Source organism: Cryptomeria japonica, chromosome 1 (assembly GCF_030272615.1).
Source record: "Cryptomeria japonica chromosome 1, Sugi_1.0, whole genome shotgun sequence".
NCBI classification, from domain to species: domain Eukaryota; kingdom Viridiplantae; phylum Streptophyta; class Pinopsida; order Cupressales; family Cupressaceae; genus Cryptomeria; species Cryptomeria japonica.
In genome coordinates this window covers 73,032,386-73,104,474 of record NC_081405.1, presented here as the reverse complement: position 1 = coordinate 73,104,474, position 72,089 = coordinate 73,032,386, and the positions used below count along the sequence as shown (strand labels likewise).

The window sequence follows — 72,089 nt, the reverse complement described above, 5'->3', positions numbered from 1 at the left end:
CTGGGGACACTTCAACTTTCTTATTTAGTTCTATTATAGATGTTGCAGGAAAATGTGGCAAGTGTTTACAATATTCTTTGATGTAGATTTGGTGTGTGCACAATTTAGGATGCAACCCTTTCATATCTGTGTAGTCCTAGGAAAATGCTTCCTTATAAGACTGTGTGTTTTTTTTAGAGACATAGTTTGTTCTTGAGTAAGGTGACTATTAACATTCAACCATTTATCTGGGGACACTTCAACTTTCTTATTTAGTTCTATTATAGATGTTGCAGGAAAATGTGGCACTGTTACTTCCTGTGACAACAATGTATGCAGTAAATCTATAGCTGCAGGAGATTCTGCAGAAGAGGCTGACAGTAGTGGTTGTAGAGAACATGCATTTTGTGCATTATAATCACCAGTTTGATCATGAATTCCATATTGATTTTGCAAAATATTAGAGAGCACATCCTCTTCTTCCTGAAGTTGCAAGAAGGGGTCCCTTCTTATCATCATAAACTGTTGTATTGTATTGACTTCATCAGATTCTTCTTTTATATCGGGCCAAACTAAGTGCTCTTCCTCAAGTTGAGGTTGTGCAGGTGAGTATAATGCAAGTGTTTTAGTTTGTGTCCCATCAGAAATGGTCATGTCCCCTAACCTACATCCTATGAAAGCATTCAATGTGGCTAACTAGGGTCTACCCAAGATGATAGGATAGCCTCCCAGAGTTTCTTTGCATAAGAGGATGACAAAGTCAGTTGGATATCAGTGTTACAACAAGGTCTTCCACCATATCGTCTGGTTTAACAGTAGAACTGTCTACAAGTTGTAAGATGGTAGGTGTAGATCTCAAGTTAGTGATGTTGAGTTTTTGCATCACATCCTTTGTCATAACATTTATAGCTGCTCCAAGGTTAATAAGAGCATTCTAAACTTGAACTTTATTAATGACTACTGCCACAACAAGACTTCCTGGGTTTGAATACTTAGGGACACAAAATTTCCCTAGAATAAGGTCTGCTAATTGGCCTACAACATGGATCGTCTGTGGGTCTTTCTTCTTTCTTCTTGGCTTTTTCAAACAAGTTTCTTTAATTGCCTTTCCATATATTGGAACATCCTTTATTGCTTGAAACAAAGGAATCTTGACACATACATTCTTTAATTGATCCACAATATCAAATATGGGTTCTTCTTTTTGTTTGGTTGGCTCTACCTCCAATATTTAAGGAAATGGACGTGTAGTGTTTGATTCTTGTTGTTCTGGCCTTAATGGAACTGGTGGGGTTGTGACACTTTGGTGGATGTGGCCTTCAACAAGCATTTCAATTATCACTTGAGGTGAAGGTGCAAGAAGAGTTGTTCCTGACCTTAAATGGATATCACTAATACTAACAACATAGGCAGGGTATTGATTTAGATCATTAGCATAAACATGTTGTTGTTGTGGTTGTTTACTGTTAGGATTTAGCATAGGTTGAACTGGCAACTTGTTAGTTAAATGAGAGGGGGGGGGGGTGAATCAGATAAACTCTCAATTCAATGTTCTAATTAGATTCAACCTCGGTAGAACTTACTTGATATGCAACTATGACTGTAAATCATTCAAACTCATAAACTGATAAACTTGAAACATCAAAACGTATTTAACACCAGATTTAACATGGAAACCCAAATAGGGAAAAACCACTGTGGGATTTCGCACCCACAAAGAAAATATACTCTTCTAGAGTATGCTCGGTTAAAAGCCAAACCTGTTAAAGATTACATAAACACATTGCTATATGTGACCCGGTCAAGGGATTTCCCTCAGATCTATCAAAATCTTGCACTTTGTTAGAAGTGACCTTGTCAAAGGATTTCAAACACTCAATTAGAATGTTACCTTGCTAGAGGATTTACAAGTAAGACTGTTAGGTTGACTCAGTTAAGAGATTTCCTGTCACTTACAAAAATAAATAACAGTAATAAAACATATATGCAACTTCACATCTGAAATGTTATGGCAGACTCTATGTGCTCAAAATAATCTTGTCATAAGACTTATCTTCCTCCTTGCTAGGCTTCTCACTCTGATCTTCAATTAGATCTTCAATCTTCTGTACTCTGTAATCACTTTAGCAGCATCACTGTTCTTCTATTTGCCCGCATCCTTTGTTTATCAACTTTTCCTTATTTATAAGCAATTCATAACCACTTAATCTCCTTAATCACATTTCCCATGATTAATCTTAGCCATCGGATCTTCAAACTTGACTAGGTTCATTGAATCCTTCGAACTGAAAAATGTTTTATCTTGCCTTGAAACTTGTATTCCTTCCTTGGTACTTGTGCTCGGTTATGACCGTTCAATCTGTGTTGTAGATCTAACTCTTGAATTTTCATTGTCGTTGATCCTTAACAAACTTCTTGCATGACATTCCAATCTTCTACAAATCTCCAGCTCATTGGCATCCTTCATTTAATAATGTATTTATTCATCCAATGCATTCTGTTACTGCTCGGTTGACGCTCGGTTAATTCTGAACTTTACTCGGTAGACATTCTGTATTCGTCTCGGTTACTGTCTCAGTAGCTTTGCTTGCTGATGACGCTCGGAGACTTCTTTCTTCTTTAACCGACATTGATAACCTTGGAATTTACTGACTGGCTCCTTGCTCGGTAAAATAGAATAGTATCAAACCTTTACTCATTCTATTACATGAAATCTTTTCTCCTTCTTATTTAGTCTTCGAATACACATATATAGGTATCAAAACAATCAAAATAACATAATCTCATCACTGTCTAACTCAGTAATAGTTGCCCATTGAATAACTTATTACTCCCCTTCATTTTCACATTCTTTCCGTGTCACTTACTGACATCTTTATACTCATCAAAACATACTCTTTAAGATATGGCAACATCATACTGAATCAGAAAATCAATTACTTGACATCAATGACAAAATAATATCATTAAGACAGTAATCATCATTTATCAATTATATCATTAATCTCCAACAACCTTCTCAATATCATCATACCAATAAACTTAATGTATGCCAACACAACTGAGTAGGTTTAGGCGGGGGTAGCGGCATTTTGATTAGGTGGAGGCATTAGATTCTATTGTTGAGGTTGTTGAGGAGGCTGTAGGAAACCAGAGGATTGATTTGGTTATTGTTTTCTTCCTCTCCACTGAGGTGTTTGTTGCTAGTTTCCTTGAGGTGGCTGCCAAATTCCTTGAATTTTTTGCCAAAGAGGAGGGGAGTTTTGGTAATTGGTCCATGCATTTTGGGAAGTATTCCAATATTGTTGAGGAAAGTTCCCATAATAAGGAGGATATTTATGTTGTCATTGATTACTAAGATTATATGAATTTGAATAAGGACCATTAAAGGATAAAGGATCAGGTGGCATACCTTGTCATGGAACCCATGGTCTTCTTTGAGCTAAATAAAAGATTTGGTCCTCTTGTCTTTCAACAGGTTTGAATTCTAATGAAGCATGATGGTTTTCAATATTTGCCATTGTCTTGCATTTGTAGTCTCTTTTCTTCTGTTTGCAATGAGGGCAAAATTCAGTAAGGATTGCCTCTACTTCATCATGCTTCCTCTTTGCATGAAGTGTGTCCAGCTATGTGGACTTGTTGTTTATAATATCTTGCTTGAAGTCAGACAGTGAGTGAGTAATTTCCATCCTTCAAACTCCATTGGAGGATTTTCCTTTGGTAGCTTGATATCCTCTTCCCTTCTTTACAGTTGCTCAGGAATAGTTATGACATATCTTCTTAATATCATCCCAAGGGACTTAAGTGATATCTCCCCCTCCTATCAGGTCCAGAGCTTCAATACAGTTGTCACTTATTCCTCTAAGAAAAGGCAACATTTAAGACTCTTGATTAAGAGTATAATTTGAGTTTTTCTTTAGGTAGAACAAGAACCTTGAAATATAGTCTTCCAAATTTTTATCATCTTTTTGCTGCATCCTAAAGATGTCATCTCCCCTGTTACCACTTCTGTAATATTCTTTGTATTTCTCAAGAAATTTGGTTTTCATGGCTTCCCAACTATCAATAACATCTCTCCCTAGACTCATAAACCATCTCAGGGCTCCTTCTTTAAAAGTAGAAGGAAACAGTTTGAGTATGTGAGCATCAATAGTGTAATCATAGCTCCAACAGAGAATATAAAATTCAAACAAAAAGGTGTATGAATCCTCTGTTATAAGCCAATAAAAATTAGGGAGAAATGAAGCAGGGATATTCTTTAGGTTGTTATTATCTTGTTGATTAGTGATAGGGAATTCAAAGGTAGTTTGGTTAGATGGATTTTGGCCAGCCATTGTTTCTGATAATGTATCAAAGCAAATGGGTTCTCAACAAGTTATTGGTCTATTGGCTCCTCAACATTGGCAAACAACTCAACTGATGGGTTTATATCTTGGTCTCCATCTTCAAATGGTTATAAGCTTGCTCAATATTATTACCAAGGCAGGGGTTGTTAGGAAGAAACCTCCCTAAAGCATCTCTTCTCTTAGGCATATAGTAGTATTATGGGTCATTACTCTATAAAGGTACATGGAAAGATAATTTTTAACTAGTGAAAATAGAGTACAATTATCAATGACTGCAAAGATTTCTAGTTTGACACCATCCCCAACAATGATGCCAAAAATGACTAACCTTCCTAATGGTTCAATAACTTTAGACCTTGAAATCATACCTCAGGGATTGGACATTTGACTAAGTAATTATCTTTAATCATGAAGGTTCACTTAGTTGTCAACCTGGGGCATATACTTGAAATGGGTCTGCAAGGTATATGCACTAGAAAGACCGAAACATCAACTTCTCCTATAATTGGAATTGAAATGTTACTTTAAGAAAATGTTGGAAAAAAACAAATGAAATGATTGCAAGAAAAACTAACTAAATTCTAAGAAACAACTAGGAAAGACAAAACTTATCCAAGATCAACAAACATGATTATACTCAGTTTGTAGTGGTTGCAGGAACAATCACAGGAAGTATTCCAGTAGTTGCAGGAACATCCCGTGATCAAGATAATGCTAAGTACAGAATGAGAAATGACTAATAAAGTAAATCAAAGGAGTACTCACTAAGTGGCCCCCCTTAGCAAGCATCCAAACAACTGAATCAAACGCCTGGAACTTAAAGTATCATCTTTATTGATTTAAAAGTACTTGACAACATAACAACAAATTATTGGAAGTCTAGTTCTTTTTAATTTAGAATTGTATTACAATAGTTGAAACTATCTTATTCTCAACCACTATACAAGAGAAGGTGGGAGTTTATTTAAAGCATTAAATTCCTAACTAACTAGCATACCACTCCCAAAGTTCAAAGAGGATGCTTTTATTGAACAAGGAGAAAAAGAAGGTGAAATTACAAATGTTGAGAATTAGTCAAAGTCTGTTGGAACAACAGAGAGAATCTAGCGTAACCTCAACCCTAAATCTATTCCTTCAACAAAGGAAATCATTAAGTCTTTCGATAAGTCATAATGAACCACTTTCAACTGCCAACTGACTTTTTCAATGACAATCCTTGTTGTCCCTTCTCCCGACCAGCAACTCCATAATCTTTATTGTTGAACATCTTAGATCGGTTTCGGTTCAACATTCTTCTTTAACCCTGCATGAAATTGTTAATGTGAACAAATTTAGGCCTAATTATCCCTACTACAGTAACATTCAAAATCTACATGCAACATTACCATGGATATTCCTCATAGCATAATTTCCTATTATATTGCATAAAAAAGGAACATATATCAAACGAGTTCATGTCACATGACCATATCATCAAACATATAAAATCTTATCACTTAGCAAAGGTTCTAAACTCAAAAGACATAACTAGACTCCTTTGTCCCAATAATGACACATACACAGATAAAATAGAGCCATTATTTTGGTGGTGCGGGATTCATAAAACACCCCTATAAATTCACTTGCTCATATGAAAAAAAATACTATCAATCAAGCCAGATGCCAATTCAGATTGCCAATCTTATCTAGGGACAAGTGTATCATTGATAAATCTTAGAGTACATATCTTGTAGCTGATGAGTATAGAAGAACACATGAACAAGTCATTGCTACATTGTCCGAAGGTGAGGGAGATGAGTTGTTAGAAGATAGTGCAATTGAATGGGACAGTCAACCTACTATTGTGGAAAACAAATTTGCATACCTAATGCCCAAGAAATGACGTAGTGAGGTAGAGATTGTTCAAGCTAAAATTGTGACAAGGGATAATCATGGTGTTAATTCGGCAATCAAGGAAGAGAGTGAATCACATCCCTTACAAGAGGATGAATTCCTTGAGGACTAGTCATTCATGTTAAAAAAAGATATCCTTGACAATGAATTATAAGAAATATCAAGTGTCCTTGGAGAGCGAGATAATCATATAGAGATGTTGAACAGAGAACTACAAGTTATCGCGAGTGAATCAAAATATAAGGAGTAGTTCAAGTTGGCACTGAAAGATATCATCACTACAATGCTATTCAAGGTTGTGTTGAAAGATCTCATGGGAGAAGCACAAGAGGAGTCATTGCCAACATTGTTTCAAGATAAACAAATTGCTCCAAGAGGCACGATTCATGATCAACTTCGACCTCCCAAAACATTGTAAGAAGATAGTACAAAAGAGCCAAGTAGTCTAGGTGTCGCAATTGAGGCTTACCTTGAGTACAAGGAAGTTGAGGAAACATTGGAAGATGTTAAACTTAGCAAGGCAGTGGCAAGTGAAGATCAATGGTTGTAGACATAAAGACACGAAGTGCTACAAACCATGGAAACTTGTGAGGATCATCAAGAAATTGAGAGGGAATACATAGCAAACAGTATAAGTGACTTGGAAGATCATCATAATCCACTATCACTTGATGCCTCACCATTTCTAGAACAAGGAAGTTACTTTCATACAATTTGAGAGGAATTAACCCTTGATGAAGATTCAAATAAGAATTCATCCTTACATCGAGAGGAAGAGTCAAATGAGAAGCTTCAAGCCATAGTGAAGGAAGAAAGTTTAAGCATTATTGAAGTAATGGAGCCAAAGAGCGAAGGGAACTTTGAGGTGGTGCTACCATCAATGTTAGCATTTGAGCGGCCACTAAAGGAAATATTTGAAGATCAATTACTCAAAGAGACTCTCATTTTCAAAGATATGCTTATGGAGTTTCATAAGGATGTTTGGTTTATGCAAGATAGTGAACCTGTTGCGCTAGCTTTAGTCCTAAAGAGTGAAGAGAAACTCGAGGTTTCCCTAGCTTCAATCCTAAAGGGTGAAGAGAAACTTGAGGTTGTGCTAGCTCCAATCCTAAAGATTAAAGAAGAACCAATGAGTGAGAATTTGCATGTCAAGGACGCAAGTGGAATGATACATCACCAATGGTGACCTCCTAAGGCAGTTGATGATCTCTCTTCTGATGATGCACTAGTAGATGGTGAGCAAGAATTTTCATCCAAGCACGAACAACGTCAGGTTGTTTCTTTCCTTTCTCCTAGATTTGAAAGTTATTATGAATTTTTCTATGGGGGTTTTGGGAAAAAACAACTTACATTTGGATATATCACGGTCCCAATGAACTACCACAACTGATAATCTTGCATGAGGCTTCAATTGAGTATGAGAGATGTATTGAGAGAGCCCTCTCCTTTGTGTTTAAGGATAAGTTTTCTCAACTTTGGACTATCATTGTTGCCATGCTCATGTCACATAATCTAAGAGATCATGTAAAGTCATGTATAGATGTCACTTCTTTGAGTCATGCCTATTTGAGGAGTCTTGTGTATAGTTTTGTTTAGGTAGGTTTATTTTTGTGTGCTTTAGCTTATAGGTTTGGGTCAGCCAAGTTTTTAGTTTTCCTTGAGTTATTTGACTCAATATTTCTGGGTGGCTCGGTTAGTTTGTTTCGTTTGCTTTCTTTATCTTAGTTTTCTTTCCCTTAGTTTAGTTTTCTTTTGAGTCAGTCGGTTTGCTTAGTTTAGGTGTCCTAAGTGGGAACCGTTGTTTGTGAGAAAGGCGTTTGTGTTGCTTTCTCCAATGCTAGCACAATTTGGATCTTATGTTTGGTCATGTTGTGAGGTATTCACACATCACCCCATTGCAAATGGGTACCCCCACTTTTTTTGTTGCTTTTTGGGATAGTGTTTGAGCCCTTAGCTATTAGCCTTTGCATTGAAGAGGTATAGATGGTTAGGAAGCCGAGACTCAAGAGGATAACTCTTCTTTTGGGGGTGAAATGAGGTCAAAATGAACACAAAGAGAAAGAGGTCTAATGGAGTAACTCTTCAAAATCAAGCCCAATCAAGCAATGCAAGGAAACATCAATTCGGTCAAGTACGTAGGCAACTTCAAGTGTCCCTCTCTCAAAATGAATTTCACTCTTATTCCCTCAAGTCAAAGGAGAAGTCATATTAGAGATAAGTTTTGAGGCCTTAAAGTAAGACATGAGGTTCAACCCAAAGTGCGTTTTCAAACAACTTCAAGTGCTCCTTTTGAGGAGCGAAATTCACTTCAAATGCCCTTAGTTGAGAGCGAAGTTGTTCCACGAGCCTTGTTTTGACAAGTTTGAATGGATGGAATGAAGCAAGGTGAGTGAACAAACACTAAGTGTCGAATTCTAATCCACTTCATGTGCATGAACCTTGAAGCAAATTTGATCCATTTACCCAAGATAGGATGCAGAACTACTTATAGATCATTCCCTTGAGCTGATTTGACCTCTTCACATGCTTAGAAAAGAACAATTTTGAATTTGAGATGATGAAGGGTATGTTAGAGGGTTACTTCATGTGCACCTATCTTGGAGCAAACTTCATGTGCATGCCATTTGAAGCGAACTTCATGTGTACCTCTTCAAGAGAGAACTTCATGTGCCTCTCCCTTAGAGCGAAATCCTTCCTAACACTTCATGCTGGGCATGGCATGACGCATTAGAGTTGAAAGACTAAGCAAAAGTGAGAGAATGAGAGTTAGTCCTAATTTGAAATTCACTTCATGTGCATGACCTCAAAAGCAAACTTCATTTGCATAGCCTCAAGAGCGAACTTCATGAGCATCACTTTTGGAGCGAATTATCCTTAGAAACCTTGTTTGAGTGCAAATTAGAGCATTTGAGTTATCATGAGTGAAGATAGTGAACATGATTTTGATTTGAAGATCACTTCAAGTGCTCCTTCTTTGGAGTGAGGTTTACTTCATGTGCATGGGTTTAGGAGCGAATTTTCCTTTTAAGCCTTCACGAGGTAAGTTTGACATGTTTTTTGTGAATGAAGGTTTGAAAAAACTAAGGATTGAATTGATGAAACAATGAAATGATTGAGAACAAGTTCAATTTTGACTTGAAATTAACTTCATGTGCATGAGAAATGGAGTGAACTTCATGTACATGAGAAATGGAGAGAATTTCATGTGCATGGGAAATGGAGAAAACTTCATGTGCATGAAAGATGGAGCTAACTTCATGTGCATGCAATTTAGAGTGAGCTTCATGTGCACCCATCTTAGAGCAAACTTTCCGTGCACCCATCTTGGAGCGAACTTCATGTGATTTACTCCCAAAGCAAAATTCCCATAGAGGCCTTCCCTGAGGATAGTTTGTCATGTTTTCATCAATGAATGGTTGAAAGACTCAATGTTAGAATCTATAGAATGTGAAGGAAAACGAGTGAAATCAAGTTCAAAGACAAGTTTGAGGATAACTTCCAGTGCATCAAGGTTGGAGCGAACTTCATGAGCATCAAGATTGGAGCAAAATATACTTCAAGTGCTCCTTTCTAGGAGTGAAAAACACTTTAGTTTCTCCTTCATGAGAGTGAGTTCTCTCTAAATGCACTTATCAAACCTGCAATCACACAAAAACATAAATTATGTCAAATTAAGAGATTATAGAGATTATATATCATGTGTGTTTGATGCTCATTTGTTTGTTTTCCAGGAGATGAAGAAAGAAATAGAGGGGATCACATTGGAGGAGGATTGAAACAAGTCTCTCAAGGAGAAAATTTAAACATCAATATCAAGATACAAGGAAGATATCCTCAAGGGAACTTCATAAACAAGCACGAGAAGGTGATTACACAAGAAGCATTCACTTACACAAGGACACGATCCACAAAACCAACAACATGAAGGGAGTCACAGAGAAGGAATTCCAAAGCGAAGAAGTAGTTGTGCCATCAAAAGTTCGTTCCAAGGCAACATCCTTTTTCAATCAATCCCAACCTCAAAGATATATGATTGTGGATTAGAGAAAAAATAGACTCCAAACTCAAAAAATGGAACAAGCATTTTTTCTCCTTAGCAGGAAGGGTGCAAGTATGTTAGAATATCCTCTCCTCTTATAACATTTATTATGAATCTACATGGCTATTTAAAAATTATAAATGGAGTCATATTTATAAACAAATCAAACACTTTCTTTGGTCAGATGGTAGAGACAGGAAAAAGGTTCATCCAGTTAAATGGGATTGGTGCACTATGAATAAATCTAAAGGAGGGCTTGGCCTAAAAGACCTCCAACTTCAAGGCATGGTATTGGATTCCAAATGGATTTTCTTACCTCTGGATGACTTGGTTGTAGGATATTTTTTGTCAATACATCAAGCTCGATGGTCTTCAAGGCTATTTGCAGAGCCTAGGAAGGGGTCAAACACCTTATTAGTAACTATGCAATGAAAAATGTGTGTGCGAATACTAAGGACTAAAAAGCAAGCTAATGAATAAATCAAATACAATACATCATACACCTCAAGATTAGAATGGTAAAACTAAAACAGAGAATAAAATGATAAAGAAATGCAAACCATAATTCTTGCTTTAATTTGATTATTCTGCGATTGGATGTGTGCTCGTGACGTAGCTTTGAATGTTCGATTTTTCTCCATGGTAGAAAATGCAAATGATAATGGAGTGATGGATGAAAATGATAATGATAGGTTGAATAATGATTTTGGTAGAGTAACGGTATGATGTATAAAAAGTGGATTAGAAAGGATTTGGTCTAAAAATGGAGGGATTAAATAGGCAAGATGAGGAAGGGAAGGGGAGGCAAAGAGGAGACACTTGTCCTCCAAAAAAGGACAAGTGGCTCAACTAGATGGAAAAGGAATGACATGTGTCCATGAGGACCCATGTCTATTTTGGGCAAAGCCACTAAAAATTAGAAAGAGTGACATATGTCTATAAGGATACATGTCATTTGGAAAAGGCCACCCAAAATAGGATATTTCCCCAAAATTAGGAATTGGTTAGGATGTGCACACATGTGTGGGAGGTTAGAAGGGATAGGATAAGGTTAGTTGGAGGGATGACTAGGTTAGGGAAGTGGGTTGGAAGGACAGGGTTGGTTAGGATAGGATTGGAAAGAGGTTAGGGAGAAAAGTTAGGAGCCATGTGCTCAAATAGGAAATTGAACCAAATTAATTAATTAATCCATGGGCTTGGAAAGGGGATATTTAATTAATTAAAATAATTAATCAAAAGGGGGGAAGAACAAGGATAATTAATTAATCAGATGAATTAATTAGGAGGATGGGATAATGAATCATTAGATTAATTAATTAGGAGGATAGGATATTAATTAATTAGATTAATAAACTAAGAGGATGGGATAATTAATTAATTAGGAGGATGGGATAATTAATTAATTAGGAGGACGGGACTAGGGAATTAATTAATTAGAAGAAAGGGGTTTGGGAAATTAATTAATTAAGAATTAATTAATAGGAAGAAAGGGGTTTAAATTTGATTAAATTAATTAGTCAAATTTAGGTGTCTACATGGTGCTAAAATAGCGTTGGTGCGAAGAAAAAATAAAACACTTGAGAGCAAGGAAGCGAAAAGTGCCCTAGGCCCAATTGAGAATGGAAGACGAGGGAATGGGTGCCCCCTTGAGAGGGTGCATGAGAAGATGTGAGCCCGGGCAACGTCTCGAAAGAAATAATGCCCTGATGGATATGATAGAAGGAAGAGGCATAATAGGAAGAGGAGAAAAATGCAAATGCAATGGATGATATGGATGAAATGATCATGGAGCGTGAACACCTGCAAATTAGGATGCCATATACTAAGCACTTATTTTGATTTAGCAATGTCTGCGAGTCGCCAATGTATAAGGAACCAGGGTGGAATTTCACAGCCAATGGATGGTCTGACACATACAAACAGACACAAAGGCTAATCTAGCACCACACAGAGTTACAGAGACCCTGCAAGCAATAGTGCTAGAAGAACCCCAAGCAGAAGATATACCCCAATGTAACATGAGATGACAAAGACCTCATGAGGGTACAATAAGGGACACATCCAAAAGAAATGCTAAGAAAAAACAAAAGCAATAGGATCACATCCTGAGCCTTGTTATTCCTAGCACAATGTGATATAAAAGATTGTGGCAACCAAGAGGAAACAGAGCCCTCAGGAGCTTAAAAAGATAAACACAGATAAAAAAGAATCAAAGCCAACACGAGTGTCTCAGATGTCTTTTGCCAAAATGATAACTAATTGGATGAGGATTGGATAATGTCTAACTTGAGGAAGGATACATCCTACGCAGACTGATGATGGGCCTTGGTGAGAAGGATACATCTTGGAACAACACTAGGATAAAAGATTGATGATGGGATGACAAAAGGTATTTGATATGATCATGATGACAAAGATGCTCAAAGATGATTGTTGAAGAACCAGCTGATAGGATATGATCTCGAAGGGCAGGACCGATAGACGCCTATGTACGATGACACCTGCATACAATATGGACAAGAGATATGGATGATGGAAGAAGACCCAGGGACATGCTTGATATTCCCCCGGTCAAGATGAAAAGCCACGAGAGATCGATGATAGATTGATTGATAGAATCAAGTATTGCAGCAAGGTTGGGAACATGATAAAGGATGCAATTGGATGATTCGATTAGTGTTTGACCTTGGATAGTTGAGGAAGATGGATATGATTTGCACATGATGGTGGATTAAAAGGAGCGGATGGATTGATTTTAATAGAATGGCATTGGATTGTGTCGGGATAGCCTAGAGCTATATACCAATGACAAGGATTAAAGTTGTGATGGTAGCAATGAAAGGATGGGGGATATGATGAAAATGTTTTGGAGACAAACGAATTATGGATGTGGCTTGGAGATAAAATGATGAAGGATAGCTAGATGGAGGTAGATGATGATTAAGAGAGGAACCAATTATAGATGAAGGGATGGAGGAATTGGGAGATAAGGATTGGGGGATGGATGGATAGGTTAAGATAACTGACTGACTAAAGGATAGGAATCTTGAGGGAAATGAATGGAAGGTAGGGTGATGGGTAAATAAGGACTATGAGGGAAAAGTGTGACAGGGAAGTGGAAGCTAAGAGGTGTCCAAAGCATGCATACACAATCACCTTTTCTTTTTATGAAGATCCAAGGAAGGAGGAGGAAGTGAAATGGATTGGATATGATGGATATGGTAGGCATATGGAATGGAGGAAGAAATGGCTAGATGGCCAAAATAACTTTCCCCCAGAAAAAGGGTGAGGGGAATTATGCATGACACCTATTTGTTAGGTTTTCACCATGGTACTTGTCCAACGCGCCCGTTTGCCAAGTTTTCACCATTGGACGAATTTTTTCTCTCTTCTCTTTTTTTTGTATTTTTTGATTTGTTTGGAATTTTTGAATTTTGGGGGGGGAATTCATGGATGGAGATGGATGAGTATGAATGGATTTGGAAGATAAGATGGATGGAGGACTCAAGCATCAAGTTTCATATCAAGGTAATAGGAGCCCATTTGGAGTGATCACTCGATGTTGTTACAACTTTATTAGGAAGGAGTGAATTATGTAAAGGCTTGGATTAGATGGTTTTGATGGGGAATGCAAGGGATATGGTAGTCGCAAGTGTTTGGATGGAAGGAGGGAAAGTGAGTGTGATGGGGGGATGTTGTCGGGACCAACATTGGCACATGTTATGAAGGATGTGGGATGAGTGGAGGAGAGATGGATGTAGCATGTGAATATGATGGAGCCATTATGATAGGTAGCTTTCAGACATAGGGACCCAAAATAGATTTAGGAGATGGAGGGGGAGAATGTTTAGTGGGTGGACTAGCAACTCTAGATGCCATTAGAGATTTTTCTTTTGGATGCACTGCTTCTTTTTGCTTTGGGATCCACATTATTTTTGCTTTTTCTTTAGTGGGCCTTTGTGGCCTGTGGGATTCATTGCATTTTTGTATCATCTTTTGCACTATTGGAACATGTCTTTTTGAGTGGACATGGTCATCTTTATATTGTTGTGGATGTTTAGCTTTATGCATTTTTGATTTGGCATCCAAATTTTTGCTAGTAGGATTGGAAGGAGTGTGCAGAGGTGTAGGAGATGGAGGAATTATGGATGAAATGATGGACGTAGGATGTTGGATGGAATGAGGTCATATGTGCCTTTGTTGATCCTGATTGGGAATTAAAGGACTGGTATGTTTATGATGGGTGGTGGAGATATAGGATTTGTGTATGAAGGGATGAGTAGGAAAAGATGGAGGATGGGATTTTGCGATATAATAGCCCAAAATGGATTTAGCATGTGGGGGATATATGAAGGTAGATTTTGGGATATAGGGACCCAAAATGGATTTTGAGGATGAAGGAGGAAGATGGATGGTTATTTTAGTTTTATATGACAGAGGAAGGGGGATGGTGATAAATGATTTGGAGGAATGATGGGAAGATGTAATGGTGTGTTTGGAAGTATACTTGGATTTTGAATTAGTTGTACCAACATTTTTATTTGAAGTGCCTTGGGATATGTAACCAAGACCATGAGATCTTGGATGAGCTTTGACATGGATGGGCTCCAAAGTACCTTGCTCATGTAGGCCCAAGCCTTTTCCTTGGTAGTTCATTTTTTGAACATTTTATCTAAATTAGGATGCTTGCTCTCTGGGTAACAAGATGCGAGTCCTTTATCAGATGGAGGAGAGTGGGTGGTGTATATGAGATGTTCTTCTGTTGTAAGTGAACTACCGCGAATGAATGTAAGTGAACCAAGGGGATAAAGTGATGGTGGTGAGATGGTTTGGATAGGAGGAAAAGGAGGATCAAGAGGTGAGGTACACGGGATGAGAGGATCTTGACTTGGAATAGGGGATCTTGAGATGAAGGGGATGGAATGGTAGGATCTTGACTTGGATCAATAAAATCTTCAACAAGCTCTAGAACAAGATCTTGGAATAATGGGATTACTATGGATGGTGTGACGATGGGTGAATAGGTAGACTCTTAAGATGGAATGGATGGAAAGATGGAAGATTCAATTACTTGGGTGGATGGACTAGATGTAAAAATGCAAGGTTCTTCAATTGGGATAGATGGAGCAGATGGAAGGATGAGGAGTTTCTCAACTGGGATAGATGGAGGGATGAGAGGTTTTTCAACTATTATAGATTGATTGGATGGAAGGATAGGGATTTCCTTGATTGGGGGAGATGGAGTGGATGGAAGGATGGGAGATTCTTCAGTTGGGAGAGATGGAGTGGATGGAAGAATGGGGAGTTCCTCAATTGGAGGAGATGGAGTGGATGGAAGGATGGGAGATTCTTCAGCTAGGAGAGATGGAGTGGATGGAAGGATGGGAGATTCTTTGACTGGGGGAGATGGAGTATATGGAAGGATGGGAGATTCATCAATTGGGAGAGATGGAGTGGATGGAATGACAACAAGTTCCTTGGATTGAGTGTGAATGATGGTAGAAGTAGGTGATGGGGATTGCGAGGGAAGAATCTCAATGGATGAAAGGTCTTCGATGATGATAGGAAGCGGGAGAGGAATGATAGATGTGGGAGTTGGAAGGGAAGTTGGTGGATGGTGGACTAAGATAGGAGGAAGTGGACGGTGGGGGATTAAAGTTAGATGAAGGATTGTGACTGGTGCCACATGCTTGTTCATGAATATTCATCACAACAATATGTGAAGGAAGTGCCTGTAGATAACGGAATCATGGTTGCGAAACAATAGGTTATGATGCTACTTGAGGTTGAGTTGTGGGGCATTGACCACTCATGGCACTGATTGGATGGTTGGGAGCACAGATGATAATGAAATTGTGTAATTCATGCCCCCAGTCATAACTTGTGTGACAAATGATGACATATTAGGATTAGATGAAGGATTGAGATAGGATGAAATATTAGAACTGTATGGAGAATTTAGATAAGATGTAAGATTAGAACTGGATGGAGAAGTGAGATAAGATGGGGGATTAGAACTAGATGGAGAAATTAGATAAGATGGAAGATTAGAACTAGATGGAGAAGTGAGATAAGATTGCGATGTAACCTGGAGATCTATCTCATTAGGTTGATCAACCATACCCTCGTCATCATCGACATAGGGTGAAGTGAAAGAAAATGAGGGATGAACATACTCATTGTAGTAGGATTGAGACATGACTTGGACATCTCTGTCATCAGGTTGATCAACCATATGCTCGTCATCATCGACATAGGGTGAAGTGGAAGAAAATGAAGGACGACCAAACTCATCATAATAAAATTGCAACATAACAATTAGTTGATGAGTCGGAGAGATGAAAGATGAGAATGGACGATAGACCAAAGCTCATAATAGGATGAATGACCAACTCAGACTGGGATGGGGACTGAGGTTTGATGAAGTTGGAAAGAGGATGAAGTTTGATGTTTGATTTTGGAGGTTTGATTTTTGGATTGATGACCTAGGAAGAAAGCAATGATGGTGCGAATCAAGAGATGAGAAATGATGATGTACGATAATGATGATGCAAGCTAGAAATGAGAATCAAGATTTGATTAGCAATGTTCAATTGGAACGAGGGACCAAAGTTATGACTTCGAATTGAGATGATAAAAGTTTGATTATGTAAGTCGAGACCCTAGTGGACGAAAATAATGACATAAGCTAGAAGCCAATTTGGAATGCAAAAGTGAAGAGCCAAAGATATCGATCAAGAGTGAACTAATGAACCAAGGACAACACTCTACTAGCACAATAACATCTAAGACTCTGAATACGCAAGGATAGATACCGATTACTAAAAACTCAAGAGATTTCTAACATGATGTGGACAACACTTTGGTAGCGTGACAACTTCTAAGACCAAGATCATCGAGATAACTAACAGTTGGAGAGTCAAGCAGTTTCTAAGGCAGCGCAAACAGTACAACGACAATGTAACGATGTCTAAGAATAAGATCATGAAAGATAGGTGTGAACTGCTGATAGATCAATAAATTTATAAGGTAATATGGACAACATAATGAAAACACAATGATGTCTAAGAACAAGATCATGAAAGACAGGTGAGACTGACAACAAACCCTCTAGAGTAAAGAGCAAACCCGTGAGTTTTCAAAGAAAACCCATGAGAGTTCAAATGATAGTGACTATGCTATGTATGTCAATCTAGCTCAAGATAGAGGCATTCCCATTATACCAGAAAGCGAACCCACTACAGGACATCAACAACTAGGACTGTGTAAAATGTGATGTGTTTGATGACTAATACTGGTTTTGGCAAAATATCATTTTGACACAAACACAAGAAGCACATACGAATGATACAATGCAATAAAACAATCATGCACTTCTAAGGATAGTCAAATGATAGTACTTGTTGAATCCCCTAACCATAAAATACCACATCCAACCGAATAAATAGAAGCTTGGCAACACTGGCTCCACCCTCGACACACACTTCTCGGGCATGCCAAGCTTCAAATTTCTAAAGACTCAAAGATCTCAAGAAATTTTCTATCTCAAATTGGGGGGTACATGAGGGGTGTCTTCGACATGCATGTATCACAATGCCTGAGTCAACAAGTAGAAGGATTGGGGCCACTATAACAATGGTTCGTAGTAATTTTACGATGAGTCCAGTCCAACAACGGATTCTAAAAGCAAGCCACTTAAGACTTTAATTGAGCTTATCGATGCAGAGAAGGCCTCCACATATGATGAATTCACTCAACACTTTAGCCGTTTAACCGTGTTTTTTATATAGCAGCTCGAAAAAAAATGCTCGAGGTCGCGCTGGGAGAGATGTTATCACCAATGTGCCCATCTTTTGAAACACTCCCTTGAGGTGATTGTTGGTCCTCACAACTGGAATGGCAACTAGGTAATAAAACATAATTTAGAGATTGAATATCCTTGAATAGCGAACTTTCCTGTGGCAAAGGCTCATTTATTTATCAACCAGGAACTTGAAATGGGCCAACACTATGTGTGCACCAAGTTCATATCGTAACCATTTTGTATTACTGTAGGAAAGGAAATTCTTCTAAAGCAAACAAGTGAAATCTCAATGAACTAATACTTAATCTTACAACTGGAAATTACTATAAACAATGATAGTTAAATGATAAAGTTCTGGCAAGCAATAGGAACTACTCTGCTGCTGTGGCTGCATGAACAGACACAAGAACTATTTCCAATGGCTGTAGGAACAAACAATTGCAGAAAAAACTATTACAGAAGTATGAAAACTAACTGGAACATACAAAAGATTACTCACCAAGTGGGCCCCCTTGAGTGAGTATCTCCAAAACTTTAGATTACAATTGTTTAAGCATTCAAAATCATATCGATCTCTTTTATTTCATCTTGACTGTGAAAAATACATAAAATACCAGAAGACTGTGTATTACAAATATTATGGTCGTTCTCTACTATCCCCGAGAGGAGAGAGATCCCTTTATTTATAAAAAAACTTATAACAAACTTCTAACTAATCGACCACTTTCCTATGTAATAGGTGAACATGATTTATTAACAAGAGAAGAAGAAGAAGTCAGCGAAGGAAAACAAAACAACATCTGTCCTGCAGCTGAGAAAATATAACATGACTCGCTTCTTGGATCTAAGCTCCACTAAGAACAGTTATAAATGTTTTCATAAATCAGTCTACTGAAGAACCGGTCAATTGGTTTCGATCATTACTGCATTTCTCTGATTGGGTCTGCATTGCGGTTATATACTTGATGCTCCTTTAAACCACCATTTAGTCTTTACTTCACCTCTGTTGAACCTGCATCATGATATTAATGTGCACAACAAACATGTGTATATACTAATGCTAACATGATATAATGTAAATCATATTTTAAATTACTTTTAGATATTTGCATAGATAATTCATTTAAAACCATTATATGACATCCTTAGGTATAAGTCAAACCAGTTTCAAAAACACTTAAAAGGTATCAACTTAGGAGAGTATTATAATCTAAATGTCATCTAATCACAAGAACTAGGTATGAGTATTATATCAAAAATCTATCAAAATAGAGCCATTATTTAGGCTCATTGGTGATGAGGCCCCCAAGAGGTGATTCGCTACTAAAAATAAAAATGAGTATCGCTAACACTTTTCTCTTGCACCTACAACCACAAGAGCCAAAGGGAGAGGATAGTGTGTGTTAGCAGTAGGACCACTTTACATGCACACAAGTGTGCCAATCACGAAAGACATGGGGTTCATTTCCTTTAATCAAATTGAAGTGTGCCTAATTACTCAAAAGACACAACATGTCCATTTCCTCAGTTGAATTGAAGTGTGCCTAATTATCCATAAGACACAAGATGCGAAGATTGAAATGCAATAAAGGAAATACCTTTTCATGAAACCCCTCTTTAGCGATCCTGCAACCAATTGTTAATGTTTTAAAAGAATGGGGTCTTCTTACTGCTCAATTTGATGCACAAACGTTAGCAAAATATCATCCAAAAACACACAAGTTAGCTAATTAGTTAAAAAATAACATTCTAGAAAATTATGTAAATGATAATGAGCGAACCCGCTAGAACACAGTGCAAACCCATTGTTTCATGTTGCATTCACGTTGTTTCAGGGTGTGTTCCCATTGTTTCACGTTCTCACTATTTCATAGTGCAAACCCATTGTTTCATGTTGTGTTCACATTGTTTTAGGGTGTGTTCACGTTGTTTCACGTTCCCGCTATTTCATAGTGCAAACCCATTGTTTCGTGTTCTCACCATTTCAGGGCGCATTCTCGCTATTTTGCATTCCCCTGTTTTAGGGTGTCTCCCCGCTATTTCAGGGCATGTTCTTGTTGTTTTTCATTCCTACTATTTCAGGACAAAAAAATGCCAAAAATCATTTACAAAATCTCGAAACTTAAAAGGGAGATTTATACCTTCCATACGAAAATGATAATTGCATTCCTGCTGGTTCAGGTAGCATTCCCATTGTTTCAAGTTGTGTTCCCACTGCTTTATGGCACGTTCCCGCTATTTTGTGAAATCTCGGGATTGATAAAGTAGACTTCAAAAACTAAAAAAATACAACATCAATTTTTTTTGATTTTTTTTTTTACTTTTATGATTTTTTATTTTTTGGGGGTTTTTTCCGATTTTTGAAACATGAGGTATATTGTCACAAACTAGGCATAGAATTTCTTCAGATGCATGATGTTGAGGGGATCGGTGAGAGGTTCCCCTTCTGGAGTGGATAATTGGTGTGCACCTGAAGCATATTTTGTTGTAACCACATATGGACCGAGCTAGTTTGCTTCAAACTTTCCTTTCTTTTGTCGGTCTTGCTGATTTCATGGGCTTTCTCTTAGGATTAGATCACCCACTTCAAACTCACGGTGGTGGAATTTCTTCTGATATTGCCTCTTAAGGTGAATTTGATATATCTGCAGATGATCATAGGCTTTTTGATGCTACTTGTAAAGAAGATCAAGTTGAACTAACCTTGCCACTCTATAGTCTTCATCAGAAACAAATTCCTTCAAAGATATGCGCAACGACGACAATTCAACCTTAATTGGTAAGACTTCTTCAACACCATATACAAGGGAATAGGGAGTGGCTCTGGTAGGAGTCCAAATGTTGGTTTGGTAAGCCCTGAGGGCGAGATTAAGATTGAGGTGCCAATCATGACCAGTTTCATTTACAACTTTCTTAAGGATATAGAGAAGTGTTTTGTTAGTTTCCTCGATTTGGTCATTTCCCTGGGGGTAGTATGGTGTAGACCAATGATGCTAGATGTGGAATGTAGAGAAGAGATCACGCATGTGTTGGTTCTTGAAAGGGGTTCCATTGTCAGTAATGATGGTGGAGAGAATCCCATAACGACAAATGATATGATACAAGATGGACTTGAACACTTGGACACTAGTAGTGAGGGTGAGGGGAATGGCTTCCACCCATTTGGTGAAGTATTATATTGCAACAATGATAAACTCATGTCCATCAGATGAAGGAGGGTGGATCTTACCAACGAGGTCGATGCCCCATGTTGAAAATGGCCATGGTGTTGCAATAGGTCACAAATCCTATGCTGGAACATGAATCAAAACCTTATGCTGCTGACAAGGTACACATTTCTTGACAAAGTCACAACAATCATGTTCAATGGTGGGCCAGTAATATCCCACGTGTAAGATTTGTTTAGCCATAACATATCCACTCATGCGAGTGCCACAAGTACCAATGTGCACTTCATGCATCACAAGTTTAACTTCGTTCGAATCGAGACACCGAGAAAGTATGACATGATAGTCGCGGTGATATAGATTGTCTCCTATAAGGGTGAATCGGGCACAACAACGGATAAGATTTCGATGATCATTACAGGATATGTTTTTAGGGAGGGTATTGTCTTTAAGATTGGCATGGATGTCGCGGTACCAGGGTGATTGGGGTCCAACAATTTTGCACACCATGTTTGTGTGCGATGTCTCAAATGCTGGTTGTAGAAGCGGTTCAACTAAGAATTCATATCTCAGACTATCTAATCTAATGTCTAGGAGGGATCCAATGGTGGCCATTGCATCAGCTGCCTTATTCTGAGTTTGTGGAACCTGATCAAAGATGATATTATGAAAATTACTCTTAAGTTCATCAACCATCCTTTTGTAAGGTAGCAACTTATCATCTTTAGTCTGGTATTCATTATTAGTTTGCCGGATAACAAGTTTTGAATCTCCATAAACCAAAAGACCTGATATATTCCATTGGATAGTTGTCTTTAATCCAATGATCAAGGCTTCGTACTTAGCAATATTATTAGTGCATGGGAACACTAGCTTGAAAGATTTTGGAATTAGATCTCCCTGGGGTGTTACAAACAAGAATCCTGCTCTAGCTCCTCTTTGAGTATGTGAACCATCAAAGGATAATTTCCAAGGAGGTTGTGCACTAACTGTGCATACATATTCATAAGGGAATTCTGTTATGAGTGGATATGCATCAACTAATGGTGATTTTTCTAACTAATCGACGGTGACCTACCCTTTGATAGCTTTTCGATCCACATACTGAATGTCAACTCCCTGAGCAACATGACCCACTTGGCCATACATCCTATTAGAGTGGTTCTGAAAAGTAGATATTTAAGAGGATCAATTTTATAAATGAGCTTCATTGTATGAATTAGCATGTAGTGTCACAATTTCTAAAACAAAAGACGATAGCTAGGCATGTTTTTTCCATTGGGGAATAATTAAGCTCATATCCCACTAATGTGTAACTGATGTAATAAACTTCTCTTTCCTTACCTTCATCATCAATTTGTGCAAGTAATGCCCCCACTAATGTTGCAGTTATGGAAATGTATAAAATCAAAGGATGACCTAAAATGGGCGACATTAGGACTGGTGGACGAGATAGATATTCTTTGATTTTATCAAAAGCTTGTTGACACTGAATATCCCCTTAAAATCTACACCTTTCTTGAGTATATGAGTGAAAGGTTGATATTTATTTGCTAATTGTGTGATGAATCGCCTAACAGATTGTAATTTTCCTTGTAGACTATGCAAATTTCGTAATGTTTTGGGAGGAGGCATTTCCATTATTGCTTTAAATTTCTTGGGATCAACCTCAATGCCGAGTCAGGAAATGATGAATCCTAGAAACTTCCCCGATGCAACTCCAAAAACACAATTTTTAGGGTTGAGACGCAACTTATATTTAGCTAAACGCTCAAATATTTACTTTATTTACACAATATGTCATCCACATAATCCTCCATTACTTTATGCATAAGGTCATGAAATATCACTGCCATAGCGTGTTGATAGGTGGCACCTGCATTCTTCAATCCAAAGGGCATGACCTGATAGAAAAACATACCCCATGGTGTGGTAGAGGTTGTTTTATGCTGATCTTCTTCTGCTATTCTTATTTGATTATACCCTGAGAAGCCATCCATCAAAGATATCATTTCATGTCCTGCTGTCAGATCAACAAGGATGTCAATGTTAGGAAGTGGAAAGTCATCTTTGGGATATGCTTTATTCAAGTCTCTAAAGTCAGTACATACTCTAACATCACCATTAGGATTTGAAACAAAGACTATATTTGAGATCCATTTTGAGTAATCAATTAGTCGAATAAACTTGACTTCTAACAATTTTTCTAATTCCGCTTTGATCAACAGTGTGATTCTTGGATACATCTTTCACAGCTTCTATTTGACTAGTTTAGCATTGGGATCAACTGCGAGATGATGAACAACTAACTCAAGATGAAGGCCAGGCATGTCCGCATAGGACCATGCGAAGTTGATGGGCCATCTATGAAGAATATCTGAGAACACTTGAGCCTCGACATTAGATAGAGATGTTGTCACATGAGTGATATGTGGATTTTCTGTGGTACCCAAATTTATCTCTTTTGTTATATCTATTAGAACAGGTGAGCGCTCAGGGACATAATCATCATCAAGGGGAAGAATATAATCCTCACCCTCTGGCACCTCATAGAGGTTTTCACTAGAAGATACACCCTTTATTTTTACTATTTTTTAGTCAAGAAGCACCTCTGAGAGGTTTTCACTACAAGACCCTTGATTTTTCATTTCTTTTTCACTTTTGCGGTTAAGGATTTCTTAACCTTTAGGATCAAGCTTGTAAACCGTATTCTGATCAATATTGTAATGTGGTGCACACTCAGTTGCCCCCAGGAATTGCAGGAGAGTTGTGTCATTTTGGAATGTATCTAGGTGTGCAATAGTTTGGCCCCAATCAATGAGTTTAGGATGGCGAAGGGGAAGGTCAATAAGGAGGATGGAGTTTTCAAAGAGCTCAGATGTACCAAAGGATGAGGAGCTATCTATATCATTGTATGCGTATTTGACAACTTCAGGGATGTTTTTGATATTGATCAGAGCGGTTTTAGTGTTTCTAGAAGTGCCAACCAAACTTGAGGCTTCACGGGAGGGACATCCAAAACCAAGCCCTTGATGATTCTTATTATTAGTAGGATCAATAGGGGTTCTTATGCCTTGTTTTTCTTGACCTAATCCTCTACCTTGATAGTTTCATTTCTGAGTAGCCCACTTGTGTTGTTTTGGATATTTGTGCTTGAATCCTTGGAGATAGGTCTCATTTCCTGTAGGGACATCCTTGTATAGCCACTAATTTATGTCTCCTTCTATGACCTCATGGTTAAGCTCTCCTTGAGCTTAGAATGTGGTGGAGCCATACTGTTTGATCACTGGTCCTTTCTTCTTTCTTTCTTTAGTGGTCTTCCCATGGGAATGTGGATCTAAGGGCAAAGCACCCATTGTGAAAGTACCTTGCAGGGAGCATTTGCCACAACTGGGGTCATTGATCTTAAGTTGGGAAAACGCCGAAGTGACAAATGTCTTTTCTCTAGCAGCGGGTAAGATGGTATTAGGATCAACATGTGAGGATGATATGGCATTAGATGCATCGCCACTATTGATGCCAGGGCAATGACGAGAATATGGAGATGAGGCCTCGAGTGCACGACAATACTCAAAGGGTTGAGCGTCACCACAAATGGTGGTTTTGTATCCTCGGAATGGAAATTTGAGGCATTGGTGATAGGTGGAAGGAACGAATTGCATGGCATGAATCCATGGGCGACCAAGAAGTATGTTGAATGGGAGATCAAGATCAATGATGTGGCACAATGTGTTTTGTGTTACCAAGCCCACCTAGATTGGGAGATTGATCATCCTCATTGAACTTCCTTCAAAATTATCATATGCCTTGATAGTGATACATTAGTTGTGCATATTTTCAATAGTATACCCCACTTGAGTGACAAATCTCAATGTTCAGAGATTCAGGGTGGAACCATTATCAATCAGAATTCATTTCACTCTATGACGTTTCACGATAGCTTCAATATTCAGAGGGCGAATATGGTCAGGATTTGAGACTCTGGCATCGGATTGCGTGAAACTGAGATGGTATGTGTAGGATAGATGAGCTACCATCACCTAGAATTATGTGGGATCAATGTTACTAAGACGCTAGCTTCTTGCAACGTATGCATGAGAATCTATTGATGAATGGGTAAAGCTTTGAGCAAATCTAAAATGGATATTTGTGTAGGAGTTTTTCCTAAGTGCTCAAGGATATCGTACTATGGTGGTACAAACACAATAGGGGCAACATTTGACGTGGGTGTACCTAAGACTGACATATGGGCTCTCTCTTAGTAGTTACAACACATTGGGTATCAACCCCTTTCACCTGGATCATGTTAACATGATCATCGACCTGAGAAATACATCCTACCATAGGACCATAATTGAAGGGGACATTATTATAATTGATATTATTGGTTGTATGACCTTGATTTGCATTAGAAGCACTCACTTCCTCTTGATGCTTGGGAAGGGCATCCTTATATATGCCAAGACTAGCATTAGGTGATTTTCTTGTGAGAGGATCAACAACGATCTTGCCCTGGTCAATGAGGTCTTGAACTAGGTGTTTCAATTTCATGCATTTGTTTTTATGATGACCTTTGACACGATGATAAGAGCAATATTCATTTTCCTTGTACCAATTAGGCTTAGGTTTTAAGTTGTCAAATGGTTGTGTTTGAGGATACATGGTCATGTTATGTTGTTCCATATGCTTGAAGATAACATCTAGCGGTTCAACCATGGGTGTGAATTGTCGATGAGGGTCGTTGTTACCCGAGGGTTGTGGAGGAGCCTGAGAGATGATGATATCGTTGGTCCTATCAGCCTGTGCATTTGATGGTTGCACTAGTGGTGGATTGACATACGATTGCAGTGGCAGATTATTGCACGTTTGTGGGGGTGGTGGCTTTGCAGCCACAATCATTTGTATTGTCTTAGAATCAGTAACCCTATCACTCATGACATTTATATTTTTGTTCCAATACCGTCATCTGTCATTACTAGGCTTATCAAAGTATTCTTTATATAGCTTTATGACTCCTTCATCAATTAAAGCTTGTTCGACGGAGGGTCCTTTGAACATGATATCCTTGAAAGTACTCGCACAGTTTAGTCAAATGTGAAATACAAGATTTGAATGAAGATTATGTTTGATATTGCTCCATGATAGCAAATGCAAATGATAAAGGATGAAAATGATAAAGGATGGGTTAAGTGATAATTCCAGCAAAGTAATGGTATGATGTATGAAAAGTGGATGATTTGGTCTAAAATAAGGGGGATTAAATAGGAGATGAGAGGAAGGAGGGAGGGGGGGGGGGGGTGAAGAGGAGACACTTGTCCTCCAATAAGGACAAGTGGCTCAACTAGAAAGGAAAGGAATGACACGTGTCCATGAGGACGCATGTCTGTTTTGGGCAAAGCCATCCAAAAATAGGAAGAGTGATATGTGTCCCTAAGGACACATGTCTATTTTGGAAAAGGCCACCCAAAATAGGATATTTTCCCCCAAAATAAGGAATTGGTTAGGATGTGCACACACATGTGAAGGGGAGGAGGTTAGAAGGGATGAGATAAGGTTGGTTAGGGAGATGACTAGGATAGGGTAGTTAGAACCCAAGGGTAAGGATAAAGGGGTAGGTTGGAAGTTGGTTAAATGGTAGGAGACATGTGCTTAAATAGGAATTTGAGCTTAATTAATTAAAGTAATTAATCAAAAGGGACAGAGAACAAGGATAATTAATTAATTAGATTAATTAATTGGGAGGATATGATAATTAATTAATTAGGAGGATAGGATTTGGGAAATTAATTTTAATTGGAAGAAAGGGGTTTGGGAAATTAATTAATTAAGAATTAATTAATAGGAAGAAAGGGGTTTAAATTTTATTAAATTAAATAGTCAAATTTAGGTGTCTATAGTAACAATGGCATCATTAATTAAGACAAGTTGATCTATGGAGGTCGATCAATTTGGTGGAACCTGTACAATAAGGGCAAACCCCTTGCTCTCATTCAAGGATGTTCGGCTAGAAACTGGGCTACTAAAGGTATTTGATACTTCAAGGATATCCTAAGAGATGATCACCTCATCTCTTGGCTTGACCTTTGCAACAAATATGACATTCCCCCCTCCCACTGGAGAACCTACTCTCTACTGAGAGAATCATGCTCTACTCTTTCCCTTCCTAGAGACTGTGACAATGAGGACATATGTTATCAGTTTGAATGGCCCAATGACACCCCTCTTCTTAAGGTGAAAGCCAAAGACATTTACACCTAGCTTGTTAACAAAAATGATATTTTGAACCATATTAATAAGTGTTGGGACACTAATTTTGAGGCCTCTAAGTGGAACAAACTTTTATCTTTGGGCCAAACCGGTAAAGCCTAAATAAATTTATTTTTCATGCTGCTTTCTTCTTCATAGACTACCTATATATTTTTCAGATGGTGGTCATATCCTTTGCTCATATTGTGGAATTCCTAAGAGAGTGAAGCATATCTTTTTTGATTGTTTATTCGCCAAGGAGGTTTGGAATATGTTTGGAATTTCTGTTAAAGCAAATATCATTAATTGGGAATGTGTGATAGGGTATGTGTCAGGATTGTCAAAAAGTGCCAATGTCTTTTGGTCTGTGCTCTCTTCTCCTATTCTGTGGTCAATTTGGGAATCTAGGAATAACGATTTTTTTAATGGCATTGAAAGATTGCTTACAGAGTCTTTCAGGAGACTCATATTTCTATAATGTCTCTTGGCAGGTTATAATGGTTATGAGGATCTCTAGGAAGAAATTTGAACAACTGATTGGGGATAGACAAGTTAGGATGTACTTGAGCGAAATCTCCCACAGGTATACCTGACAGAGGTCCACACATGAAATGAATCCATTTGAGATCGATCTCTCTAATTTCATGGCAAAGTTGGATGCAAACATGAAGTCTACAGTTGCTGTAACAACAATCCTAGTTGCTGTTGTATTCCCAGGTGCATCAGAGGATATCCTAGAGACCATTCCTATCTTGGATTTTGCAAGAAAGAGGGAAATTTGGATGGAAGGACAACAAGGATGGACTACTTGGCTAGAGGAGGAGGGCTAAAACACTCTATTTGATTGAACTCTTTAATGATTACCTACAACAATCCGTTGTGTCATCCTTTGATATGATGCCTTTTGGGGTTGTCACTATTTAGTGATACTATATATGCTCTGTTTTCTCGGGTATACTATACATTGACACTCTCTTTTTGTAATCCTATATTATCTTAAAAATTTTAATTATAACTCTTACTTTAATAAAATATTATTAATAATTATAATATAATATAAATATTATAGTGAAAATAAACATTTTTGTAAGAGTAGTCATAATTTATTTATAAAATCTATATAATTATAATTATAATAACCAAATTTATCCTAGACTTAATTATTAATTATTAGTGATGCCCTGCAAAAAGGACAAGGTTAGCCTAAGATAAACAACACAAGAAACTAGAAAATCGTTAGTGTTAGTCAATCAAAAACTAATCTAAAAAGGCATATCAAGAGAGACACTAAAAACATGAAAGCATATTTAACTAACGAAGCAAATATGGTGAGGCATCTCCAAATACCTCCTAACATGCTCTTAGTTTCTTTCTCCCTTGTTCCTCTCCTCTCCAAGTTCCAAAATAGTGTAGCTCTCAGTAGCTTTTTGCACTATGGATGCTTATGGAGGATTGAGATTGTAGTATTGTGCTCCAAATGTGAAATGAAAAGCTAATACTATGCTATTGATACTAAAAATGATTTATTTTATCCAAAATGACAAGATATTAGTTGATTATGCTAAAATGCTCTCTTAAAATGCCTATAGCTTAAATGCATACAAGTTTTCAGGATCTGGATTATGAAGAAATGGGCTCTATTTATAAGAAAAATGGAGCAATGGATGGTTGAGATTGAGCAATCTCAACAAGGGTTAGGATTGAATGATTTCAAATCCATCTGAGGGCTTTCAACCCAATCCTAGGATGACAAGTGTCAATGTGAGATAGGTTGAGAGGGGAGGGAATAAGCATTAAATGCTTGACATGACCTTGGGAGTTAAAGTCAAGGTTGGTTGAATGAATAAACTCTTTATTCAAAGAATAAAGCTTTTATCCAATGGATAAATTCTTGTGCAAATGTGAAATGGATGAATATGGTCAAAACAATAAATGTTTGGGGAGACAAGTTTGAAATAACCATAAATGGTTATGTAAGAGCCATAAATGGTCATGTAAGAGCCATTAGTGGTCTTGGAAAACTTTGGGGGTTAATTTGTTGAACACACAAAGCATTAAATGCTTTTCAAAGACTTTGGAGTCTTTGAGAAGTGACTTCATTTAGCTTAGGAATGTGACAATAATTAGGGGATGGATTAGGCTAATTAGGAAGGGGTTAGAAGAATCTAGAAGGGGATTAGATTTTTGCAAGTGGATTTGGTGGGTGAGGGAAAATAGGATTTTATTAAAATAAAAATTCATTTATTTCAATAAATGTGTGCAAGTTGCATTTGTAGGAAAATGCAAGCGAGGGGGGATAATGATTTAAATAAATGTTTTATTTAATTTATTTAAAAGAGGAAAATGAGATTTTAATTAAGTAAATAGATTTTATTTATTTAATTGATTGTGAATTTGTTTTAATGAATTAATTAAATATTTATTTAATTAATTGATGGCTAGTGGATTTTTAATCAAATAAATAGCTAATATTTATTTAATTAAGCTGGACAGATCTGTGTGACTACAATTAGTTTAAGATTATATATTATTTTGAATATATTTATGTAATATTAATTATAATTATTCTTGATAAAATAACTATTATTAATTATAAAATTATATAATAAAAATAATAAAGTGAAAATAGGTGTTTTTTAATGGCTAAAAGAAAAACATTTAAGTGGATGTATGGAGATTGCTTGAAGACATTTGACATGGCAAATAATGACTCATTGTGGTGTTTTTAGATCTATAGTGATAGTCTGTGGTTTGTAGTTGTGATTCAGTGAAGTGTGACTATTTTGGTGAACAATTTGTCAGTCAAGTATTTAGTTCGGGTTGTGGCGGATATGTGTCAAATGATCATGTGATTTTAGTATGACACTTATGAATATATGCTCATCATATATTTTAGATTTCATATGCTCACGTGTTTTGTAATTGAAGATATTCAAGTCTGAGTTCTAGTTAGTTTAGTGATAGAGTAATAGTGTGGAGAAATGTGTTGCATTCATTTATCTTTAGTTGATTAGAGTGATGTAGTTCATTTTTTGGGGTTCATTAATGTTTTGTGTAGCTTTTTTAGTTATTTGTGAGTATGTTTGGTGGTCTACATTCAAGATTGAAGCAGTTGTGTTGGTGCGCATTAGTAGAGTTATTATTTAGGGTCGACCTATGGTATTTCGATCCATGTGGTAGCTTGTGGTTGCATAAGAGCTATTTTTGAAGTGTCTGGAAGGTGTACCAACATGGTGTGATCCCTCACATGTTTCATTTTTCTTTTGCATTGTCTTGGAGATTGGTTTTTGGTTTGACCATTTTGCATGTACACGTTCCACTTGTTTTGGCTACCTAGTTGATAATATTGCGGTTACAGATGGTATATAAAGGATGGAATGATTAAGTAGATAAAAAAATGAATTGTGTATATTGTGTGAAGTGGTATAGAGGTTCATATGTATAGTAGAGGAGTGATGAAGGAAGTTTAAGATGTGTTTTGAACAGTGAACTTTGATAAGCATTTTAGTGAATGCGGTTCTCTGCAATTCAACCTTTTTGATGTTTTTGTATCAAAACTCATGTATCTTACCCTGAAGAAGTAATCTTCAATTTTTGCAAGTCCTTATTGTATCTTGACCTATGGTTGTGCGCCTTAGTTTTGCAAGTCCATTCAGGGGAAGTGAGCTTCTTGGCCTTTGGCCTAAACATTGTAATCAATTTATTATATTGTGAGTGTGATTCTCATCGTAGTTTTTCTTAGTTTAGGTTTTCCACATAAAAATCGATATAAGATAATCTATAAAATAGTAGTATAATAATAAATTAGAAATAATATTATTAATAATGAGGATTGAAAGTGTTCCAACATAAAATCCCAAGGATAAGAAAAAAATATAAAATAAAAATATAATGATATGGTAATGTAATAATAATAATAACAACGAATCTTAATTTTTTCTTTGTAACTACTTTAATAAAAATATAATAATAATAATTTAGTACTAAAAGATTTTTTGCTTTAGTAAAGAATTTAATGGAAATATAAAAATTTAATAATAAGAATATATTAAAAGATAATAACAAAATCACATCTTATAATAATTTAATATTAATTATAATATAATAATAATTTTTTAAGTGGAATAATGAACAAATATGATATCGTTGACATACTTTACCTACATTCCTCTAAAGATAGGTATGCTAGTATAATGATTGTAATGAAATAGTTTTAGTATTTATTCAAATTTTCATTTTATTTAATTTAAATGGTTTTAATCAAATCCATATACAATAGTTAATTGATTTTATTACCTATATTTTCAAAAATTTAAAAAGATATATTAAAATTCATATATATTTATATATAAAAAAAATTCATATATATTTATATAAAAAAATCACTTTATTTACAAGATTATCAATAAAAATGAAAAAAGCGATTTGAAATAGACATTTATTTTTTAAATGTATAGAAATCTTAGAAAAAACCTATAAAATTTATCATTTATATAAATTTGCTCCTATAACACCATTTTTTTTTTCATCCAATCATATTGTAGATAAATAATTTATAGTTAAAAAATATGAATCTCAACTTTATAAAAATCAAGTTTATTCTCAAAACAAAAATAATAATATCTTTTGATTGGTGTAATAAATCGATTAATTAGGTTTAAGTAAATGCAAAAGTATTGCATACAATAAGTACTAATAAAGGAATAAATCATTTATTTTTTTATTATATATTTAAATATTTCTAATCAAGATCTTTTATAAAGAAAGTAAATATTTACATAATAGAAAAAGGAGATCCAATTTTGTAAATTTTATGATTCAAATTTTGATTTACCTTTGAATCTTTTACTTTCCTATTTGCAAATATTTAACTCAGGGTTGAAAGACACAAATGAAAAAAAAAGGTATCAAATTAAATAACAACTACTATTCATTCCATCATATTCATACTATATTAAAAGGATAAATTACCTGCACTATTACCCTCGTTAATATTTAGCATATTTCTATATATTGGTCCCTAGTTGTGTAGGAAGACAATCACTACAATTGAACTTTTTTTTTTTGGCAAGTTGTAGTTTGTTTTTTATCACTGTTAAGAGGCCTTCGACCTACAATGCTATAAGATCTTGAGTTACATATTAAAGGGCACATAGAACCAACACCTTCACTTAAAATCTATAGTTCTCATTTTTAATTATTTATTCAAATTATGTCAATATGATAGGTATTCTTTTATGGTTTGGGCAAGTGGCCTAACATATTATAGGTCTAGAAGAATAGGCAGCCTGGGTGTTTACGACTAGTGCTATCTAATGCATTACTAATAAAATAAGTTGTATTTAATTCAAAACCAAAACAAATAGGTAAGGTGTGGCGACAAGTAGAGAAAGAAGTGATTGGAGATGATAACTCCAAGATTTTTTTTAATTTTGTGTGATTGTCAGGCCATAGAGGAAGTGTTGCAAAGTGAATTCAATGAATTTTGCATCACACATGAGGAAACACTTGAAGGACCAATCAAGCCAAATGCTATGGAGCAGCCTAAATATGACATTTGTACAACTTAGCTTTATACTTTTTGACAAAGCCTACCAAATGTGAAGAAATTAGACGAAATTAAAACAAACTTTGAAAATTCGCAGTAATGGCCCTAATTTCTAATTCTTTGGAGTAAAATTCATATCGCTGCTTGTCTAATCGCTTAAATGGTGCCACAATTTCATGTTGTACCATGAATGAAACCAACTATTTAAAGAGAAAATATGGTCTTAAAGAACACTCCAAGCCCCTAATATTCAATAGATAACAAATGTTTACAAATACACAAAGAAAATAGAGTGATTGCCGATAAAAAAATGGACATATGGAACATGAAAAAGTACCAGTCTTCTCCACACATTAGGGATAAATGCACCTCATCAATCTATTTCTCTTGACAAGGGAAGATGCTTTCCCTGACATAAAATATGCTTGCCAAACAAACCAGTATGCCAAAATGATTCCTTTGTTTATGAACACATGTTTAAATATCACTCTTTCCATCTTCATTAAAATTAAGTTTCTTAGCACAATACCATGACTCTCGCAAATTAATATATCTGACCAGTTTGAATGTCTCTTAAACATCTTCATAGAGAGCAGAAGGGATTCAAACACACTGTGAACTGGACAAAATCACTAAAATTATCATTTGGGTGATCAAATGAGTAACAATTTACTAGTTAATAAGCTGCAAGAAAATGAAACAATATTTGAATCTTCAATAACACGACTGCAACTTACATGTTCCTTTCCCATGAAATAAAATCTTAAAAAAAAACTGGAACCCTAATAGTAAAAAAGATTAAAACCAACTCGTAACCCTAAGAGTAAAAAATAGCAAGTTTATTTTTGCCCGTAGAGTTTTTATCAATAAAGGTTTTTAAATCCATTACCAGGTTTTTTTCCACAATGGAATTAATTTTATACGCATGTTTGTTAAATAGATAACACCATAATAGTTTTAAAATGAAATACAAGACAACAAAAATACACCGATTGTGTATAGTTTCCCAAAATAACAATAACTAAAACCATTGTAGGTGACTTACCTTCTCTACCCGCTTTGTTCATAAGCTTAGGCTATGTACTTTCAAGATAAATATGAACCAACTCCAATTGAAAGAATCCATTGAAAACATTACACACAACACTGTAAAAGAAAACAAATGACAAAATTTGTAGGAAAAATACAACAAACACCCTACTAAAGAAATTTTTAGACAAAAATGAGACCTTGTAACCAGGGACATAGAAAAGGGCCAATAAGTCACCATATCATATTCTAGTGTCCTAGTTCCCTATGACTTTTGACATTGATTTTGGGAATCCTTCGACTTCGGTTGCGAATGCAAGTGAAAAAGATGCAAGGTGGAAATAAAGATCAGGACTTCTAGTTTCGAAGTTGAAAGGCTTTACATTGACTATTTTGCTGATTGCAAATCCGAAATGAATTAGTGGTCTTCTTTATTTATGCAACTTCTAGAACTAGTGGAACACAATGTGAGAGCTTTTAACACCAACAGAATTATAAACAATGAAAAAAGTGAAGCATGGATTCGATCCTTGTTTTTGGCAGTTAATTTAGACCACGTTGCTTGAAAGAAGGCGGTTTTGTACCCAGACCCACCTCCTTTTATCATTATGACAATCTTTAAAGAAGCAAATTCGATACATAAAATGAATGCTAAAGATTTTTTAAATTTGATATCTTTCGACATCCTCTACATTAATTTTATTTATAAAATATAAATATGCCAGTATAATAATGATTTAATATTAATTATAATATTATAATATAATAATAATCTAATATTATTATAATATAATAATATAATTATTTTTTAAGTGAAATAATGAAAAAATATTCCTCTAAAGATGGATACACTAATTATTATTATTACCATACTAAAAAGACAAATATTTTATATTTTTATTAACATGCTCACATTTTGAACCATACTTAAAAATAAATGATAAAAAACATTAGTAAATACCCACCTTATTAGCTACTGCCCTTGTCCATTGTAAAATGGAAAACCATTGCCAAACACTTTTTAACATTTGCCACATTCAGTTATAAAGGTTAAATCAATGAATTTTTCTAAATTATTAGAATCTGTAATTCAATGTTGGCTAATATTATTATTTTCATCTAAAATTTCAGGCATTTACCGATTTACTTAGCTTCCCAGGTGTTTCCAACCTTACGACTACGGCTCTATTTGAGAGCTTCACGTAGGTTTGCAAGGATTGCAGAAGAGCGATCCTGGTGATTCGGACCAAGAGTTATCTCCGCTTCAACGTATTCTGATAATTGGCAGATTGATTCGTTGGGTGAAACGCCACAAAAAATTGGTTCGACCCTTAAATTTGGCAAAGTTAGCCGTTCAGAAATAGGCAATTTCATTAATCTGCCCCGATTAAGGGTTTGTTCTATAAATCATTCTTTTGTTTCTGTAGAATATGATTTGGAGATTTTTTTTTGATTCCGAGGACGGGGAAGTGAATTGAATTATGTTCGTTGTTGTTTCAATTGGGCACACGTTTAATGGATTCTTGTATCTTTTGTTAATAGGTTTGGTGACGCTTCGGAGTGTTTCTAGCAATGGGATATGATGATGATCGGTAAGTAACTATTTTTTCGTTTTATTTGGTGGTTTCAGGAATGATGTTTTACACGGTTCAATGCTATATATCAGGGTTAGGGTTTTTTGGGGATAATTATTTGTCAAGTTCATTAAGAGTGGGGAAATCACAAACACTGAACGTTTGAGAGTTTTCATCCGTAACGTTTGTCATTCTGTGTTGCTCTAATTTGTCTGTGTAGTTAAATAGATTGAGATTGGATGAAATCCTTACCATAGCTTTTTCCCTGGATTGTTATGGTCGGCCTATAATGTGGTGTGGGGCAAGCTTCGATCACATTCTTAGGATTTGTAGAGATGAGCCAGTTCACTATCTTCGTACCCCAACTTTACTGCATGTGTGGTAGAGTTATACTCTGCCTTATTCTGGTGATGGGAGTTTGAACTTGGGGTCAAAGTACGTTAATAGTGCTCTCGATTACCATATGTTTTATCAGTATTTAACTGCGTTTTGTGAAATTTTAATGTAGATAAATGTGTGACACATCTTTTTGAGGCTTTAGTTTTATTCAAGAGTTCTGTCATTTTCAATCAAAACTTTGTTGCTGTAGAAAATGCCTTCTTGCAAATGCATTTGTTAATTCCATTAGTCACTGGGAGATTGGGGTATCAGTATTATGAAACAGGTGGTGTAGGCTTGGATTACATTCTTAGGATCTCTAGACATGAGTTACTTTCATAATCTTCACACCCCAACTTTACTGCATTACGGTAGAGTTATGGCCTGGCTTATTGTGTGATGGGAGCTTGAACTCTGGTCAATGCACTTCAGGAGTGCTCCCTATTACTATATGTTTGGTCAGTATTTTCCTGTTTTTTGTGAAAGTTTAATGTAGCTAAATGTGTGACATCTTTTTGAAGGCTTTAGTTTATTCAAGGGATCTGTCATTTTCAATCAAAACTTTGTTGCTGTTATATTTGAAAGAAAATGTGTTTTTTCAAATCCATTTGTTAATTCTAGTATTCACTAGATGTGGGCTATCACTATTTTGAAACAGGTGTAGAATTGTACGGATCTCATATGACTATGTTGCTTTTAAATATATCTGCCAGAACAATGTCTTAGTGACTAAATCCTCATTTCTGGTGCTATGATCAACAAATTCTACAGCTTTTATATGTTTAGGGAAGTGCACAACATCTTGGACCTTGTTGACAGTCTTCTTGTGATTTAGGTGGTAGCAAAATCCACAAAGAGGGGAGATTGTCAAAGTTCTACTTACCACAATCACTAGATAGGGGCATACTAGTTCCATTTATCTTCTGTTTGAATTAATTGCTGATATTCTCTATTTCTTGTATTTTTAAGTACTGCATGAACTGTAACATACAATCTACGGTTGAGAATCACATCTGAACTGTTTTATTGTTTATGATTTTTAAATTTTTTCAAATTTCTAGAAGTTGGATAATATAACTTTAAGCCGACCACTAAATGGTGCATGACCACTATAATAAAGACATGTAGCCCATTGTCACTGTTTGCTCTTGCGTAATTTCAGATATAGCCATCTCCATCCTTTTGGATGGATGTTTGAATGTATGAACTTCTTAATCTTTCCTGAATATGCATCACATGCAAGATGTCATCTTTCAACAAACAATGATGTCTTTGAATAGGCCCCAAATGCATCGCTACATTGTTTTGTCACAAAATGCACTTATGCTTTCATACTTTCTCATGCAGACAAGTTACTTTCTTTTGTCTCAAAACACGTGTAGTTTCAAACTTTCATGTAGTAGGTTAAATGGTCAAAGTAAAATTGTAAGGCCTAGTAGTAGGTTTGAGCTAGGTTACTAGGTTCGCCCCCCTAGACCCCTTGTACTGGTCCGGATAGGGTCCACGATTCACAGGCCTGGTTTGGATCAGGTCGATCCCAAGAGGACCCAGGTCGAACCTGAGGGTCTGATGGCCCAAAAATGGTGTTTTTTTTGCAAAATTTAATTTTTTTGAAATCCAACACAAAAGAAATTAAAATATAACCCTAAAAGTGAGTTTTAAAACATTAACTTGGCTCATTTCACACAAGCAACATGACTACAAGCAAGGTGAAATGAAGATGTGGGATATAGAGCTAGAGCATACTGATTTGGATGCTTTCACTTCTCAGCTTGTTGCATTTGATGACTCAGATAGCGAGCAAACTTATAGTGCAAGTGCGAGTGTAAGTGGCATTGGCATTGGTTCATCTAATGTCAATGTCAATGATGAGGAGAATGAGGATGATGAATTAGAGAATCCATTTGATGATTAAACTTTAAATTGTTGAAAGTTGAAACAATGATACTTGAATATTTTGTCATTTTGATATTAAACTTGATGTAAATGATGCTGTTATGGTATGATCATGATGCTATGATGACAAGTTTATGTTGGTTTTGTTGTTTATATGATGCTATGTGACATGCTAATCTTAATTCATGCTTATATATATATATAATTTACATGTTTTTGTACTAACGAACCCAAACCCCTTTTCAAAATTTTGCCATACCGGTGTACCAGTTCTTTGAACCTGAACCGGTGCCCGAACCCAAACCGGCAACTTAGGGTTTGAGTATGGCATGATTGAGGTTTTCTGTTTGCCCAATCTTGGACTTCAATTATGTTATAGCATGTGAGAGAGAAAACAGCAGTGTAAACATTAATTTTCAATTATAATTTGTTGAACACAGGTGGCTAAGGACAATTGCTTGTGCGTTTTTATTTTCTTGAATATTATCTACACCAACTTCTAATTTTTCATTTGCTCTTTTTCCTTGTTGAAATTTGAGCCTGTCCTATAGTCATCACATAAACAGATGCACCTAGTTTTTGTTAGAGGAGACCTAAGATTTTGGATGTGTTCTGGTTTGAAACTGACCTGAAAGTGGAATTTCCACTTTGGACATTTAAACTAATTTCTGGTTGGAATTATCCATATGAAGCTGCATATTGTTTGTATAGTGACTAGAATTGAATTTTCTAGATGAACTTAAAAACACTTGCATTTCACAGGGGAATGGTTGCCAAAAAAAATGAAACAAGCCCAAAATAAGATAAAACAAGCCCAAAATAAGATATAACAAATCCCTTAAAATGAGGCGATTTTGGGCTCATTTAAAAAAAAATACAACAAAGAAATGTAAAGATATAAAAACCATAGCTACCAATAAATGGAAAAGGGAATGGTGATGCCAATTTCTTAAAAAATAAGATCAGTGGATTGAGGGAAATCAAAATTCTAACATCTAATAAGTTTACACAGACATTCAAGATATTAAAATTTCTACAAAATTTACTATTGAAAATCCAACAATTTGAAAGAATTTTTAAATATTGAAAAATACATGCGCATAATAGATTGATGTTGAAGTATGCTTCATGAGAGGATGGGAAGAGCCAGAAAACAAGCTGATTCAACTTCTCTTCAACAAATATAAAATCAGAAATTCCTAGCCTCCAGGTTCTTTAAGAAGAACCGCCCTTACACAAGATCAAATCAGAAATTCTTAGCTTCCACAAGGTTCATTTTATCATAGTTGAAAAACTTGGACTCAGCAATAACTCGGTAAGCCCAGAATTTTTTAAAACTTGGGGTTCAGGAAAACTCAAGGAAAAACTTGACAATTGTATTGAATATTTTAAAATACATAAATTTCTAAAAATATTCTTCAAAAACACATATTACTAAATTTGCTGAGCATACTACTAATTTCCATCATATAAAATCAGAGTTTAATACATATGATAGACCAAAAAACAAGTTCAACCTCTAAGTTAGTTACAATGGCACTTCCACTAGCCATGTCATATGTAGAAGTTGCCTCATCTAAAAAGATTTTTGGCAAGTTGTGTAATATTAATGTCTAAGTTAGCACATTCAAGAGTTATATCCCAATTCCTTGTCACCCCCTCATTGTAATCAAGTTTCTCATGTGACAGATCCCAATACCTGATGAGGATTTGGGAGTAGAGACTCCAATGGGGTTGAGGGTTAGTGCCCCTTATTGGGGTTTGGGAGCAATGCTTCCAGCAATTTCAAGGGGTAGTACCCCTTGTGGGGGTTTGGGAGCAGCTCCTCCAATGGGGCCGAGGGGCAACGCCACCAAGCCCGAATTAAGGCCTTTGAAACCTTTACTTGTGATCTTTTTAGGGAAAAAACACCAGGAGTTTTACAAAACTCGTTGGCGAGTTATTGGGCAAAATTCACTGTGAGTTTTACAAGAACTCATTGGCAAGTTATTGGGTGTGTAACTCACCTTGCATATTGGCTCACGAGTATTCACGAGTTTTACAACACTGCTTTATATATATTATTGCTTCTCCTAGCCTTTTATGAAGTATACTTCACATCAGTCTATATATTTATATATCTATTCTGTTATACGTTCAGTGTTTGTTTTGATTCAGCATATGTGTGTGTACATATGTATGCTCATATATGTATATATGTACATACATATACATATATACATACATATATATAAACATATGTATATCTACATCTACATATATACATAGATATACCTATATATATAAGAACAAAACAATACTTCAAAAATGATTTATGGCTAATAAATGAATAAAAAGCAACCAAATCACAATTAATCAACATTAAAGAGTTGAATCAAAACAAACACTAAAACATATATTGAAATTCATTCGTACATATTACAAAAGTTATTACTTAAAATTCAATAATTTTAAAGAATTGTTACATATTAAAATATACATGTACATAGTAGACTGATTTTGAAGTATGCTTCATGAAAGGTTGGGATAAGCCAGATACACATACATGTATGCATATATTATACATATAATGAAAGGCTGGGAAAAGCAATGCATATCTATATACGCGTATATATATGGCTTTTTCCAGCCTTTCATGAAGCATGCTTTGACATCAATCTATTATGTACATACATACTTAATACATATAGACATCATAACACCTTCATTTCTTATATTCTTCTTGCTAGTAGCATTTTGAGCTTTGATATAAAAATATGTGCTTCTTAATCTGTGGTAACTGTTATCACAAAAGCTCGCACCCTTGCTAAGCTATCAACTCAGCAACCTTGTGAAACATGGAAACAACCCCGAAGTGTGGGACCTTGCGCAAGGGGGTTGAATCCAAGTGCAGGTGTTGAACCAACTCAACTCTCCAAATCTTACTTCTAAACCTATCCTAATAGCTTGCAGAGGAAAAGGGAAGAGAGAAATGCTTAAAATGAAAGGAGGTGATGCACCAAGATAAGAGATTGTTCCTCTCCCCACCCGATATGGCACGAGGAATCAACTGAAATATCTAAGAGATGCACAAACTTCAGTTGCATGAGTGACCCAAACGCATGTATGGAGGTTAGAATTTGCTAAGTGTCAAGAGGGGAGAAGGATTCCCACAAGTCACACTCAGAAAAACAAGTTAACACAACATATATGGAGAGGAGCCACAAAACATACACTTATGATGAAGGTAAGGAAACATACACAACATGCATAAGTTGAAGGAAGGCAAGAATGTAATTTCCATTCAGTCAAAGGACAAAAGCCAAACTTACAGTAGTAGAAATGCAAAAATAATTACAAATCTTTAAGAGAAGATAAAGCATAGGAAAGCTCAAGGCAATAGGGAGAGAACCCTTTACAATGAGGCTTAACAACCTTTATATAGAAAAATGGTTACAAGAGTGATCATGACCCCTGTATGTCAGTCTGGGAGTGCAGAGAAGTGCATGCACTTGACTTCTGGACATGCAAGCAACCTAGCCATACCCACAAAAGTCAACCCTGAGAGAGTGGATTGACCGGCCTTCCAAAGTCAGAGTATGCAGACATGACATAAGTCACTACAACAAGCAGTGCCCCGTACCTCTCTTGATGGAAATCTTGCCAACAACATTAAATGCACCCCTGTGGATCCACAAAAGAAGGTGCATAAGTCACCAAAGCTGTCGGAGCATTTAAAGCTTTGAGTGTCGATCACGCCATCCGAAAGTGTTGCAAGCCGGAAGGAGGTTGGGAACACTTCGGAAACACAAGTTACCGAAGTTGGGAAGACGTAGGCTTGGGATTTCGGAACTTCGGGATTCTGGAGTTCCGAGGTTGAGGACTTAGGAACTTGGGAACCTGGGGGTTTTGGAGTTCCGGGGTTGAGGAAGAGAAGACTTAGGATCTTGGGGGTTCCGGGGTTGAGGACTTAGGAACTTCGGAACTTGGGGGTTCCGGAGTTCCGGGGTTGAAGGAAGAGAGGACTTAGGAACTTGGGAACCTGGGGGTTCCGGAGTTCCGGGGTTGAGGAAGAGAAGACTTAGGAATTTGGGAACCTGGGGGTTCTAGGGTCAAGGAAGGGAAGACTTAGGAACTTGGGGGTTCCGGGGTCAAGGAAGGGAAGACTTAGGAATTTCCTTCTGACAAGACAACACTTCACACTTCATGATTCCATTGTTTTCTCTTTGATCAACTGAGGCAGCGCTAGTCCATAGAACATATCTCTGATCGGTTCTCACTGATGGACCAAGGGTGTCATAAAATGACAACAGTAACCTTCTTTGCTAATATTTTCCAATAGTTCTTTGTGTATCCCATTTCAATCAAATGATTTGCTGGTTTCCAAAGTTATTAGTTCCTCTTTTTCATTCCAAAGCCATTAGTTCTTATTTTTTGTCAAATCCTGATCTGTGGGTGGAGTGGGCAAAAGCAGCTGTGTTGTTCATACGTTGTTTATTGTCAACCAAATTGATCTTGGAGAAATAAAACAATCAGTCAGATCAGGTCTGCATTTCCAGAATTTGATGGAGTGCAATGCAATGTAGTTCTATTGAGTAACAGATGAAGTGCATCACAATTGTGATTTCATCCAAATTTAAGGATTCCTGTGTTTCAAGTTAATTCTGAATGCCAGTGATTCACATACACATATAGATACACACACATACAGGTAGAAGAGCATCCCATCAGAAGCCTCACCAACCTAGTTTTCTTCTAGACTACTGTTTTTTTGTCATGTTTTGCATTTCTCTTTTCTGTGTACATAGGTGTAAATTGAAAAATAATTGAATGATTTCTTCATGAATATACAATGTATATATAATGAATTAAATGATGAACTAAATGACCATTAATAGAACAACCAAAGGTAACTAACTAAAAAGAATTAATTATAAACCTTGTAAAAACTTTCGAATCAGATGCCCACGAATTTCAGCAAAAAAAAAAAGCTCCAAAGATTTTTTTTATGAAAATCAAAATTTTTTCTGGAAAAACATTCCAGGTAGAAGGCCTCGACTTTTTTTAATTAAAAAATTCCCGAAACTCTAAAAAATCCCATCGATCTGCTCTCGTACTATGAAAAATAATTGAATGATTTATTCATGAATATACAACGTATATATAGAGAATTAAATGACGAACTAAATGACCATTAATAGAACAACTAAAGGTAACTAACTAAAAAGAATTAATTATTCTAATATAAATGCCATTAGGCACACTTTTCTTTGTTAGAGTATTGTGATGCAATTTTTAGGAATTTTTTGTAGGTTCACTTTCCATTGCATGTAAATTGAGTAAAATTTATTAAGTTGTTTTTGGTAGCAAATTTTGTCATTTAACTATGTTGAGAAAATTTGGAATAAATTTGGAATAAATTTGTCTTGGAATTACACATTTTCTTTTTGTCTAAAGGTAGTGTGCGATCATTTTAACTCTCTATGAAAATATTATTGTGGTTTATTTTGGCGCATCTGCAAACCAGATCTTTTGATCTAATATATTCAAACTGAATGTATATGTTAGAAAAATGCAAAACTTAGTTGGGATTTGCATATTTGATATTTCTAAAATGCATAGTCCATTTCAAAGCAGCCTTTGGAGTGAGTACTGTAGGATGATGTGCTAGCACCCTCCTCTCTGGTACTAACATCCCTTATAGATGCTTGTGTTCTTTATGAGTACCCTCACTTTGTGATTATTATAAACACATTTAAGAGAAAGGTCATAGAGGAAATGATTATTTATGGAATGATTTGTGCTACACATAGTTGGATCGTGAAGAACTAAGGAATCTAATTGAAGTTTATGATGTCTGAAAGGTTTCGTATATATAATTATGTTTACACAACAATTCTTACTTTGAAATAAGTAAAATGATGTCACCATTGATGTGCAGTTACCGTGATGAAGATGGGGAGCCAATTATGGATCCAGACATGCAATCAGATAGAGAAGTCACTCCAGAGCCAGCGGACGAGGAGGATTGGCAACAAGAACAATCCCCATCTCCAGCCTTTGATTCTGGAGAAGATGATAGTCCCAAACCTAAACCAAGAAAAAGGCTTATAAAGAAGAGTGTGCAGGAAAGTTCTGATGAGGCAGAACAATCACGGAAGAGGAAAAGTAAAGACGGAGCAAGTAGTGACTCTAAGAAAAAAAGGAAATCCAAGGATGATGGCGATGGGAGGGAAAAGAAGTCAAAATCCAAGTCTGGATCTGCAAATAAGTTCAAGAGACTTGCAAAATCTGGAGGAAAGGGTGAGAGCTCTAGGAGTGACAGAGGTGATACAGAAATGAAAGAAATGTGGGACACAATTGCTGGAGCTGATTCAGAAGTTAGTTTCTTTTGTCTTCTTTTTGTTTCCTGCCTATAAAAGATCAGTTTCAAGATGAATTTTATGTTTAGATTACTCAATTATAGAAGTATCAGTGTCTTACTGTTAATTAGCAATCCTTATTACATTTTAGGATGACCAAGAGGGCCAAAGGACCAGAGATGATGATGCCTTTATTGATGATGCTGGGGTTGATCCGCGTGATCGTTTCCGTAGTGATGATGAAGGTTCTATTGGTGATGCTCCACAGGTATGATTCTGAATAAATGATTTAACATCATTAAAATCTTCTATGTAAGAAAACATGATAAACAAAAGCTTTGCTTTATATAATTTTCTTTCCATTCTAGGTAAAGGAGGGTATATTACCATGTTTATAATAGTCTATGCTCAAAATTCACATAATTATTAGGTCTGGCAGCCAATGGTTTCCAGAAACAGTAATTACTAGTTATAGTCCATACTGCCCATTAGATCAGTTTTTTAAGGCTTCACAAATGCAGTCTTGTATTAACATCTGTATGATTTACAGTCATCAAAATACTCAAATTTCAGAAAGCTCCTTTGTCCGTGACTTTGAGGCTTTGAGCACATTTATCCAATTTAGTAATTTACAATACTAGCCCTATTAACCAAGAACCTAATGCTTCCATTATGAAGCTTGACAATAGGCTATAGAAATGAGGATGAATGTCATTCTTCCTATTTTTTCTTGTAGAGTAGCAGATCTAATTCTCATTTCAGTTCAAGCTTTTGGGCCTCTCATTGCATGCTTTCTGAGTCTTCATACTGGCAACTAATGTCTAGCAGTTTTTTCTAAGTTGCTAAACAATACTTAAAGCTCTGAGTGGACTGATCTTGCTTTGGAGTTTGGAGTATGTTCAAGGAACATTATTGAAGAATTTTGAATTAGATAACAAGTCCATTGGTGACAAAAGGAAAACCATATACAAATGGCAGAGACAAATACAGAACAGTCATGTTCACTAAGGTTTTTCATTTTATTTTGTTGATGCCTCTTTGTTTGCTTGTTGTTGCTTCTTTGTTTACTGCTGGTGCCCCTTGACCAACTTGGTGTCTGTCTAGTCTTGCCAAAGAAAGCTCAATTCCTGTGTTTATGGCTGTAGCCTTTGGTAACCTTGGTTCTGTCCCAATCCTGTTTCAAGTTTGCAGTGTAGTTTTTGCTCATTAGATTTAATCCCTGTTGTTTGCTGCTAAGATTTTAACCTTGTTATTTTCTTCTGCTGGCTGTTAAAGCTTGTGGCCTCTGATCTTGATTTTCAGCTGTTCTGTTTGTTTGTTGTCACTCTTCTTAAGCCATTTTCAGCCAAATCACTCATATTGTACCTTGAAGGACAAGAGGAGCCTCTAAATGTTTCTACTTGTGAGTCACTCAACCTTTTAATAGGTGCTTTTATTTTTTATTTTTATGTTTAGTTCTATGTCTTTTTTATTTGTAACATTTCTTTTAGTTTTATATTTTATATTTTTCAATTTAGATAGATATATTTTATGATCGGTAATCTGTGGGATGAGGGTCCACTCCCTTATTAAAAACATAACAAATAAAAGAAAGCTTCAGACTTTCCAAGCAGGGAGTGAAGGAAGAAAAAAGGAGACAAATAGTTGTCTATGAAAGGGAAATATTGTTGGAATCGTTTGTCGTTGCGCCGAAAGCTTGAACTATCAACGCCTAATACAAACGCCAAATTTAACCCGACCCACGGGAGGCGGTTAAGCCATGTCATGAGTCTCCAAGGAGGTGTTGACCACCAAGTCACAATTTCCCCCTCAACATTGACTGAGCCTTCAATACCCACTAAAGGGAGATTGGAACCCATGACCCAAGGCTCTAATACCAATTGTTGGAATTGTTTGCTGTTGCGCCAAAAGCTCGAACTATCAATGCTCGATATTAACGCCAGATTTAACCTGACCCATGGGAGGTGGTTAAGCCATGTCATGAGTCCCCAAGGAGGTGCTGACCACCAAGTCAACAGGTATTGCCAAGAGCAAGCCAAAGAGGAGGAGAAACTGGAATCCAAAAGAAGTTTCAAACTAAGATTTACAAGAAACAAACAGAACATGATCAAAAGGCCAAACTAATTAAGCTTTTTTCCTATCCCTAGAGAAAAGAGCATCTATAGTGTTGTCAGGTATTCACACATTGCCTCTTTGCAAATGGGGACCCCCACTTTTTGCTTTCTCGGTTGTGTTAGAGTTTTTTCTATCAATCTTTGCATTGAAGGGATAGAGTTTCTCAAGTATCTAGAGGGTCATCATGTCAGGTTGAGTAAAGTCAGGGGAAAGGACTAAGTCAAGAGTCTTTCCTAAGGATGCGTACCTTGCTCCCTCGCTGGACCGAAATTTGCCCAAGTACCTTGACCCCGTACCTTGCTAAGGACATAGACTCCCGTACCTTGCAAAGGTCCTAGATTGAAATTTTTATCAAGGCATGTACCTTGCAAAAGTCCCAGAGCGAAATTTTGATGTCTTGTCCTTGCAAAAGTCCCAGAGCGAAATTTCTTCACCGAGTGATGTACCTTCCAAAGGTCACATAGTGACATTTCTTCACCAAGTGATGTACCTTCTAAAGGTCATAGAGCGAATTTCCTCTATAGGTGTTCTTAAGGGTCGAATTGATGATGCTTTCATGTGGAAAGATTGGGAAACTTAAGGTCAAAACCAACCAAGTGAAAGAGAATTTCGGAGTCATGTACCTTCCAAAGCGAATTTTTGAATTTAGCTCCCGTACCTTGCCAAGGGTCAAGAGCGAATTCCTTCACAAGGTCGTATACCTCTCGAAAGTCCTAAGGCAAATTTCAAGCCATGTCCTTGGAGAGGTCCTGGAACGAATTTTAAGTCTTGTCCTTGCTAAGGGTCCAGAGCGAATCCTTCTCCAAATGATGTACCTTAGTAAGGACATAGAGTGAACTCTTTCACCTTGACCTTGTCCTTCCAAAGGACATAGATTGAACTCTTTCACCTTGTCCTTGTCCATCCAAAGGATCTTGAGCGAATTTTTTTATCAAGTCTTGTCCTTGGAGACGACAGAGAGCGATTTTCATTTTGAGTCATGTCCTTCCAAAGGATCCAAAGCGAAATTTCATGTCCTTGCTAAGGGTCTAGAGCAAATTTGAATATGTGTACCTTGGAGAAGTCTTAGAGCAAGTTTTGTCTAGAATCATGTGCATACCCTCCAAAGGACAGAGAGCAAATTTTATTTGAGGTCTTGTCGTAAGAGAGGTCCTAGAGCGAATTTCATCATGCACCCTTCCAAGGTTAGAGGGCGAATTTTATTTTAGGTCTTGTCCTTGCCAAGGTTAGAGAGCAATTTTCATCATGTCCCTACCAAGGTCCTAGAGCGAATTATTTCCAATTGATGTACCTCCCTCCCGAAGGTCTTGGAGCAAATTTCAATACAAGGACACGTACCTTAGAACATAGAGCGAATTTTATTTTTGAGTCATGTCATTGCCAAGGACATAGAGTGAAATACACTCTATGTCATAGTATTGAAATTCGCTTCCCTGCCTCTATAGCTTCCCTACCTTCAATATGGAGTTTCTCAGCTTCAAACTTGTGCTCCTTCCTTTTTGAAGGATCATAGTCAGGTTTGGATTTGCTGCCTACCTATTTGATTAATCGAAGATTTTCTTGAAGGAGCCAATGCTATATCATGTTAGAAAACATCAGGAGACACATCATCCAAGTCCTCCATGAATGGAAAGGAGCCTTCAGAATCTGAACCGTCTTCCTACTCCTTAGGAAGTTTAGAGTTATCCATCATATTATCTTTGAAAGGGGTCAAAGAGGGGGGGATAGAATCTGAAATACACTTTTGGTTTGACCTTACTTGCCTTGATTGTGCCATATGAAGTTGGCATCTGGAGACCAAAACCTCTTGATCCATTTCTTGAGACTTATATTTCTAGGTTCGGGCAACCTTTTAGAAGAGCAAGCTATAACTATGTGACCCAATCTATAGTAGTGAAAGCATCTAACGAGAAGATCTTTGAAGTTTAAGAATTGAGTGCAAGTTCTAGAAGAGGAATGAATCTTGATTGAGTGAGATAGAGGCTTTGAGATATCCACCCAAGCACATACCTTGCTGAATCTACACTGAAGCCACCTCTTCAGCATCAAGCTTGACAAAGATCCCCACTTGGTGGATCAAATTCTTGACAAGATCTGAATGATGCATAATCATTAGGAGGTTGTAAAACCAGATCCATATAGGGATATTTGTGATTTTAGCCGAAGCTTGATCAAAGAAGGGGGTCCAAGGAGTAATGTTGATGCCAGATTGACCAAAGAACTAGGGACCAATCTGAATCACAAAGTTGTAGTCCACAATAGACTGAAAACACACCAAAAAGAATAGATATTTTTACTAAGTTATATCATTTTTACCATTTTCTATACTTTGAACCATAGTTACGAGACTCAGACTCGGCTAGTACTTAGCAAGCTAATTTTTGACTTAGACTTGAGCGTGGCGCAAAAACTTGGCAAAGACTTGACAAATTGAAAAATCCAAGAAAGTCAAAGATTTTTAAGGATTTAAAACTTGATTCATGCACTCTTTAATAGATAAACTTTAAAGACACAATAACATCATCAAATAGAAGTTAATTTGATCACATACACAAGTATACATTGATCACATAAGTATAAACTCAAATTGTAGCTGAAGGAAATAGCACATTTAGATATATAAATATCATCAAATGTACACAATCAAGGTCCTCATCACTAAACGCAGTATCCTTAGCCTTAGTGATCCAATTAGATTGTGGATCGACCTCCTCTAGTGTGACGGGGGCCCAAAATTTGTCTATGGTGACCAAGGTTGTAATGAATATAGACTAGATCATTCAACCTCTCCACGGGCAGTCAATTGTGCTTCTTGGAGTGTATGTGCTCAAACATACTCCAATTGTGCTCACAGTCCGAAGCACTACATGGTTGGCCTAGTATTCGAATTGCAATCCTCCGAAGCACTACATGGTTGGCCTAGTATTCGAATTGCAATCCTCTAAAGATTTGGTACCTTAGTACCAAGCATTCCCCACTATGTATATAAGATGAGAAAAAGAAAAAAATCAATCTCATTATCCAACTTTAAGTTTCAACATTCAATAATAATATAAAAGAGGAAAAGTTTATTACATTTTAAAAATGTAATTATGCCTTTAATAAATATATTCTACCTAGTTGCAATGTTGTTTATCTTTGCACATGTCACGAGAAAAGAGCTCTCATTGTACAAGTCTAAAGTTCTATCTTATGGATTATCTGTGTTGTAACATTAGGCGACATTTGCTCTATCATTGTGTAGAGCCTATTCAAAATCTCCTCATCTGCCTTGAAATCAGGGTGGTATTGGAATGTCAGATTGAGGTAATAAGTGAATATGTGTAGGGGTCTTCCAAATGGGATGCTAATTAGCCTCAATTCCTGCATTGATGGATCTAATGGCCTCCTTGCCCTATCCATGCCCTCATACATGTAGTTCATTGCGGGTTTCTCCCCATCAACAACTCATAGGAGAACTACCAAAGGCTTAGTGAACTGCAATTTTTGTGAAACTTTAACTTAAGTATGAACAAAAAATAAGCAAATAAAAGAAAAATATGAATAAAATTAAAACTTAATGTAGAATTTGATTTTCACCTACCTTTGCAATCTCCGCAACAGGTTCCCAAAAGCCTGACTCATCAAACATCCAATTTGCCACATCAGCCCCTGCAGTGGTCTTGGCACGGGGTGTGGAAGGCTACTCTTCGCTAACAAACATTCACCTCAAAGCTCCCTTTGACTGAAGCAAGGATTGTAATGTGATGAAATTTGTTGCAAATTGGGTTATGCCAGGACAAGCCAATTCCTTCTGCCCTGTGAATTGCTTCATCAAGTTGAGGAATGATGTGTGATGTATAGTTCCCTACCATTTTTCTTTCAATTAACTTGAAAAGATTTCAAATTTTGATTCAGGCATTTTGTCAAACAATTAGGAAACATGGTAACAATAAAAAATTCTGAGATTTATGATTAAAAGCTAAGTTGCCAGATTCTGCAAAAATTCCCACGGGTCCTGGTTCGGTTTGCACCAAATACTGGTCTGTTACAAATTCTCCCCAAATTCTGTCGGGGTTCGATTTTGGCCCAGGAAATTCTCTCTGAGGAACCCTGGCCGAATTTGGACGTATTTTGGACGAATTTCAGTGCCAGCTGCAGAACCCGGGAAGAATCTGGTGGGTGAAAAAAGACATTTTTTTTCAACTTTTTTAAAGGCTTTTTTTTTTCTTTTGCCTAATTTAGTCTATTCGACCCTCCAACCCTAAATTAGACCACTAAAAAGGTCAAATAGGTAAAACCTATCTCATTTGTTCAGTGATGGCTGATTGTTAATGTTGACATTATTATTTTTGAACATAAACATTTGATATGGTGGTGTATTTTGGCATTTTGCTAAGTTATTTGCCATTTGGACTAAAAGTCTACAACATTAATATATATGGTGGTGTATTTTGCTATTTATTTGCTGCTGCATATATGTATATATATATTTTTATTTTTATATGTTTTTGTACGGACGAACCCAAAGCGAACCCGAACCCCCCCCCCCCAAAAAAAAAACGAATTTGCGAACCCAAATCTCGAACCAGAATCCGAATGGGCAACTTAGATTAAAAGCAGGTGCAACTATCATTAATGAACATAGGAATGATCACAAACAGTTGCCAACAGAGAAATAGTCATTGACATTTTTACAAACATTTGGCATTCATCAAATAGTTGGCCACTCAAATATATATATATATATATTCTGACCTCAAATTGCTGATAAGTAGTTGTTGTAGGAAATTCATAATTCAGAAATAAATCAGAATAATGACTAATGTATTTTTGTATATTGTCACTTCACACAATGTTGCAGCCAATATCTGATAATGTTCAGAGATTAATCTCAGACTTGCTTGGAATGCTGCTACAGTCATTTTCCACCACTGCTATGAGTACCTCAAGAGAGAAATAATATTAATATCTGCTTTTGAAGGTTAAACCAGACTGTTGTTAACAATTTGCCCTGTAGCTTTTACAAATCTGGAAGCTTTGTGAGTGTTGGTGTTGCTGTTTGTACCTCACTAATACCTTGGTAAACTGAAACAATAATGAAATCTTTATTTTTGTACAATTATGACTACTGCAGTCATTTGGTAAAGAGGTGGGAATGAAATATAAATGAAGAATACACCATAATTGCCTAGCTACTGTCAACCTTTATTCTGTTACTACTGTGAACCTTTATTTTGTTACTATTTCATGTCCAAATCTTCAATAAACTTCGTCTAAAACCCTAGAACCAACATAAAATTAACCTAGTACTGTAGCATGATACTGTAGTTGTACGAACTTCTATAGCAAGTATTACTGTAGCATGCATCCAAAAATCATTAAATCTTCAAATAGATCTCCCAAAAAGTTTACATTTGCTTGCAATCTTCATAAATTTGTAAATGAAACTCTTCAGCATAAATAAGATATCACCTCCAATGCCAACCTGCAGAAATATATTTCTTTGAAGCCCCAATAACTCAAACTGATAAATGATGCACGATGTGAATTCTAAAATAAATCCACCAATAAATGGAATTGTGATGGGATGGGATTAGGGATAGACTAGCCTAGTCTATGCTCTTGGATCCTTTCCTTGGATCTCCTGGTGTTCTCTACACACCCTAGGGTCTCTAGGACTTCCCTTTGCTTGAGGAATCCCTTGACCATGCCCAATCCACCCACCAATGAGTTGCAATACTGCTCCTAAGGTCTCACCTACTCATGAGACTCAAAACCCCCTACTATGGCTAATAAGGGCTAATCTTGTTCCACACCTTCCAAGGTCTTAGCAAGGTTGTTTCAGGTCTATCTCATGGTCTATCCACCCATTCATGAGCCCCCAAGAGGTTTCAAGATTCTAACCCCTTACCGATTTCACAAATTTGGATTTTTGCCTTCAAATAGGGCTACAAGGATTAGGACCAATTAGGCCTCCTAACCGGTCTTCTAGGGCTCCCTCTCACAAACGATGCACAAACAACCCAATCTCCCAAAAAGGACTGCAATTCATTTGGCAAGGACTCAAGGATTTTCTAAGTTTTAGGCCTCCAAGTGTCCGTACACTGTCCTAGGTGGGTTTTAAGGGTTTTTGTGAGGGTTTTTAGGGTCTGCCTGGGTCATAGTGAGTGTTTTGTATTTTAGCCACCTTGTTTGGATTGGTGGAGGCTCCTTCTTCACACCAATGATGCTTCACTCACTCCTTTGCACTTCCTCCAAAGGACGCACTCTCCACTAATCAACCTTGCGCTCCAAGAGCTCTGCACCAACAACCATTCCTAACCGGGCACTGTCTAGTCTCGCCTAGGAATGGGTCTTTGCTTGGCCTCCTTGCATTTTCAAGGGCCCTGCTTGCTTGGGACTATAGTACAGGGTCTTCACATCCATTCCCCATGGTTTCATGGTGGTTCCACAACGGGGAATGGAGTTAAGACTTCATTTACTCAAACCGGTCCAAAACTGGACAGTAAGACTGCAACTTACAAATTATTTACAAACACACTCAACCGGTAAACAAAAAGCTAATCTAATCACTCACAATGAAGATATATACACCAAAAAAAAGACATCACACACAGGTTTGCTTGCAAATCAATCCATTAGTTTGCTCGGTAATTGCATTCAAACTGACTGGTAACCCAAAAACAGTCACAGTCAGGCTTTTCTTCCTTGGGCCGTACAATGTCTGACATCCAACCCTTTAACTTAGGGTTTGTAACATCTTATACTACCCATACCTCGGTCGGTGTGCCACATTTAGGATTGTCCACGCCAACCTAAGGATTTTGACATCATGGTGGAAAAGTTGCTTGACAACTTTAAAAAGTTGTCATGCAACTTTTGCAACTTTTGAGCAACTTTCCCAATGTTGCTCTTCATGACTCCTAGACCCACAATGGGCCAACCTAAGGACACCACCATGATATGAAGGACCCCTAAACACCCCCAGGACACACATACCCTCCATTTTCAAGAAAATCACAATCTTGACTTATGACTTCTAAGATCTCCTCTAGGACCCTACCTAGGACCTATGAGCACATGGCTCATTATTTTATGTACAATGGCTTCTAAAGAAGCATAACACCAACAAGACAAAGAAAGAGAAAGAGTCTGGAAGGGTGCTCTTGCACCAAATTGGGTTTTTATCCAATCCATCAAAACCCAAGGGTTTTCGTCCTAGGGCATTCTGAACTTGTAGAACAAGCTCACTAGAATTCTCTGATAGAAAATATTGAAACCAAGATGTCTAAATGACTTGCTTTCATCTCTTTTTAAAGGTTCAACTGGATATTCTAGAAAGATCTGATTAATTTCCTTAAAGCTTGTAGAAGATACTTTATTTAATAAAAAGGCTTTATAATATTTAATTTATTTTTCCACTCAAGTTATCTTTAGGATTTCATTTTATTGGGACAACTTGAAAATTATTAACTTAATAATTTATTTCCTTATAATTGCCCACTCTAGCCTATGGGAATAAAATAGGTTAGAAATCTCCATTGGATGCTTACTCAGAAAAGGGGGACATTACATGCGATTTTATTTGAATTTACAAATGTTTTTGGCAGACTCCATACATGTTTTGATCCATAGAAGCTTGCCAAATCTTCCAATATGAGGTCATTGCAATGGGCAGCACATGTGGTCCAAAATAATGATGGGTGCCTTTCCATCAATAGTCTACTTATAGCAACATAATTTGCTGCATTATCTGTCATCACTTGCACCACATTCTCCTCAACCACCTCAACTAGGACTTCCTTTAAAGCTTCACAAAAGAATGTGGCATTTTTGGCATGTCTTGAAGCATCAATTGATTTGATGAATACGGTGCCACCTAAAAGAGAATCAAAATCAATGACTCAATAAAGCATAAATTAAAAATATTAATAATTAAATCAATGTATTGCAGGAAGTACAATCACTTGAGGAAGAAACAAGAAAATTTAGAAATGTCCTGTTTCTTCTATTAGTCCAATTATTGGCCATGATGGTGTAATCCTTCTTCCTCCATATCAACCGTTGCTCCTCTATTGTGGCTTTTACATCTGCCACCTTTTGTGTCAAAATTGAGCTCTTTATGTCATCTTCACTAGGGGCTTTGAACCTCACCCCACAAACAGCAATGACATCAACCATGTTTTGTCAATAAGGAGGCCTAAAATGTTACAAATAAATTATAAGTATTGTAAAATGGAGAGTTTAAATTTGAACTCAACATACCTCGAAATATAAAAATTCAAGAGACAAAGAATGAAGCTATAAATTTAAAACAATCAAACAAAAAAATTTACCTGGCTGCATGGAATGGAATGGTGCAGTAGTACCAAAAGTCTCCAATTTTACGTCTAGCTACATCATGAATATCCTTGTTCCAACCCATGCTCTCAATCGACGGTTGGGAACCTGGAGTAATACATTGCCAAAGATATGAATCCATCCTAGATTTATGAACTCTAGGCCCAATGCTAACATTGGCACTGTAACTGACACTAGCATTAGCACCAACACCAACACTAGCACTGCCACCAACATCAGCACTAGCAACCCCAATACCTAAAGAACTACGAAATGGAGGTATGGAAGAAGACTCTCCACTACTACCAATGCTTGCCATCTTGTCAGTGCACCTCACGCATAACCTCAGCAGGCACAAAATCATGGACTCGTATGTGCAAATGGTATTTCAATTTATTAATGCCTCCTGTATGATAAATTGTTTTGCAATAATAACATTAAACTTCTCCTTTCTTTCGTGTAGGGAAAATTTCAGCATGTTTCCAATAAGGGTTCCTTCTACTTGGGATTTTGGACATTGTGATAAAGATGATTTGAAAATCTCAGATTCTCAAGGCTGCTGCAATAACATATAAATTCAAAAGAATAACATTTGTGATTTATATTTGTTAAACTAATACAAAAAAGTGTAGGATTTGCAACTATAAAATTAGATTTTTATCATTTTTATTTTTTCGACAAAAAACACCTAGGGTTTGAAAAAAAATCAATCACACCTAGGGTTCTTTCTTTGATCTACTAAAATAAATTGAAAGAAGAAATGACATGTAAAGGAAAATGCAATTTTTGGTAAAAAAAGCCCAAAAAAGATCAATATACAAACTCACGTTTTAAATCAAGTTGAAATCAATAGAGAGCTCCTTTTAATCGTTGGTAGATACCTCTTGATGTACCAAACATATCTATGAAACTGCCCAAATGCGATTCAACAATGGATTTTGCTCTATCTCCTTGCTGGTTTCCCTACAATGCACTCTAAATTTTGCTCACAACTCTTTTCTCTCCTTCTACTTTGCCTTCAAAATAAAATGATGTTGCTTTTAGGGTAGAGGAGCAAATATAAGTTAAAAAAATTCAAGTTAAAACATTTTATTTTATATATTTTTTTTATCTTTTTATTGACTGCCACGTGGCAAAGTTTGGGCATTGGGACTCACTTGGACTTTGCGAGTGTGGTGTATCCCCAGACTCAGCGAGTCTAGAAAAGACTTGGCCAAGTTCGGGTGTCCTAGACTCGGCATGCTTGACTCGCCTCAGACTCGCTGAGTCTAGGCAGCTCTCGTAACACTTTGAACTTGTCACAATTCCTTTTTTTGTGATTTTTGTTGGTTGATGAACTTGTTCTGAATTATTTTCGAAAACGAACATGAGCCTTGCGTCTTAGTTAATTTCTAATTTTAAATTGTTTTTACAAAGCTTACTGTACAGAGATCAGTCTTACAATTCCTATCCAATTTACAAATAACCATAATCCAAATCTAACATTTGACAGATTGAACAAAGTGCTGAGTCCAGAAGTGCACAGTTATCCAAATGCAGTATGCTGCTAAAAAGTGTGTCATACAAACCATGAGCATTGTCATTCTTTTAAATTTTGCATTCTAGCCCCTTCTTGGCATAACTCCTCAGGAAAGCTTTGCAGATTTAACAAAGTGTTGCAGAAATGCTCATTATATGTCAGTTTTTTCAGATTAAATCTTAATGAATTACTAGTCCCATCAACCAGAATCCGGACAACCATTTTTGCAAGTGTACATACAAATGCAGATCAGTGTCATTTCTTAAGATTTTTGCTCATTGGCCCCTCTCTACATAACTCCTTGGAGAAGCCCAGTGCTCATATAACTCCTTGAGAAATCTTTGCACAATAAATCAGTCCTTTCTTCTCCAGAAAATATCAGATTGTTCAACTTCCTGGTAGCATACTCACCTACACTTCCTTTGCACTTGACTTCTTGGCAAGGTCAGAGAAACATTTGGATTTACAGGTTTAGAAAGTGTGGCATATCAATGAAGATAATGGCCATTGTTTTCAATTTGGTATACTAGATGTTTCCCTATGGAACTCCTTCAGAAAGCACTGTATGCTCTGTAGTGAGTGTTGTCTTGCTCACAATCCCAACAGAGCTTTCAAGTTCTCATTGTTGTAGCTGCCTGGAGTTCATTTGCATTTGGACTTCTCCAACTTTCAAGCTTCTTTCATACATACTACACTGGCAAAATTCCATCAACCTTTGTTCTTGGAGTCCTTTTGTATCTCAGTGCTATATGTAACTTACTGCATCTCCCTTTTACCCTACTCAGAGGTTAAAAAACCAAGTCCCTTTTCTGAGAAAGAGTGGTTTTGTTGTCATTAAAAAGAAGTATAGCAACCTGTTTTCTATTTAATGTACTCCCATTAGTTCTTGCCCCTCTATTGTGTAAATTCCACTGTGTAACCTATCTCTAAGAGGAGTTTGATATGTGTCAACATCATCGCCTTTGCTGTTCAAGTGGTTATTGTTAATGATCATTTTATTCATTTTAAATTCATCAGTGGGAACCAGTGCTGGACTTCGGCTTCTGAGAAACCATCCAAAGATCCCCACAACCTAATTTTTTGTGCTTTCTTTGAAAGCCCCATTAAAGTTGCTTAATTTTCCATTGCAAGGAGATATCCATGAAACAGTCTATTTCTTTGCTTGTTCTCCATTTAATGATAATCTGCATATTGTTACTTTGTTTTCTCTCATTTTATATGCATTTGGTGCATTTCTTGATAAAAAATTAAATAACTAACTTACAGTGATACACAACTCCGTTGGGCCGTTACATGTAAAGTTCTGGTTTCCAGATATTTGTATACAAGTGCCTTATTTTAAGCTGTTCTGCTCAGATTTAATTGTCTGTTTTGTGTATAATGTTACTTGCAGGCAGAGGAGGGAGAAGAAGATGATGAAGTCAACAACCTTTTCAAATCTGGGAAGAAGAAAAAGAAGGGTGTTGACCGCACTCCTGAGGAAACTGCAATGCTTGTTGAGCAGTTCATGGCTAAGCTTGAAGTTGCAGCTGAGGAAGATGCTGAACTGAATCGTAAATCTAAACCTGCTATTAATAAGCTCAAAATGTTACCTGTGCTTACGGAGGTGCTTTCCAAGTGAGATACTCTATGGCAGTGATTTCGCATTCACCAACATGTTGTCTAAAGTGAAATTTACATTGTTATTTGCTTTCCAATCTATTGATATTACTACTATTTCTAAGGAAATCTTGTCTCTTATAAGTGGCATGGTTGTTCCAGGAGACAATTGCAACAAGAATTCTTAGATCGAGGGGTCCTTTCGGTTTTAAAAAATTGGCTTGAGCCACTGCCTGATGGCTGTTTGCCCAATATAAATGTTCGTACTGCAATTTTGAAGATTTTAACAGATGTAAGGTTCATATGTTTTTATATCTTGTTGTTTTAGCTTGGCTTGATAATAATCTTGACCTCAGTAGTGTGAGTACAATGTTCTGATATTGCTATTATTTAGTGGATAAATTTTACCCTTTTGTTTTATCTTGTCAGTTACATTTCAATGTGAATGATAAATTATTTCATCTTTTCTTCCATCATGGCAGTTCTGTTCTCCAATAATACAAGATTTTGTATTTGCCATTGCTTTTGTATCACAATTGACTTCATTGACATGTTCTTACTTTTTGATGCAGTTACCTATAGATGTTGAACAGTATGATAGAAAGGAACAACTAAAGAAAAGTGGATTGGGAAAGGTATAAAATTTTATTTTTCTCAAAGACGTATTAATACTAAATTGTGGAATCTGGATTGTGTTTAACTGTCTATTTTACAGGTTATCATGTTCTTGTCCAAATCAGATGAGGAGATGCAATCTAATAGGAGGCTTGCAAGAGATCTTGTTGACAAATGGGTAATTACTAATTTACAGTTCATGGAATGCCAGGATTTATTTTCTTCCAAGTCTGAAAATGCCATGTTTGGTTGTTATTATTGTATTTCTTAAGCTGTATTGCTTGATTATATTGTAGAATGAAAAGGTTGTATTGGGGCCAGGATTTATTTTCCTCCAAGTCTGAAAATGCCATGTTTGGTTGTTATTATTGTATTTCTTAAGCTGTATTGCTTGATTATATTGTAGAATGAAAAGGTTGTATTGGGGCTAACTTGATTTGAATTTATTCAGAGCCGGCCAATATTCCAAAAGAGTACTCGATATGAAGATATGAGAAATTTCGATGAAGACAAGGTTCCATATCGAAGACCACCACTAAAAAAGTACTGGATTGATTAATATTATTTTTATTGAATATTTTTTCTTAGAAAATCTAATATATATTTATGATATATCATGATGAATATGGATAATGGTAATAGAACAATTCTGTTTCTATTATTTGCTTAGCAGGCCTGTAGCAAAAGCTGTTGGTTTGGAGTCACAAGATGATGACCTCGACTTGGTGGAACTTTCTCAGTAAGTCTTGCCTTTTTATTTGTACTGTAAGTGCCGTGTGTTAATTTTTTTTTTTGACTAGTGATTCTTTCACCTATTTTCAGAATTATACCATATTTCCACTTTTGTTTTGTGTTTTGGTTAATTGTGAATCTTTTACAGGGAACCTAAGCCTGGGGAAGCAGGTTATAGACAACATGCTGCCCGGCCTGAAGCATTACCAATGGACTTTGTAGTGCGTCCTCAGTCAAAGATTGACCCTGAAGAAATCAGAGCCCGTGCAAAACAACTCAAACAAGATGAGCGTCGAGCAAAGGTTAGTGTATAGTTCATCCTATTCTGAATGATTTGCTGTCACTGAAGCAACTCTTAGTTTTATTCTGTTTTGGATGAATGGGTAGGAAATTCACCCAGTATAGTTAAAAAAGTAACGAGTTATAATACATGATATTTTATTTTAATTTTTTGTCAAATGGCCTTTAATTGCCTTCCTTAGAAAAAATAGGGTATTTACAAAATTATTATTGGGGTATTGGATATATGAATTTGTTTAACCATTTTTTATTTTGTGGTTGCCTTCCGCGTTAATTATTTTCTTTACTGCAGTATGCTGTATTTTTTTTCCCCATATGAAAGTTACAAGAACCTGTCATTGTGTTATTTTTGCTATGCTACGAAGTTTTGCTATGCTACTAAGTTATATTTTTCTCATAATTTTTTTAAAATAGGTAGCTAGACTGTTGGAGGATTCCTTTCTCATTTTTAATTGTCTGGCTTTAGATGGACTCTAATAATTGGGTTCATGCAAATCAATTGTCACATCCATACCATTAGGTGAGCAAAAATCTTTTTTGCCTGCCAACTGTGAAAAGGAATGTAAAATGCAAGGGGCAGTGATGGTCTTGTTTTTATTATTCCTTTCAATTGTAGGCCACTACTCTTGATTTCCTTGCTTGTCTGTGTACCTGATTGCAATATGCTTGTATTGAAAGGGCTATAAATGATCAGGTTTTTATTACAACTTTAATCACTCCCTTGCCATTTAGTTTTACAGATTTTGTGTAGTTTATGTGCATTTGCTAGTTATCAGTTGTTTGCACTTGTAGTGTTGAAGTGTTGGAATTTTGAAAAGCATGTTGTCATCCACATGCAAAGGTTTTCAAACCAACCTTTTCTATTCACATGAGCTAATAATCTTTTGAACAAATTTATCACCTCTAAATGATATTTGTAGTGTCTATGCTTTGAGATTTTGGAAATCATGTTGATTATTAATCCACAAACCAATGATTTCAAATAAATTTTTTATTATTGACATGAATTAACAGCCCTTCAGACACATTTGTCATTTCCAAATGACCCTTTGAACAAAATTATGTCATTTCAAGCTTCCATTTAGGTAAGGCAGCTTTGATCATCCATATCTAATGGCTTGAATGAAAGATTGATCTATCTAGTATCATTGAGTACTGATGATAAGGAAATTCCTGTTTACAAAACACAATATAATTTGTACATCACGATCTATTATATCCTTAAGCCTGTGATCATTTTCTAGTTTAGTAATGATAAATATTATATTATGTCTAGATTAGTAAAGGGGTTATGTCACCATGTAATTGTGGTTTCCTTCCCTGTTGTCTACAACTTGAGTGGGCCTGATGGTGAAGACAGGTTTTCTGTTGTGTTAAGTCAAAGAGCATATTGGTACTAGGGAGAAATACTTGAGTGGGCCTGATGGTGAAGACATCTTTGTTGATGCGCTAAGTCAAAAGAGTATATTGTTACTGGGGAAAATACTTGGAAAACTTCCAAGCTTTTAGGGTTGAATCCCAAACTTGAGGAAGACATAGCACATGATGTGAATCTCAAATAAATGGACAACAATTTGAATTTAGGTGAGAATTTGTAACCAAAAAATTCTAGATAAAGCTATATTACTGGTTAGTAAGGTGGGGAGATCCATATAGAAGCTATAATGAAAGATTTGAGTTTTTGCAAGATATGGATATGCATTCAATGGGAAGATTAAAGAAGTGTGAAATTTAGTTATTGCAGTTGACAAATTCTTTTAGTGAATCAATTCCAACCAGTAATTCGTTGGAAGCAAATCCTATCTGTAGCTGTTAACCCTAGGAAAAGATAATGTTTGAATGTGTCTTGTTAGCATAAACCTGATAGTTAAGAAACCTTTGAGAAAATTGAGATGGATGTAAAGTTAAACCAAAAGATGAAACCACTCTTGGAGTAGAAAAAAAGGAATCATCATATCTTGTACAATGATGGGATTTGAATCATTGTGCCTTGTGTCATAATGAAAAAACAAGGTTTCAATCATAGTAGACCTTGGCAACATGCCTAAATGTTTTGACAATAACCACGTTCATGGATGTCATCTTCATTATGACATATTTTAGAGCTTCCCGATGCAAGTCTCAAGTGTTAGTGTTTTGTAGCTATAGGAGATATTTTCCACTAAATATATTCAACTCAAGGTAGGTCGGCCTTTGTCTTATAAATAAAATTTGCACTATCTAGGTTGGCCCTAGAAAGAAAGATTAACTAGCTTGTATATATAGGAGGAGGTGTCTCCTCATTTTATAATCATTCAATCCATTCCAATTCAAATATCTTCAGCAGCAGGTTCGCCCTTCAAGAGCAGCAGACTCAACTTCAGGAGAAGAGTTAAATATTTTTGTGCATCTAAAGAAATTGCATTATATACAAGTGCAGATTCATTGTATAAGATTCGCCCTTTCTAGGGCCTGATTGTTGAGTGCTATTTCTGCACTTATTTTTCTGATTATAAGAGAATATTCTGCTGGGTTTTTTCTCCCTTGAGTAGGAGGGTTTTCCCAGGGTAAAATATTGTGTTCATTGTTCTATGTGTTGTGTTTCTGCTTATTGCATTTCTGATCCTAAACTAATATGGCATCAGAGCCAGGTTTAGAAAAGATCCGATCAGATTTGGCTAAGCAGTGGAAGCCTTCAAGTTGTGAAGATTTATTTCAGTCTTCTTAAATTTGCCGTATCCATTTTCCGCTATGCTCTCAGTAAATCATGCTATGTATGGATGCTGGAGATAACACTCAGATTGTGCATATAGAAAAGTTGATGGTTTCTTTTGAACGGTGGCGGGTATGTGTAAACTCATATCCATGTTGGTGCGGTTCTTTCCGAGTCAACACCCACCACATCTCTTCGCGTGTTTATTTGCCAATGCTCAGGAATAATCTGAAGGTGTCATTCTGCTGTCAGAACTCTGCCAGCAATCACTCAATCGCAATATTACCAGTTGGGAGTAGATATTCTTTTGGCTTTGAAAACTTGACGAATGATATTCTGACATCTGTTGCTGAGTGATATCTGATAGTGCAACAAAGTCAGAGAGTGTTCGACCCCTAGAACTTTCTCAGTCCACTAACATCTGTAGTCAAAGGTGGAAATTAATGTCCATAAAAGTCATTATCAGTTCTGCAATGGTTAGGAAGCAAGGATGGAATGTTTTTTGTGGTGGGTATGTTGAACAAGTATATTCATTCATTTTTATGACAAGGCAGGGTTCATGCTCCTAAAATTGCCAAGTTATACTTTCAAAGCATGCTCATTTATTTCTATGACAAAGGCAGGTTTTAGAGCTCTTGAAGTTGATAAAATATGCTTTGAAAACATTATAGTGTTTCAAGTTACATGGGAGCTGTTACTGCATCCTTAGTGATAGGGGACTGCGTAGTCTGAAGTAATTCCTGGCAGTAACTATTTTCTTTTTTGATTATATAATGGGGGATCTATAGGGGTCCCTGCCTAAGAAAGAGTAATAACCTGCACATTGAGAGGCTACATATATAAAAGCAGCCTACAAACTAATGCCAGGCTGGCCAAAGAGTATCCAGCACTTGCAATTCCAAAAGTCCACCAGCGAACCGAGGCTAAGAGCAAAGGAACAGTCAAAATCATCAGAGGTAAACCAACGTCACATTCACAGACACCCCTACCCATAAACACCTATATGAATAAATAAGGAATGTCAAGGAAGAGATCAAGGAACAAGACCCAAAAGAATCAATTTTGATAGAAGAAGCGAAATCCAAATCAGAATTAGAATCACAAGAAGCTGGTAAACCCAAGGAAGAAGAGCCAGAACTAGAGCCACAAGAAAATGAACAGACCAATGAGCGGGAACAAGAGGAGCTTAAAATACAAGTTGAAGATAAAATAGTCCTTGGTAGGAGAAGATGTTTTATTGGTTTCTAATGATGGCGCATGTCACCGAAATATCAATGGAAGGAAGACAAAAGGGATTCCACTTGTTGGACAGGAAGAGTTCAAGTTGAAGGAAGATGCACTATCTTTCAAATTCCACATGGTGAGTCATTGATTGATTTTCAAACGGGCATTGAGGATGAATATGCTTTTGATAAGGACGTTTCGGTTTTAGCTCAAATTCGGCACAGGTACTTCACTGGCTAGGCAATATTATATCACATGCATTCATATTGGGGGGTTTAATATCCCAAAAATGAGGGTACAATATATTGCCTATCGGTGAAAATAGGGGGGTTTTTAATTTGGGCTATGAAAAAAAGCAATATTTGGTGAAAACAGGGGGCTTTTAATTCAGCCTGTGTATTGGGAGGGGGGTGACAAAAAAGGAGTTTAGGGCAATATTTTTTGAAAATAGGGGGTTTCTTTAGTTTGCCATGAACACACGTGCTATAACCTAGGTTCATTAAGTGAAGCCCCCGTGAAATTCGGAAGTTTTGGGTCACAAAAATGAAGGTGTTAAGGATTTATCAACCAGCCTTTTTTCAGCAAATGAGGATGAATATTTTGCTCGTAGCTTAAGGTATGAGAATCTTTTAGATTCGGTGCTTCCTATGTCATTACAAAACTGTCACCATGGAAAACATTCAGAGAGGTGATAGAGTAAGGGATACAACTTGAAGTGTAGGACATGTGGATTCTTTGTTTCATGTTCCAAACTATTTTTGCACATGGGGTTCGAGTGATCTCTTGAGGATCAAAGTGTTCACAGTTCATAGATCACTTGTGGGAGCCAAGTATCTCCATTGAAGACAAGATTGTGGATGATGGCCAAATAGAGATAGTCACTCTCAGGTGCTTCATGCTAGATGGTGACAAGAAAAATAGGTATCAATTTGATGTTCAAGATTTTATTTTGAAGTATAGTATGGTGCTTTGGATATCAAATTACAAACAATTTAGAGGATACATGAAGGCAAAGTTGTGAAGGTACGAAAATGTGAATCCAAAATAAGATGGAAACAGTGCAATGCAAGGTATAAATTCACATTCACACAATCATTTACTTGAGATTTGCTTGAATGTTTGATGTAGATTTGCTCTCAGATTTTGTAGCATAACTTTGGTATCATCATGATAGCATGAAGGCTTGATGCTTGATAATGAATGATGATAGGGCTAGTTTGATAGATCCTTGATAATGATAGATTGCATAGCGTACTTGATCATAAGAGTGCTGACTAGGGAGAAATGAATAAGTGAAGGTCTTATTTATATGCCTCACATAACATTTGATCAACTGTGGAAATTAATTAGAAAGATTGATGGATGAGAAAATTTGACAGAGGGTAGGACTTATAATGCACATGGATTGATGAGGTGGAAGGATAAGGAAAGGGTGTAAATGCATAGAGGAAATAAATAAAATATTAGTTTTATCTAAAATTTATTCAATTTTGGAAGAAGTGTTAGCTAATTAAATAACTTTTGAAATTATTGAATTATAGTGGATGAAAAGATGAATTAATTAACTAATAAAATTATCTAATTAATAGTGAGGGGAAATTAATGAATGAATGAATTAGAAATTGTTTAATTGATAGTGGAAATATTAGCTTAATTAAATAATTAAAAATTATTTTCTTAATATGGATAGAAGAATTGGTGAGAAGGTGATGACATGACAAGATGAAAAGGCTCGAGTCATTTTTAGATGTCTACAAAATCAATTCGTTGTCACTTTGGATGAACACAAGATATGCAAAAACTTCTATATCATGGATATTGGAGGGTTGGAATCCAAGAGAAATGGGGTAGAGCTTCAAGGCATTAAAGATAGAGCTCCAAGAGTGGCCATGGTTAGGTGTTAAGAAATAGCAATGGGTAACAATCACAATCTCTTCCAAAGACGAGATGCTTAATCATAGTGTTATTTGGTCTATCACACTTCAAGGGTGGCCACCAAATGGAGCAATTGTAAGATTGGTCTTTCTTGTTGAGAATCACCAACTTGACTTAATGAGTAATGGTTGCCATAGATACAAGCCAAGGGCCACTTTGAGTATGGTCCCCAATTATAGATTTGCTGCCCTCAACATTACTGCCATTTCCCATGTTTTCCATGCAGCCAAATAAGACTTTTCATTCACGTGGTGTTGGAGTTTACAGCCCATTACCGTTGTTGTGATGTTTACAGCTAGTACAAGGTGGTTTCCAGCCATTACATTTTTGGTTTTGAGCAATAGAATCAAATGTTACAGACGAGGTGTGGAAAATATCTCTTGGTTTGATATTAGTGTAGGACATATCATATGTGGAGATCACTAAGTGCAAACATTCCAGCATTTTTAGTGCGGATGAGGGAAAGATTTGGGGCAATGTACAATTGTTACAGCCACCTTCTTGCCCACTACAATTTGATCCAAACTATCTTGCAAGTCGTAAAGCTTGGGACATCATGGCAAGGATCTTTGGACTCCAAGGTAAACATTATAACATCAATCTAGAAGGGGTAAACATAATTGTTGGCATGCGTGGGTCACATTTCTCTGATAAGTACACTATAGAGATGAAGTTCAATGAAATGGGATGTAAGCTTGGTGATTCTAAAGGTGCATTGAATGACCTAATGGATGGAAATTTTTTATGTGACCTTGAAACACAATGCAAAGAAACCAAAAGGAAAAAGAACATTTAGAATTAGAACCCCAACAAATTATCAAAATAGTTAAGTGTATTGGACCTAATTTCTGTCTAAGGAATCTCCTCCTAATCAACAAAAGAAGATTTCTTCTATTCCAAGAAAAACTTCAAAGAGAAAATCTTTGCTTCCTATGCAAGGAATCTTGGGAGCCAAGCCACAAGTGTTGGAACAAAGAAATGATGACATCAGAAAAGGAGTCAGGAAATTTTGATGTACAATCAAAATATAAGGTGAAATGTGAGGAAAGTATGCACATCAAGGCCGCAAGTTGAAGAAAAGATTTCAATACTTACTACCGTTGGTGAGCAAGTTGGAAAAATTGACATTGGCAGGGAATTAGAAATCCAATATGGATGGACTAAACATATAATTGATTTCTCCTCTAATTATAGGAATAATCTTCAAAATTTCCGCTGGGTTGTAGATAACCCACTTTTTGAATTGGATGCAAAAAGATTTGTCCACTGGGATAACCCACTTTTTGAATCAAAGGCAGAAACATATCCAAGTTCAAGTTCTGTAACTTGTAATAATATCATAGGAGTGGAGTGGAAGTTGAATTGTGAAATGCTACTTCATAAAGAACAACTGTTGGGAATGTTAGTAGTTGCAAGGAGAGAACAATTTGAAGAGTTGGATATGACTCAAGGAGTTTTGCAAGGCAATATGGACAGTCAAGCAAAATTGTTAGAGGACAAGAAAGACAGTTGTTAAGGAACTACATCAACCAGACTTTGGGAATCAATAGACAGTTAATGAAATACGCTACATCATTACAAACACTCATAGTATTTCCAAGATTGAATCGAGATCCTGGAACTCCATAAATATTCAGTCAAGTGGAGAATTCTTTAGCATTCTAGTTGTGATTGCTCGAGGACAAGAAATCTTGGGAAGGGCAAAAATAGTTTTAATTAATTATGCAAGCATTAATGTGAGTGGAATATATATTAAAGGCAAAAATAAGGAATTTTTAAAAAGACATGTCAACATTTCTCAAAATACCAAAATTTTCTTGTTGCACCAATTAGGGTCAGTTTTACTGTTGTTGCCTTAGCTGGTTTCTTTCATGAAGTTTTATTGAAGAAAATCACAGCCTTATTAATGTGAGGTTGCTTTCTTGGAATCCTCCCTGATTGATCTTCTTGATCACCCGTTTTTCATTTCTTCTGGAAAAAATTTATTGTCTATTATATTGGCCATAATCTATACTTTAATGGAGAGAGGATGGTTCCTCTACAACAGACTTCATTTCTTGCCAGTCATTGGAAATTAGAAGCTTGTTAGTGGGACTGTTGTATTTTTGCTTTTACGTTTGCACATTGGGAGTTTGATTTGGCTGCATTTTGCTTCAGACTGATATTTTGGTCAGTGTTGGTTCTATTGCAAGCACAATATAATTTACATTTCTGAGCATGCAATTTTGGTCAGCGTTGGTTCTATTGCAAACATAATATGGCTATTTACATTTCTGAGCATGTTGTTTTGCTTTCCAATACTATCAATCGTCTGTTCTCATCTCTTAGTATACGTATGTAATATATACAGTTGGTGTATTTTCTTTTACTATAAATGTTTTAGGAGAGAATTAGCAATAATATATTAATTGTGAATCGCCTGAACAGTTTCTTTTGACTAAATTGCAGATGAATAAGAAGCTGCAGAATCTGAAAGCTCCGAAAAAAAAGAAACTTCAAGCAACGAAGATCAGTGTTGAAGGGCGTGGTATGGTGAAATATTTCTAGTTAAGAAATGCAAATTTAATTCTAGTTCCTCGTGGCAAATCTGGTGGGGACTTAATCAGAAACCTAATTGTACTCTGGTTCACTTACATTCATTATGTTTTTTCATAAGATGCATTCAACCTAATTTTTTCTATTTTTCATGGCACAAGCTTGAAAAAAATTTGCCATATGGCATCAAAAAGTTTTGGCATGGTGATAGAGAAAAAGAAGTCTCTGATCTCTTTGTCATTTAGTTTATAAATGTATGGACAATAGATACGCATTTAACCCTGAATTTTGATTTATGGAATTAAATCTACCCAGCTATCTTTGTAATGTTTATCATTAATATTGGTTGTATCTATGGTCCATTTCATATTGGTACTCTTCTGGGATATTCATTGCCGTGCTTGAAACGCTTTTGGATTCTGGAGATTCACTTAATGAAACTGCCATTCTTTTTGGATCTTGATGAAATATGAAACCTGAAGGCGCTCAAGGAACTCAGGCTATATTTTCAATATTTTACCGACAAGTGGTGGAGCTATTATTATGTACTCCCTTACAATTTTGCCTGCCGTATGGCATTTTTGTAATTATATACAGGATGGTATGGAAGCAGCTATGTAGCCATATAAATTGCCAGAAATACATTTATAAAGAAGTGCATCCGGAGATGTGCCTCTTATATATCTGACTATTTATATGGCTGCATAACCAGTTCCGGATGGTATGGGGTACTCGCCTGCAATTTTATGCAAGATGGTATGTGGTTCTCGAATCAGTCCCATTAAATAGTATGTAGACAAATTCAAAGTGATTTAAACTAAACATCAAGAACGGGGCAAGTTCTTTTGTTGCAATATTGAGATATCTATGTCCGGTATTTGCCATTTTTTTTAAAGGGGTCTTGCATTTGATGATCTTTAATGTATGTCTTTGACTTGATATGACTTAACTTTATCGAACCATTTAATAACTCGATGTTAGCATGATCCAATCATCACTGGTTAATTTCGAAATGATTTTTCGACAGAGCATATTTTGCGTACTGCTCTATTTACGCTGATACGAAGTATGACAAGTTCTTGTTGGGCTCATTTCCCACTCACGAGGGTAATAGCTCGCATGAAAAGACTATATTGTTTCATCCGTGGCATTTTAGAGGGAAACAACATTGTGGCATTTACAAAATATGAATGTATCATGAATAGCAAAGAGACAAACTGTCGTTTATAAGTGATCACAAAAATCTACCGTATCTAACTATGAGCTGTAAATTAGAGCTTAAATTTTTGCGGGCAATGAACTCCACGTGCAATCACATCACTTATATTTTTTTGGTTTGGTAATTATAAAGCAGGTGGACCCGCTTGTGTTACAAGTGCCTCTAGCATTTAGATGACTTGTAAATTTGCTGTGATGACAAAATGTCTTATCAAAAAATCTTTTTTTTCCCAAAATTTTGAGTCTCTTAATTTTGTAAATATATTTGTTGTAGGAGGGATTACTTATTTAACAAAATTTTCAAAGTTTCTTTTTCTTTTTCCTTTTCTCTCTTCTCTTTTCTTCTTATAATCAATCTAAATTGGCTTCAAGAATAGCAACTTTTTTTTTTGTAAATTCTATGATATGATTCCAACATCTTTGGAAAGTATATTAAAGCATTTAAGGTATAATGGGAAAACATTTTGTATTATTCATTTTCACTCTGTAATACATTCACAAAGGGTGATAGGTTCAACTAGCAATGGTAAAGGTTGGTTATAAACATAATTATTTAATATTGTTTTCCTCACATATGGATGCATAGAATAAGATAATTGATGACATGGAAAGAGAGTGACCTTTAGGCTTTTCTAAGTGGGGCCTTGGAAGAGGCAACATGTGTCTCTTGGTATCTTCTTATTTGTTACTTGTTACATTTAATGTGATGTGCTCAAGTTGGAGAAAAAGTACTGGAGACAAAAGTAGGGTTTGGAATGAAGAGCCTTCTTTGGATGTCTTGTTTGATGGTTTTGGAGCTCTTGCCTTTTTGTAAATTTAGCTCTTTGGATGTAGAATGTACAATGAGGAAAAGTTGAATGTAGAGTTGCATTGTAGGAAAAAGGATAAGTGGGAGGGAGGCATAAGGATATTCATGGGTACATAGGTGTTGTCATGTTGGAGACGAAGAGAAGAACGAAAGATAATATATTGTAATCACATTTGTTGTTGATAATGCATACTTGACCTCTCTTGTTGGAGTTTTTTCTTACAAGGATTTTTCCACGCAAATCTATGTTATGTGGTGGTGTTGATTTCTGTCTAATTGTTGCCATCTTATGATGATGTTATTTCTTTATGCTTTGTTGGTATAAGCTCACATAAGTTAAGGTTATTAAACATGATATATAGGTTGGTTTTTGGCATCATTAAGAAAGATCTAAGCATGGTTTTTCATAGTAAGGCAACTTAATATTTAGATTTGCATGTAAATTTCAGTTTTTCACATTGTTGTCCAATTCTCGTCTCTCATTCTTTAATAGTATATTAGATAAAAATGAATTTTTACAACCTAGTTAATGGTTAATCTCTCTCTCTCTCTCTCTCTCTCTCTCTCTCTCTCTCTCTCTCTCTCTCTCTCTCTCTCTCTCTCTCTCTCTTAAATTGGCAAGCTCGTGAGAATATGTTAGTGTACTGTCATAAAATTGTGACCTTACAATTTTCGACTGCATTTGGGTCTTCGCATTGGTGGATGAATCCCTAAGCCTGATTGGAGACTCGAGACATGCTCAAACATCAGAAACTTGCATTTTTTGTCGCCCTGCATTGCTTTGTGTAACTGCTTTGTTTATCATTTGTGTAACTGCTTGTCCTATTTTGGGCCTCCCTTGACCTAATCTTGTATTGGGCTTGTCAATTATGAGCGGGAAAAAGTTTTCCTATGTCAGCTTAGACAAAAAATCAGTTTAAAAAACCCTAATTGACAAGTATGTAAATAGCATTTTCCCCTCCTATTTGCATAAGTTCAATATGTCCGATAAACCAAAATTAAGTTCAAGAAGCGGAATCAAGTATAAGCGATCACAAGGTGAAATTACCAAGCGACATTGTCATCAAGCATTCAAACATCCTTTCAAACATTGAGCATTTAAAGTCTCCTTTCAAGGCTAGGTGTTGCATTTAAGTCAATGATTCAACCATTGAAGAGGAGATCTCTACCAACATTCAAGACATTCTATTCTACATATCCTTTCTATCAACATTTCAATTGCATCATCTCTTGAGGTGAACTTTATTTCAGACATTTCCTTTCATTTATTTGCAAGTCTTTTCAATCACTTGGTTAATTCCAAAACGGGGTTTGACTTGAAGGCAAACCCCCACTCCCAACAACATTTCCTCTCTTTTCTGTGTGTAGGTTGCAGGTGCGTAGCTGTAATTGCAGGTTTAGACTCCATTTTCAGAGATAGAAAAACCCTTTTTGGTGCACAGATTTTTTGGAGGACCAAGTACACTTTCAACCCGGTCTCGACAACTTTTGCTCAAATTTGCAAGGGAGCTTTGTTTCAACATCTTACTGCTAATTCCAAGTGCATAGCTTCATTCCGCATCTCTATCTCAAGATATCATCGTTTCTTTGTCATCTTTACACTTAGTTTCAATTCACTTGATTCAACTTGTCTATTTTAAAAGAGGGGTACTTTACTTTCTAAATTTATTGCAAATTCCTTACAATTCACTTAGCATTCAATCTCTTTCCATTGAAATTGGATCTACTGAATTCAACCCCTTCTTTTAAATGTAATGTGCGTGAGAAGTTGAAGGGAATCCTTTGTGAAAATTTCACTCCTTTCTTGAGGAGGGTAAAGTTTTCCACTTGATCTCCTTTCATCACTTTTCACCACATTACATTTTGGTGAACCCAACATCTTACATGCTTTATATTAAAAATTATTGCATATTTTTCATTTACAAGTTTAATTGCCTTACAAAACTTAGTGGTTAATTCATTCAAAACCCTAGTTGTCAAAATTGAACTTGTGTTTTGCAAACATTGCTATCGTCTTTGATTTGAAAATTACTTTGCTTGTCAAATTCAATTCTTTCATTGTCTTGTTCAATTTGCAAATCAAATTTACAAAATTATGTGGTTAATTGTCAAAACCCTAATTTTCAAAAATCAAATTGACCTTGTGCAAAAATTGGATTCACATTCAATTTTCAGATTTAGGACTATTTTCAGACTTGTCTTCTTGCCTAAAATTAAAATTTTCAGTTTCCCTCC

The 72,089-nt window shown here is 36.2% G+C and overlaps 1 protein-coding gene across 2 annotated transcripts; it reads left to right on the top strand.

The window, feature by feature from the left end:
* Positions 1-35,142: 35,142 nt before the first annotated feature.
* On the top strand, positions 35,143-68,161 carry LOC131041884 (protein IWS1 homolog 1). 2 transcript variants are annotated; one of them, XM_057975114.2, is made up of 12 exons: positions 35,143-35,373; positions 35,594-35,643; positions 43,820-44,258; positions 44,392-44,508; positions 57,590-57,813; positions 57,958-58,087; positions 58,368-58,430; positions 58,511-58,588; positions 58,862-58,953; positions 59,084-59,149; positions 59,291-59,444; positions 67,742-68,161. In XM_057975114.2, the coding sequence occupies exons 2-12, from the start codon at positions 35,624-35,626 to the stop codon at positions 67,838-67,840; spliced, it is 1,482 nt and encodes a 493-aa protein (XP_057831097.1). In that variant the 5' UTR covers positions 35,143-35,373; positions 35,594-35,623; the 3' UTR covers positions 67,841-68,161. The 2 variants fall into 2 exon arrangements, with proteins under 2 accessions (XP_057831097.1, XP_057831096.1); XM_057975113.2 differs by having other exon boundaries at positions 35,143-35,444.
* The last annotated feature ends 3,928 nt before the right edge of the window (positions 68,162-72,089 follow it).

Coding starts and splice junctions, on each gene's coding strand:
- LOC131041884 (XM_057975114.2), top strand. CDS start 35,624: ATGGGATATGATGATGATCG. Junction 44,259..44,391: donor TTGCTGGAGCTGATTCAGAA/GTTAGTTTCTTT, acceptor ATTACATTTTAG/GATGACCAAGAGGGCCAAAG. Junction 59,150..59,290: donor GACTTGGTGGAACTTTCTCA/GTAAGTCTTGCC, acceptor AATCTTTTACAG/GGAACCTAAGCCTGGGGAAG.